Source organism: Zeus faber, assembly GCF_960531495.2.
Source record: "Zeus faber genome assembly, chromosome: 9".
Classification (NCBI taxonomy): domain Eukaryota; kingdom Metazoa; phylum Chordata; class Actinopteri; order Zeiformes; family Zeidae; genus Zeus; species Zeus faber.
Window position 1 is genome coordinate 34614302 of NC_137197.1, and position 64263 is coordinate 34678564.

At 41.6% G+C, this 64263-nt stretch overlaps 1 protein-coding gene across 1 annotated transcript; it reads left to right on the forward strand.

Annotated features, from left to right (window-relative positions):
* Positions 1-34553: 34553 nt before the first annotated feature.
* On the forward strand, positions 34554-50053 carry ngef (neuronal guanine nucleotide exchange factor). The gene is made up of 13 exons (XM_080007256.1): positions 34554-34760; positions 35236-35312; positions 35971-36221; positions 36429-36589; positions 36673-36825; positions 37841-37970; positions 38095-38169; positions 38574-38663; positions 38756-38919; positions 39028-39186; positions 49393-49472; positions 49548-49652; positions 49806-50053. Exons 1-13 carry the CDS (start codon positions 34618-34620, stop codon positions 50045-50047), a joined length of 1830 nt encoding a protein of 609 aa, XP_079863382.1. The 5' UTR covers positions 34554-34617; the 3' UTR covers positions 50048-50053.
* The last annotated feature ends 14210 nt before the right edge of the window (positions 50054-64263 follow it).

Sequence of the window (64263 nt, forward strand, 5' to 3'; positions counted from 1 at the left end):
CAAAGTATGTCTAGAAGCATGTCAAGCAGGTTTATTAACTTTATAATCCACCAGGCTCAAACCTGTTTGGTGTTTATTCACCTGACTGCTCGACACACCCCCATCATACATTGCACATAAGCACACATGCTAATGAATGAGTTATTTCATAATATGAAATAACTCACCTGCCGTGACTCCCTCAAGCGTGCATTTTATGCGCGCTTGAGGGAGTCATGGCAGGTCATAGTGATCACACAATTGTTCCTTCTGTGATTCAGTCACTGGTAGTGCTGCTCTCAGGCAGGCAACAAAAATGGATGTATTATGTTTGTTTGTTTGTTTTTTTGTATATTAATTGTTAACATAACTTAACATAATGTAATCCCTCTGGAGGAATTAGTTCTCCTCATTTACCCATCCTAGTATCTCATGTATCTAGGAGCAGAGGGCTTTCTAGGAGCAGAGGGTTGCCACATTTCTGGTGCCTTTGTTGGTGAAGGCTGCTGCCCGCGATCTGGTTCAGGTGGATAAAGATGGCCAAACATAAGTGATAATAATAATAATATTATAGCTGCAGGTTGCAATACATGGGGTTCAGCTTATTCGTTTAGGGTACGTGGACATATAACCTGGACATATAAACATAATGTGGTTATGTCCATGTAATTTCATGAATCCAACTGTCATGGCATTACGTATGAAGCATTGTAAGTAGATTAATTAGGAAATTAGGACAAGAAATAACAAAATAAGTCAGATAATTGTTGTATTAAACATTTGTCTAAAACAGCTGAGTATTTATAAATGTTTCAAGTAAATTCCTGTTTCCATTTTAAATTGGTTATTTGATGTGCAATATTTCAACCATTTGTTATGATTATATGTGAATACATGTACGTAGTACATTTGCTGCTGCTTGTATTTCAACTTCGGTAGCCCAACTTCCAACATATATTATTGGTGATAATTGTAAATATTTCAACAGATAACCAGTCATTTCTTAAGTAATGACTGTACATTGCAGTTTTCTTTCATGTCTTTCATTATCATAAAGTCAAATTTTCCTGTGATTTCCTTTGTTTTCACTTATTGATAATGATAATGCTTTAAAGAAGAAGTTACCATCAGAGATAATGGATTCAGTTTCACAATGGTCACTCATTGTTTTAGCTTTCTGTAATTTAAAATTGAAATTTGAATGTGAAATGTTACATTTTAAACGTTTCTTATGTTGATATATTGTCAAAGGTAGGAATTTAAAGTTAGTATTGTCAGATTGATTTAATATAATTACGTCCTTTGAATTTTAAGGTATTTAATCTTTTAGTAGTCTCCGTAATATTTTAGGTATTCATACATTTTTGTTAATATTTTTTGTTATTTGTAGTCTATATGAATTTGTTATTAAATTGTAACGTCTTTGTTGTGGTTCCTCATGACATACATTGAATTTATTTTCGGTATCTTTACTATACACAATTTTTTTTTTTTGATGTCTTCATTTTCTAAAAGATTTTCGTATAGTCAGTAGTGACAGTGAAAGAGTGAATTTTTTTTGATGAACATTTTAGTTACGGTGTCTTTGGGATGGAATTCATGTCTTTCATCAATGGATTTGCCTACTGGGTGTTTCGCAATTTTCACTTACTCTCCGTCGTTGTGTGTCAATAATATCTGTTTGTAGTCCGGTGATTTCAAATACTGGTTGAGGTAGGCAGAATGAAATGTCACTATTACAGAAATGATGATAGACAGATTTCGTGTTGTTGTAGTAAGCTACAGTATTACTCATTGAGTAATACTCATTCAGACCTATTAAGATCCTTGTGTGTGAATCAATAATTGCAAACCACAATCCCTTTTTGATAATTGCACATTGTATAACCAGAGATAGTTAATAAATATGCTTCATCATTATTTAACAGTTATATCTTAAGTAACTTATCAATTGGCATATCTATATTATACAACGCAGAGTCATTGTGATCTACACGAATACAGCCAGTAAACGGATCTGCATATGTTATTTGGAATGTTGTATTTAAGATAATTTGTCTTGTTAGCAATTCTGTCCTTCTGAAATATGTCAGATAATACCATTGCCAAATTCATCACTTTGTCCTTGAAACTTGAAGGGCTTACTCTTCGGGGCAGGTCTATGAGCATTAAATAATTACAAACATCAGGTACTGACTGTACACGTTTGTACTTCTATAGTGCAGTTAAGCAATATATATTTAAATAAACAACCAAACTCTAAATAATATAAAAAATGGAACAAAAATTAAGTACTGTATATTTGTTGGCCAGCTGCTAAGTTATAGACCATCACTGCTGGCATGGGTATTGCTGATCTATAAACAATAAAATAATATTTTAATGAAAAAACTCCAGCTTTTATATATTTGTACTAGTGCTCGGCTATTGCTGGTCCATAAATTATAAATTAGAGCAGCACGGTAGCAGACCTTGAATGCAGTAGTGCTAACTTGAAAAAAAATCCCTTGCAACTTGGAGAAACAAATGCTGTTGCGCAAGTGTCAAATGCCACTGGGCCACACCAGAAGCGACACGTCAGCGTCAGGAAAGTGGCAGGGCAACGCATCAAATACTCTGCCATGTTTATCAATGTGGAATGTCACAACAAGCAGAACCGTCAGTGTCGCAAAAGCAGCACGAAAGCGGTGCGAAAGCGGTGCGAAAGCGGCGCGAAAGCGGCGCGAATTTGGCATGACGCGAGGCTCCTAGACACCTCGCGTTTTTTGGAACTCGGCTCTATCCAAGCGCAAAGCGTAAACTGGAGTGTATATTCCCATAGAGGTCCATTCAAAACATGTATTAAATGAAAATGTATTAAATTGAATTACTAAGCCAGGTATGCATCAACCACACATATGAGATTATATTCAACTAATTGTCATTGCACAAGCACTGAGGCCATGAAATGCATTTCTCTGCATTTTACCTAGGTATCTAGGAGCAGTGGGCTGCCATATAGTTGTGCCTGGGCAGCAGTTAGGGGATTAAGTGACTTGCTCAAGGACACATCTGGAGGAGCTGGGAATCGAACTGGCAATTTTCAGATTGCTTGATAACCTGCTCTACCTCCTGAGCCACTGCCCAATAATATACAGTATATTTTCCCACATACACATTTCATTGACTTTTTAATCTTTTGGGCCTAAAATAAAACAGACATGATGCAGATCTGTTGCTCTGGAGCTGCAAGCAATCTCCATGTGTGGGGACACAAACACAGAATATGTTTTTGACTGATTTGGGGGTGAGTAAGGAATGTCAATATTTAAATTCCGCCAACTTACCATGAATGTTGCGTGTAAATCAAATAATGTTTGTTATTCATCATGTTTTGCAATGTGTTTATCGCGCATGTTCATATCGCAAATATTAGAACCGACAAATCAGGCATTGAAGTGGACGGGTATCTGCGTTGAGATTCAATCCGGTGGATACCATATGGAGTTTTGACTAGTTACGACTATCTCAAATGCCCCAAAATAAGGAGGGACATAGCATTGGGTTAGATGGGACAGAATGTGTTAATTTACAAGTAAGACAAAAGAGATAAAATATCAAACGAATTGCTGGGTTTTGTGTCAAGTCATCACGACTCAGCGCAGATACTGCCCGAAGCAATTACTACAGACCGATGTCTGAATCTACACCATACACCCCCCCACCAAGACCCACAACATTCACATATATAGCAATTTGGAGGATGATGTCACAAAGCACCCCGATCCACAAACTCATCTCGCTCCACCACCTGACCGGAAGATGTAGAACATTGGTGTATCGGCGATGTGCAATGTTCTGCTACTTCTGGTAAAATTTAATTGTTTTTTTACTAATTCCTGCTCAAAATGTAGATTGATATAAATCAAACTTGAACTATGAGATGTCTGAGATGTCTCGGTTCTTATAAGACCTCAACCATCTCCTTGGGTTCAACGATTGTCGTGGGCCAGACACATTTAGCCTGAAAAGGCCAAGAAGAAGATTATTAAAATAATACCTGTCGCTTCGTAACTTGGTATGGTTTCAAGATTGAAGATTGAAGATTGAAGATTTTGATTTCTCACACGCATACAGGTATGCAATGAAATGCAAGTGGCAGTGCCTGCAGAGATTGTGCACATTTTCAGCAGCAATACAATTTCCAATAAAACAATGTGTAAAATAAAATTGTACAAAATCATAAATATAACAACAATGTGGACTGTACTGTACAAACAAAAAAAATGAATAATCAGTGCAAAAATAGATAAAATAAGGTCAAAAATCAAGTATGTATATTCAAAGAAAATGTAATCTGTATCCAAAAAGAAGTATATATGCTGTACATCCGAAATGAAGTGTGCAACAAAAAGAAGAGAGCAGCAGCAGCAGCATGTGTGTAGGTGTGTAGTGTGTTGTATGTGTATACATTACATTTAGTCATTTAGCAGACGCTTTTATCCAAAGCGACTTACAATTGTTCAAACACCGACGGACGCAGCCATCAGGAGCAATTAGGGGTTAAGTGTCTTGCTCAAGGACACTACAGCATGCTAGCAGGAGGAGCCTGGGATCGAACCAGCAACCTTTAGATCACGACCACCAGCCCTACCGCCTGAGCTACCATCCCCATCCCCGTATACCCATAATAATGACAGTCTCAGTGTGTGTGTGAATGTCTTGGGGGGGCACTGGTGAGATCAGTGTTCACGGTCCTAATTGCTTGTGGAAAGAAACTCTTGTTAGTCTGTTAGTCTTTCTGTTTTTGCTGCATGACAGCGAAGACTTTAGCCTGACCGCATCAGCTGGAACAGTCCATTGTTCGGGTGGTGAGGATCTTTCATGACCCTGAAGGCTCTGCTTCTGCACCTCCTGGTATACAGGTCCAGGGGTGTGGGGCTCCCGTGGTCCATTCAGCCAGACGCACCATCCTCTGCAGAGCTCTCCTGTCCTGAGCAGTGCTGTTTCCTAACCATGCGGTGATGTTGTTACAGAAATTGAAGGGTCGCTTTAATCTGCATTTTTTCAGTCGAACACAACAATAGCAGCGACAGGAGTCCAAGGATGACCGCAAGCACCTCAAGATTCAATATTCAAGATTGAAGAGGTTAATTTGTCACATACATATACATACTTTCATACATATATGCTATATGTTTCTAAACTGAACATAATAGCTAACTTAATTCCTACCTGGCTAACTAACTGATACTAACTGATTCCTAAAACGAAATGCAGTTAGTGAATAGAATAATATAAATAAAATTAAATAAAAGTTAAATAACACTCAAAAAGAATACAAAGTGGGATACAAAATGAAAGGGAATAGAGTTATGTATATGTTGGGCTTTTTGTATATACTGACATGTGCAGTAAAAATATTACCAGTATAGTATACAACAGTATGACACAGCAATACAATAACACCGAACAGAACAGCAATACAACACAGTATACAGTAACCCAGAACAGTGATACAGTATGCAGTACAGTATGCTACATACAGTACAGTAAGGGAGTGTGAGTGACTCAGTGCTTTTTTGTTAGGACTCCTGGTGAGTTGAGCATTGACCGTATGTATTGCTTGTGGGAAGAAATTCTGTCTCAGTCTCTCTGTCCTCGCTGTGTGACTGCATAGGCGCTTGCCCGGCCACAGCAGCTGGAACAGTCCGTTGTTTGGGTGGTGAGGATCCTTCATGATCCGGTGGGCTCTGCTACTACACCTCCTGGTGTATAAGTCCTGCAGGGATGGGAGGGTAGTTCCAGGTGTACGTTCGGCTGAACGCATCACCCTCTGTAAGGCCCGCCTGTCTTGAGCAGTACAGTTCCCAAAGCAGATGTTTGCCTGTCAAGATGCTCTCCACCACTCCAGAGTAGAAGGACTTGAGGTTCCCCTCCGAGACCCTGAATTTCTTTAGCAGCCTGAGGTGGTTAAGACGCTGCCTCGCCTTTCTCACCAAAGTGTCTGTATGTAAAGTCCATGTTTAATCCTCCATTATGTGGACTCCCAGGTCCTTGAAGCTGCTCACCCTGTTGACAGAAGCCCCATTAATCACCAACAATGCGTGTGTCCTCGGTTGTAACCTCCTCCGAAAGTCCACAATCAGCTCCTTAGTTTTGCTGACGTCCAGGAGGAGGCTGTTGTCCGGGCACCAGAGTGACAGGTCAGCCACCTCCTCACAGTAGGCCTTCTCATCGTGATGAGTGATCAGGCCCACCACAATGGTGTCATTTACATTTACATTTAGTCATTTAGCAGACGCTTTTATCCAAAGCGACTTACAAGGGAGAATAACATTCAAGCTACATTGCAACAGAGATTAGTGTAACAACAACATTAATGTAACAATAAATACTGCTAGGTAGTGCTAAGTAATTGTAGGTTAGGACAGGAGGTACTCACTGAAGAGCTGGGTCTTCAAGTGCTTCTTAAAGACAGAGAAGGAGGTCCCTGCTCTGGTCATTTTTGGCAGCTCGTTCCACCAACGTGAAACTACAAATGAGAATAACCTGGATTGCCGTGGCTGTATGGCCGGCAGAGCCAGGCGACGCTCATTTGATGAGCGCAGCATCCGGGGGGCAACATGTGCTCTTACAAGAGCATTTAAGTAAGCGGGAGCATTCCCAGCAATCACTCTGTAGGCCAGCATAAGAGACTTGAACTTGATGCGGGCGGCTACAGGTAACCAGTGGAGCTCGATGAGCAGCGGAGTGACATGTGCCCTCTTTGGCTGGTTGAACACCAGTCGCGCCGCCGCATCCTGTATCATCTGTAGTGGCTTCACCGCACAGGCCGGCAAGCCTGTTAAGAGGGCGTTGCAGTAGTCGAGACGGGACATCACCAAGGTTTGTACCAGCAGTTGAGTGGCATATTGGGTCAGGTACGGCCTGACTTTTCGGATGTTGAGGAGTGCGAAGCGGCAGGACCGGGAGACGGTGGCAACATGGTCCGAGAATGTCAGTTGGTCATCAATAATGACACCAAGATTCCTTGCAGCCTTGGTAGGAACAAGAGATAGAGAGTCGATTTTAATATCAATGTTGTGATAAATACCTTATTTTGCCGGGAAGACCAGCAGTTCCGTTTTCGCCAGATTTAGTTGAAGATGATAATCCTTCATCCATGTGGATATGTCAGCGAGACAATCCGAGATCTGTGTCGAGACAGTGGGGTCGTCGGGCGGAAAGGACAGATAGAGTTGAGTATCATCCGCATAGCAGTGATATGAAAAGCCATGTGAGCGGATGATCGGGCCCAGTGAGGTGGTGTATATGGCAAAGAGGAGGGGTCCTAGCACCGAGCCTTGGGGCACCCCTGTGGTGAGGTTGTGAGGCACAGACAGCTGGCCTCGCCATGTCACACCGAACGAGCGCCCAGTAAGGTAAGATTCGAACCAGGAAAGTGCACTGCCCGTTATGCCCGTACTTGAGAGTATGGACAGGAGTATGCTGTGATTGACAGTGTCAAAAGCAGCTGATAAGTCTAGCAGAATGAGAACCGAGGATTTGGCAGCAGCTCTAGCAGTTTTTAGGGCCTCTGTCACAGACAACAGGGCTGTTTCGGTGGAGTGACCACTTTTGAAGCCAGATTGAAGTGTATCAAGAAGGATGTTTCTTGACAGGTACTCTGTAACCTGTCTAGAGACCGCCCTCTCTAAGGTTTTGGAAAGGAATGAGAGGAGAGAGACCGGCCGATAGTTTTCTACTTGATTGGGATCGAGTGACGGTTTTTTGAGCAGTGGTGCGACCCGAGCCACTTTGAAAGCGGAAGGGAAAGTGCCAGAAGTTAGGGAAGAATTAATCATATGTGTGATTGCCGGGGTGATAGTCGGTGATATAGCTTGAAGGAGGTTAGATGGGATCGGATCTAGTGGACAGGTAGTAGGACGGCTACATGTTAGTAGTTTAGATACCTCACTTTCAGCGAGGGGGGTGAAACCAGGGAACGATGAGCCTAGGGCTGGAGAAGACAGGTTGTGAGTAAGTTGTTTATTGAATTGGCTGCTGATGGCTGCCACTTTGTCAGTAAAAAAGGAGGCAAGGCAGTCAGCAGTGAGGTTAATGGCTGGGGGAGGTGGTGGAGGGTAAAGCAGAGACTTGAAGGTGGCGAATAACTTACGTGTGTCTGTGGCACCGTTGATCCTATCGTTGAAGAAGGCCTTCTTGGCAGCAGTGATGCTGGAAGAGAAGGAGGACAGCAGTGTCTGGTAGCTTGCAAGATCCTCAATTGTTTTTGATTTGTGCCATTTCCTCTTGGCTGCTCTGAGGTCAGTGCGCGTTGTCCGGAGGGTGTCAGTCAGCCAAGGGTGCGACTGGGTAGATCGAGCAGGTCTGGTGGATAGTGGACACAGTCTATCCAGATGTAATCCTTAATCAGCCTCTCAAAGCACTTCATGACCACCGAAGTAAGGGCCACCGGAGGGTAGTCATTCAGGCAGGCTGGAGAGGCGATCTTCGGAACAGGAATAATGGTGGACCTCTGGAAGCAGGATGGGACCACCGACTCGACCAGGGAGGCATTGAATATCCTAGTGAACACTGGGGCTTGCTGGTTACACAGGACTTCAGTACTCACACAGATATTCCATCTGGGCCCACAGCTTTCCGGGTGTTCACCCACATCAGAGCCCTCCTGACGCTCGGACACTAAGAATGCGAGCTCATCCCCAGCGGTGTAACTCCAATTAGCTGGCAAGCTAGCATTGTTGTTGCCAGACTCAAATAGCGCAAAAAGGGAGTTCAGTTAATTCAGTCTTGGGAGGCGTCCACACTCGTGGCTGGGGAGGAGCTGCTGTAGTTCGTAATAGTCCGCAGCCCCTGCCACAAGCGTCTGGTGTGTCGTTGCTCCATCTGTCGCTCCACTGTATCCCTATACATCCGTTTAGCGTCCTTCAACGCCCGCTGCAGATTGTACGACGCCACTTTGTAATTGTCCAGGTTTGGCGAGCAGGAGCAGGAGAGAGTCTTGATGTTGTTGGAGTTACACCAGCGGCTCTTTATGGCAGAAGACAGATGCCTTCACCCTTGGATTTCCCAAACTCTTCCAACACGTCGGTGTGGATTCGGACTCACAGAACTCTGCTGGAGGAATGGCTTCATCCGGCACCAGTGGGTTCAGCCATCTCTCTGTCAGGCAGATGACGCAACAGTTTCTCATATCCCGTTGGAATGTAATCCTCGCTCGAAGGTCATCCATCTTGTTCTCCAGGGACTGGACATTAGCAAAAATAATGTTTGGCAGAGGTGGATGGTAATGTTGCGTCCTAATTCTGACCTAAATACCGCCTCGTTCACTGCAGTGCCGTAGAACAGTGGCTCTATTATTGATGTTGCTGTTGAGAGCGTTGGTGCATAAAATCTCCGGTTGCCACCCTGGATCCTCAGATAAAAATTCCCAAAGTTGAACTTCCAGGGAAATGTTCATTTCCTTGAGTGCATCGCAGCCGTAGATCACTGCTGATTAATTTTTGGCGGACATAGTGATATGAAATGGATAAAAATACTAAAATGTGCATAATCAACGAGGAGCGCCTGTCTAGGCTGCCGCACTGTGTGCTGAAGTAAAGATATGTGACTGGGGCAGTGTTGTTAGGAATGAAAGTGCAGCAAGGATCGCTGAACATGTGACAGACATGTCCCCTTTCAGCTAGAAGCATGTCGAGGGCCAGGCGATTCTGGAGAGTCATCTCAATGTAGCACGGAGCTAGGAGAAAATGCCTTTAAGAGCATCCCTGGTGTAGTTGACAAAATGCCGTTGATTGTAATAAATGTAATTGATCCAATCGACATTCTTATTAATAGTGCACCACCAGCAGAGGAGGACTCGATAGCAGCAGCAATCTGATTACGTGCTTTGAACTCACTGGGGACCCCTCGAGGAACCCTAATAATGTCAATGTGGATCGAGTCATCGAAGCCACCGGGGACATTGTCTTTAACACGGGAAGGACTGCAAGGTTGGGATAAGGGCGGGTATTGTATAATAATAATAATAAGTTTGAAAGAGACAACCCGCATTACCATAGTAATCGTCCTAGTGGAGTGGAGATAGGGACCCCCCCACAGGCCCAGAACACGTCAGGGGTAGGGGGAGCCTTATTAGTGAGGACCGTGGCTGGGAGGGGACAGGGAAGGGGGATAAGTAGTAGTTATTATGTAGCGCAACCATGCGCACAGCTTTGCCATTGGTGTGAGAAATATTCCACACGCGCGAGCAGTTTCCTGTGATGATCACCTCGGATCAACCGTAAACTGGTGACGGGAGCGTCTTAACAAGGGGAGCTCGAACAGAAGAGCCCGGAAGAGAGACGATTAGGTACCCTTTTGGAAAGAGCAGTTCTATAACTGCAGCTGCCAGGAGGCGTTGCCTTCGACCTTGAGGGCGGTGTTAGCAGGACTTGGAATGGTCCCAGGAAGTGGGGAGTGTGCCACGTTCACTGTCGTAGGTTCTTTACGAGGACCCAGTCCCCAGGTTGGAGCCGATGGAGGGGTTTGTGCTCAGGCAAATACTGAGCGTCTTTTACCTTTTCAAGGGCTGTCGGTGAGTGGGCTAGACGGTTCTGGTGGTTCGGTTTGGGTCAGGTGGGTTATGAGTTGGTTGTGGTTATATGTGGGTATTGTTTAATAATTAACGCTATTATCTTATGCTAAATGTGTGTAGATTGGAGTGGGTGGAACTCAGTGTTTTAATTTTAATCTTGCTGTGTGGTGGCCAAGCTGTGGATCTTGGGCGGGGTTAGTCACACACACACACATTCCCATGTCATCAGCAAATCGCATGTAGTTGGAATCTCAGAAACTTCTCTCAGTACGCTCCAACTTTCTCGCCGCTCACTTCCTCCTCTCTCCATCCGTGACTTTTAACTGTTTTTTTCTCATCCACTTTTCTGTGTCGTTCTATTTCCCTCACAATACAGTAATATTTCCGTTGTCTTTATCCTAACAGCACTCAAAGAACTCAGCATTATTCCTTTCAGCAATAATGCTGCAACACAAAATACAGTGCATATGAGGAGGAAACACACATTCTTCAACTACCAAGTCTTACCATGTCCCAGACAGTCAACACGAATAGAGATTTTCAAAATGGCTCTGCTCACCTGAGTTCTTATGGTCCCTGTTGACTGGTCGAGTCGTGGGTCAGACGATGGTCCACGGTTTAGACCATACATCAAACCTTCATACCCTCACAGATTCATTTTACACACAAAACACGACAATGACACACACACACATTCTAACACACAGCACAACAGAACACCACAATTCTCAAAACCACAGCCACTAAATGGCCCTGCATGTGCTATTGGTGTCCACCATTAAATAGAGCTTGGATCAAGTTACTGGAGGAGCTTGTATGTACTTAAGCCAACCCTCTCAGTCATTAAGACCCATTATTATTTGAAGTGCCGGTAGGGCACGTATGACTTCGGATAAGAAGATTGCAGGCCTTGATCAGTGCTTGCAAGATGGCTCCGGAGCAACAAGCAAACATGTCAGATAAAGAAATTAATGAAAGACACAAACTTATGAAATACTAGTATTTATGACAAAAATAAAGATGGAAATATGGTATGTGAAACAAGGGTTGGGAACACGGCATTCTAATACATGGACATGTGTATTTCGTCATCACTTTTGTCATCGGGTGTAATTGAGTGTGAGTACAGAAATGAAAGGGACGCTTTACCCTGCAGTTTGTCAGTTGGTGGTTTTAAATAAAGAGGCAGACAGACGTTTGTTTTTATTTGTACAAGGGTCGGATCAGAGATGAGCTCAAGAACAGCTCCCTCATACAAACAGTATATTGTAGTGTGACAGAAATATTATATAGTAAGTTTGATGTCATAGATTCCTATGTGCTCAAGATAAGGCAAACGTTGTGACGCGTAAATGACAATAGGGTGTTAATCGCACTCTGCAGCTGCAGCACGGTGAGGCCGAAAGAAAAGATAGCGGCGGCAGGATTCCAAGGTTGACCGCAAGCACCTAGATGTCTGTGTGAGAATTACCACTGTGTGCTGAAATAAAGATATGTGACTGGGGCTATATGAGGTTGTGTTCTTCATTACCAATAGCCAGCAAGCCCCAGCAAGCCCCGTTACAATATTGCCTGTCAGGATGCTCTCAACAGCTCCAGAGTAGAAGGACTCAGGGAGACTCTGAATTTCTTCAGCTGCCTAAGATGATAAAGGCGCTGTTTTGCCTTTGTCAGAGAGTGTCAATGTGAGTAGACCTTGTCTGATCCTCCGCAATGTGAACTCCGGGTATTTGAAACTGCTCACCCTGTCATCAGTAATCCCATGAATCCATAGTGGCATATACGTCCTCAGTTGTGCTGCCCTCCTGAAGTCCACAATCAGCTCCTTAGTCTTTGAGATGGTCATGAAGAGGCAGTTCTCTTGACATCAGAGTGTCAGAGATCGTCGGTGATCAGGCTCACGACAACTGTGTCTCACTGCAAACTTAAACTCTTAGCTTTGGTTATGAGTTTGTATCGTATATTCCCTTAGTTAACGTCCAATTTCAACATTATCTATGCTTGACAGTATCTTGGTAAGGTTCGGGTTACTGACTCACGTGATCTGTGTACTCAGTCAACTTGCGCATACAGACAATGATTTTTTGTTGTAACATACAGTACATCTATGCATGTCGCCATCTTGGTGAGGTCGTGATTGTTGATCAGAAACCCCTTCCACAATACTGAACCGATCTGGATGAAACTCCAATGACATCATGCTGGAGCTGCTCCACATACACAACCTATTCAGATTGTCTGTTGGTACGTCGGATCCATGACATCTATGAGATGTCAGACGTCATCCGCTCTGCACTTGCCGTCATCTTGGTAAGGACCTGGTTGTTGACCAATCACTGGACTGCAATGCTATCATGTTACCTGTGCAAGCCATCATTTGTGCATGCGCGCACATTTCGCCAATGACAATAAATTCCATTTAAAAAAAAATGTTCCACAGTAATGGACCGATCTGGATCAAACTTTGACGACAGCAGTCTGCACTGCCCCTAAAAGACATTTTATTCATCTTGTCTCTGAGCGAGCAGCCCTTACTTATAAATTTTAAAAATAATTTTCACCCATCCTGATGAAAATACTTTCCTATGAAAAATGGAAAAAAGACCATTTCCAAAATCAAAGAGTGTGGACGAGGGTGTTTTCTCAAACCTGCAGGGACAAAAGGGAGGGGAGGAAGACTGGTCCGGTTTGGGGCTGAGCGCAGCCTTTTTTTTATTGTTTCTGCACTGCAGGAACTGGGAATGATCACATAGCTCTTAGAATGCCGATTTGAGGGACTTTTTAGCTCCTACTTCAGGGTAGGTACTCTCCCAGCACAAGAGGAACCTTGAGTCACGTAAGTGCACCGTGATTGGTCCAGACATAAGTGTACGTTGATTGGTCAAACACATGAGCCAATGCAGCATATTTAAAAACCTGTGTAAAGCGTTATCAGTTAACAACAAAAATAAATAAATGAACAATAGGAAAATAAAATTGCACGTCTCCTTTTCAGCTCTGTTAATATCATGAAACCCACGGCATCCTCCATCTTGTTTTTATTGTATGTTGCACAGAAGTGACGTTGTATGTCGCGCAGATGTGGCATTGCTATACCAACCATCCCATCAGCGTTCCTATTTGCGGTGCGAATGCAATCAGAAAATAAGCCCTTGAAGGTATGTAGTTCTCAGATGAGCTCCCCAGTGGGCAGTTCTTCTCAGGGAGTCCCCAGAACTGTTTGGCCAAAAACGCCTACTGTCACTTTCAAGATAATCTTGATAATACATAATAAATGATAAATCATATACAGTATAACCAAACACACAACAAACACTTAAAGTTCTTTGTTAAGACATTATTCATAATTTTTTACAGAAACACACTATTCAATATTGATGTGCAACAGTATTTTATTTGAATAAACAACACAAAGGTTTTCAAGTTTCAAGTTTGTAAGAATGAAGATTTAGATACTATGTAGACACGCTGAGGTCGCTATTCTGTCTGGTTCTAGTTCGTGGAGCATTGTGGGAGCACTCGACTTCCTTCCTGGAGTTCATGGAGCACTCGACTTCCTTCTTTGTGTATTTTGCACCAGGCAAAAGGCGCGAGTAAGGAAGTGGAGTGACATAATTCCTGTCCTGGCGTTGTTCGAAACAAACTGAACCCTTCACTTTTTAACTTTACAAGTGCAAACTGGACATACTAGACACTCTTTGTGACTCTGTTGCAGGGCTCTGAAGCCCTGCCACCACTGGCTCGCTGTTTATTGAAAGTTTTTCAATATAACACGTGTCACGTGTCAAAAGTTCAACAAATTTAACATTGCATGTCCTTATAATACAATACACCCGCCAAGTGTGAAGTAGATTGGATGAATGGTTGTGGAGTTAGTCAAAGGACATGATAATCGAAGGTCATAGATACAGACGGACAGAGATTCCTTCTTTTGTAGTTACTAGTAACTGCGGGCTGGATTCCTATTGTTATTGTTCGGATCTCTACTATTTAATTTTAATGCAAGCTATGTAGTGTAGACTCCATCGCTCTGTAGTGGTTGCAAACTGTGTGTGTGTGTGTGTGTGTGTGTGTGTGTGTGTGTGTGTGTGTGTGTGTGTGTGTGTGTGTGTGTGTGTGTGTGTGTGTGTGTGTGTGTGTGTAAGTGTCAGTGTGAGCGCATGTGTGTATCGCCTTACCTACTTGACGTTGGCAGGGCTTTTCTTATGTTATTTGATCTTTTTTGCCATTTCTGTAAATATGAATGCATTCTATTTGCAGCTAACCCTGTGCCGTGTCAGGGACGACAACAGTCCAAAATATTCTGTGTTTGCGTCGTGACACGAGGAGTTTGCTTGCAACACCAGACCAACAGGACCGAATCATGTCTGTTTCAATTTAGTCCCAAAAGTTAAAAAAGATGAGGAATATCCAGTATTTAATCAGTTTGAACTGAACTGTGTTGTTGGGAACTTCCACACGGAGTGATTTTCTTCCACAGAGATACTATGAGGCAGGACTCCTGTGGACTACAGGTAGTAGACAGCCACCTCCTAATTTTTTGGATATAGTAATAACATGTGCTGCCTGCCATGTAGTTAAAGTTGTTATGAAGTACAGAGTTGTTTATAAAATCCCTGGTTGCAGTCAGCAACAATAATTCGGAGCGGAAGTTCTGACCGAGCGCACCTGAACACCTCTTCAAAGCAGCAGTTGTATCTGTACCTGGATGTATTGCACCTAAAGTCTTAACCATAGTTTAGTTCTGAGACAGTTTGTTCAGAGTGAGAGCCAAATCTCTACACACAACTGGCCAGCTTTTTCTTGCTTTATTGGTACTGGACAATTATATGTCTATAAGTAAGCCATGATATCTATGTATTAAACAGTTGTTATTGTTATCTCAGAGTTAACTTATTTTAACTAATTAGTTATATGGCTTGTTAAGTCAGCTAAGCTAGTGCAAACCATTGCCTTGTTGTGACTGTATGATTTACATATTTGAATACAAAATATATTGGCTTGTATTTATTTCTGCTATTGATGTTGCAGTTTTGCATTTGTAAAAGTGGAAATGTACACAGTTGAGATATAAATTAATGGTAAAACTACAATTCAAGATAGAGGAGAATTTTGTGTGAAATGCAATTTACATCTGGGCCTGGATTTATTGACCACACCTAAAGCTATCTGCTTAGCTTGGTACTGATCTAGCGAATCACTTTGTGAGGTCGGAATAACATGCAACATGTGTATCGGTTTGTAGTAATAATTCTGCGTGTCAGCAGGACTTGGAAAACTTGCGTCATCGCGTCATTAGATCAGCCGATGCTCCATTCAAGGGAAACACTGACAATTTTTACTTGGTTTAATACTAATGCTGATGGGAAGACGAGCAACAACATAATTTGTTGCTGCAAGCAATACACAACAATTGATTTATGTCTGTATTTATGTACCTTGTTACCTGGTAGATGTCAGTAGATCTGTTCGATTACTTTGATCGCATTACATTGCCGGATTATTGAAAAATCTGAAAAAAAATTAAGCCACTAAAACTCGAGACCACGTTGAGTCGTATTCATGAAAATGTGTGACTCATTGATGCATTGAAGATATAGCATGGTGCCGGAAAAATTGAAGCAGGGAGATAGTAATTACTCACAGAAATACCAGAACGTTCTTTGTATTTCATGGTAAGGCTGGGCGATAAAACGATCTCGATAATTTTCACGATAACATCTTCCACAATAACAATGATGAATTTATGAGATTTATTTTTGATACAGTTTGATACGGAGTCCGCTTTCCTCTACACACAACACAAACAGCCAATCTTAAAGTAGAGAAACAAAGATGTGAGACGATCAGACAATTGTACATAGAAGAGAAATCACCACGCGACACCAATGACCAGTTCGACGAGAATGTCCAGTAATTCCACTGACGTGGCTATGAAAGTGGGAAATAAACCGGACCATCATCGACGGAATGTCTTGTAGTGCAGAGGTTCCCAACAACTGGCTTGGGGCCGCACCGGGCCACAGGGCATTTGCCAGCAGGCCATGAGAACATGAGCAGGATTTTTTTCAGGAGCGATCTGCAGTGTGCTCCGCAGCAGCTAGAAACGGAGTAAATTAAATAAAATCAAGAGTTTTTATTTGCTTTGTTTGGAGAAAAGATTGTGCATAAGCCCCCCCCCCCCTTACCAAATTTGAGCATAAAAAATTTGAATAAATTGTAATATTAAAAATAAAACGCATACAAATTTGAATGGGATAAAAGGAATATCTGCAGCCCTGATATATTTATTTATTTCTCTTTTTAGTTTACATATATTTTATTTTATTTATTCATTGTTTCAGTACATGAGAGGTAAAGACACCTAAAACTGTAAATTCAGCATTATTGTTATTATTATTATTATTATTCGATATACTGTATATTGGGATAATAATCGACATCGATCAATGTAAAAAATTATATCGTGATAACATTTTTGTCCATATCGGCCAGCCCTATTTCATGGAAATGAAACTAATTGAAAATCTCATTCGAATCGGATTCACAAAGAAAGTCACCACTAAAATTTCGTAAGTTCAACTACTATGATAAACATCCATAAATAGGTAAACCTGCATAAATACATCATCAATGATGCACACGAGACCCAACGTCACCTACCGTCACTGAGACTGCACATGTACTTACATACAGTGGAATAAGGTAAGTTATAATAGTGAAAAGGTTTGGTTTAAAGTAAAAAAATGTTGTTTTAAAGAAACGTCATGTATAAACAGTTTCCTACAGCTAAACTTTGCAGATTAAATTGAAAAGACAGAAAGTGTTAAGTACTGACAAGTTCTTCCATAATAATTATAATGCCAAATTAATGTTAAAGTTCATTAATGTTGTTGTTACAATATAGTAAGTACAAATAATCAATAAAAGTGAATTTTCCAGTTGTAGATTATTAACAGAAAAATGCAATTACCTACTAATTAAAACTTATAATAATTTAATTTTTTACTTTTTTTAAGACATTTATTTATTATATTTATAAAATAAAATGTATTTATTAATATTGTTATGTAAAGTAATTACAAAGTTTGTTTTTGTTATTGTTACAGATGCTGAAAAATAGCCGAACGTCAAAGTTGGTGTATTTGAGAATACATAATACATACATGAATGGAATTAACCTCTTTCCAAAATTGAAGAGGATCCAAAAACCACAAACAACAATAATGAAACTATGTGCATTGATAATATTGAAAATGCAGATTTAAGTTCAGAAGATGAAAATATTGATGAAACATTAAATGATAAACAACAACATGGAATGTGTATGGACACATGTTTACAACCAGTTGATATTGTACAGGAAGTATGAGACGAGCGTTTGATGACATTTTGTCTGTAGCATCAGCAGAAGGGGACGATGCTGTACGATTATCGGCAGGTTAAACCAATTAAGCAAAATGTTTCCCAGTTCTTTTCCCAAACAACAATGGGAATGTTTAACACGTGTTGTTATCCAAACTTCACAAACTCACCAAAAATTGAAGAACATTAGCGTGATATTGAGAACACAGTCACGTTGTAACATCATGAACCAATGCTACATAAATCCACGATTTGTCTCTGAATGGTCGTAAAAATCAAAATATTGTAACTCGTGCTAAATTGCATAGAATCCAGAGTCAAATTTATAGTTCCATAGCTCAGGCATAAGTCTGAGTTATTTAATTTCTACATTGAATGTCTAATATGAAAGAATGAGAGAGAATCATATTGAATTGCTGTCTTCAGATAGTCCAACATTTTTGCAAACATCAACAAGTGTGGCTGAAATAGCCCAAACACTGGTTTGTTGTATAAAAGCCCTTCCTGGAGTATATCCCAACCTTCTGAAAATGGCAAGGCCACTGCTTTGAATGAAGAAACACCTGGCCGACCCACTTTAGTTTCAGGTGACCGGCCTCTGAGTCAGAAAGATGCTATTTCTTGTTCTGAGTCCTGGTTTGAGAGATAGCTTCTGGAACATGATCCCGCCTAAATTCCATGATAATTACATTTTTCAACAGCACTTCATCAGTCTGTGATGTCATTCACGATTCCTAAAATGATTTCCAAATTTACCTTTGAGTAGTAAAAACATTTGCATTCAGTAGACCACGTAGTGGTCAGTGAAGCTAGTACGTGAGCTTTGCCAAACAATTGTAATGCATACAAACTGTTAGGAGGGTGTCTCAGCCACTCATTAAAGAAAATAATCTAAAATAATTGGTAATGGCTAAGTCTAAGAATAAATAGTAAAGCAAGAAAATCAATTTCAAGGTTAAATTATAGCTTTAGGGAGCAATACATGGTATTTCATTTTCGTAATAGTCGTTTTTTTTCGAATTAAATGTGACATAATCATGATTTTTGCAACAATAGGTCAGTAATTTATATTTATTTATTTCCAAATTTCCAAAATTGGGACAAGAAATGACAAGACATGTCAGATAATTGTGTTATTAAACAATTGTCCAAAACATCTGAAATAATCACACAAATATGACAGTATTTATAAGACTGCACAACAATTAAAATTGTGTTTATTATTAAAATGGGATTCTTAAGTAATGTTAAAAAAAGAAAATGGAAAACTTTTATAAAGTTGTTAAAGCAAACAGTGTTTATAAACATTGTGTTGTAATTGTTTAACAAAAAAAGACAATGTTTGGGACGCAAGTATGACATTTCTAATATATATATTACAAAAACTAAGCCATCTTAATTAAGACAAATAAATAAATAATTCACCTTCATTTTCCTATTTTAACATTTTCTCTAACTCGGTAATGTCAGTCACCATAGTGTTGTTGTTATACCTGACACAGAAGTATCCCCATATAAAATTAATTTAAAAAAAATTGCCGTTGAAATGAATGAACTTAATGAACTTAATGAAATGTTTGTCATTAAGTTGGTAGCTTTGTAGTTGACCAGTGCATGACAGACACTTGTATAGTTACTGTAACATTCAGATTAGGTTGCATTGCATCGTTGGTGACTTCTACAGTGCCACTAATGTTGCAGTTGTAATTATCGGTGAGTTGGAATCTATTAAAATTTTGGCAGGTGTGGTTGTGTTTCAGTGTTGAAACTTTCCTGACATCTACCACACTTAGTGCATACATCTTTGTCAAATTAGAAGATGTTATTATGCCCACTATTTCTAACAGTTGCTAATGTGGGAGTTACATATCAGTTTCGTTCTCTGCGACTTGTACGTACATCTGATATCGGTACAATTGTCGTATTCTTGGTACTTGTCAGATACACAGATTCAGAGACATCAGATTCCTGATGGTGGGTCGTCAGTATCTTCACTTTTTTCCTTATTGTCTAAAATAATTATCATTAATGTCTAAAATGTTATCGGTATGGCCAGTAGTAGTAGGCCAGTAGACACTAAATGAGTGAGTTGTTATATAGTCACATGTTTTTGGTGTCTTTTGTATATTCTGTTCTTTGTCTTTCGTATGTTTTTGCTATTGGATTGTTCGTGGTATTCACTTACTTTGTGTTTTCGTTGTATGTCAAAATCATCTGTCTGTAGTCCAGCGACTTCAAATATTGGTTGACATTAAAATAATTAATTATTACTATTACAGAAATTACGACAGGCAGTTTCAATGTTGTTATAGTAAGCTACAGAACGTCTTCCTGATCTTTCGGCTGCTGCTGTTAGGGGTCGCCACAGTGGATCATCTGCCTCCAATACCTTCTGATCTGCCCATCTTTCTCCCTTACACCAATGGCCTGCATGTCCTCTCTCACCACATCCATAAACCTTCTCTTTGGCCTTCTTTTCCTCTTTCCCGGCAGCTCCATCCTTAGCGTCCATCTCAATCTCGCCTCTCTCACTTTTTCACCAAACTGTCCGACCTGAGCTGTCCCTCTAATGTACTCATTTTTAATCCTGTCGATCCTTGTCACTCCCAATGAAAATCTCAACATCCTCAACTCTGCCACCTCCAGTTCAGGCACCTGCCTTTTTGTCAGTACCACCACCTCTAAACCGTACAACATAGCTGGTCTCACTACCGTCCTGTAGACCTTCCCCTTCACTCTTGCTGGAACCCTTCTTACACAGATAACTCCCGACACTGTTCTCCACCCACTCCACCCTGCCTGTACTCTCTTCTTCACCTCTCTCCCACTCTCTCTGCTGCTTTGGATGGTCGACCCCAAGTACTTTAACTCATCCGCCTTCTCCACCTCCACTCCTTGCATTCTCAGCTTTTCGCTGCCCTCCCTCCCATTCAGGCACATATATTCTGTCTTACTCCTGCTGACTTTCATTCCTCTTCTCTCTAATGCATGCCTCCACTTCTCCAGGCTCTCCTCAACCTGCTCCCTACTCTCACTACAGATCACAATGTCATCCGCAAACATTTATTCCCTTTCAGTTACCACAGCTTTGTACATCTCCCCTATTCTTGAAGATGGGTACCAGTATACTTCTCCCTTTCCAGGATGGTGTAAAACGGTTTTGTTCGGAACGCCACTGCCATCTCACCTAAACATTTCCATGCTTCCACAGGTATGTCATCTGGGCCAACTGCCTTTCCACTCTTCATCTTCTTCTTCTTCTCCTTGCTAATTTGCTGCACTTCTTGATCCACAATCCCCAAATCATCCACTCTTCTCTCCCTCTTATTTTCTTCATTCATCAACTCCTCAAAGTACTCCTTCCACCTTCTCAACACTCTCTCCACACTAGTCAGCACATTCCCATCATTATCCTTCATCACCCTAACCTGCTGTATGTCCTTCCCAGCTTGGTCCCTTTATCTTGCCAATCGGTATAAGTCCTTTTTTCCTTCCTTACTGTCCAACCTCGCATACAACTCGTTGTATGCCTTTTCCTTTGCCTGTGTCACTTCTCTCTTCACCTTGCGGCATATCAGCTTAAGCTTAAGTAAGCTACAGAACTACCGGGTGATTAATAGTCATGCGGGTCAATGTTGTTCCTTGCATGTGAATCAACCGTTGCATACCATGATTGCTGCTTGATAATTGCACATGTATTACCAGAAACAGTTAATAAATAAATCATTATTATTTAATAGTGATTTCTTAAATGCTCAATCAATTGGCATAGCTTTACACTGCTGAGTCATAGTGATTGACACCAATGCAGCCAGTAATTCTGCTGCACTATATTGAAATTCTGTTATTGCAATATAATCTCTTCCAACAAAATTATTATTTATTCTACCAGACCTTTTCATATCCTGATAAAGATTATTTCCTCTAATCAAATCCCTTCTGCCCTGACCACCCATAGCCATACATGACTATACAGCAAGCTAAACACTCTTCCAATAATACCAGGAGACAGGATCTCACCATTGGTATCTTGAAAGCGGTGTAAAACTTTTGAACAGTGCATAAATAGGCAGATTAAGGATCAGTGTCTATGAGGATGTAAATAACCTGTTAAAATGTTATCATAGCTCCTGCAGTGTATGTATATACCAATCTTGATCTTGAATAACATTGAATAACAGATTGTGCTTTCTCAAGGGCAATGACGAGGCTGATGGAAGAGATGTTACTCTGGGTCTGAGACGTGATCTGCTTGACTGCATGTGTCTCTGTCTGACCATCTTATCTACCTGTGTTCTGATGTCATACTATCATCACAATTGCTATGATGTCACAATTCGGACTGTGGGGTGGGAAACTGCCCACCTGGGGGCAGAACAAAAACATTGTCTAGGTCATTTTGTGTCCATGTGCAAACGTTCTGGATCTTGTTTTTAAGAACTGCTGTTAAACTGATTGCTGCACATTGTTTGTTCCTGGAGCCTCCAAACTGTAAATCATCCTGATGAAATGAGCATCTTAACACTGACACATATGGCGAATTAACACTTAGATTGAAAGTTTTCTCATTAGTCTTTTTTGACATTATTCTTCTTTAGTACTTTCTTTTAGAATATTGTGACCTCAAGGACTGGATTTTTGGATGATTGCTTCTTTATTGTCTTAGATTTTGGCCTATTTTTCAGCATCTGAAACAATAACAATAATAATAATAGGTTTACGAAGGTATACTGTATAATCTATAATTTGGTCGGTTTTTAATTAATTTCTGCTCCATATGTGGATCAATTTGGATGAAACTTAATCCACAACATGTTTGTGACATATTATTTTAAACAAAACGTAAACCGTGTTCTATCATTGTTGTGTTCCAGATAGTTTAAGCCCTGTTGTAAATAGTTTGGTGTATCGTTGACGCATGACCATGCGTGTGATTTTGGTCAAATTTGGTTCTTTTTTTACTAATTTAGCACATCATACAACTATTAAGCACCTCATGAAGCTCTGATCGTGCTGTGTCAGTATCCACTTGTGGAGGGATGTAAACAGCCATTGTGATGACCGAAGTGAACTCACACCTCACAAGGAAGGTAAAATGGATGACACATTATCGTCAGATGTTCTAGGTGAAGCAAGTAGGAACGCAAGAGCCGTAATATTCCTGAGGTCACACCAGCTGTTGTTGACCATGAAACTGACTCCATCACCTTCGGATTTCCGGACTTGGCTGTTCTATCCATACGGAAAATGGAGAAGGATTCGATAGCTTGAACAGTTTTGTCTGCCACTGTGGGGGTCAACCATGTTTCAGTCAAGCAGATAATATTACAGTCTCTCACGTCCCATTGGAATCATATCCCTGCCCTGATGTCATCCAGTGTGTTCTCTAAAGATTGGACATTGGTAAGCAGGACGCTGGGTAGAGGTGGATGATGTGCCCAAGGCCTCTGTTACGGACTACAGCTCGTATTCCCTGGTGTTTCTTCTTCCTCTGGGTCGTGTTGCCATTGCTATCCTGCTGCGCGACTCCTCCAGCCACAAAGAGGTGGATAAAAAGTGTGGAAACTGGTGATTAATCCTTAATCCAATGTCCATAAGTGTGCTGTGGTCATATGTGCAGAGTGCAAATTACATCGGTGCAGAACAAATAACAAAAACAAACAAAAACACTAGATAGAAGAGATAGAAGCACAGTGTCACCATAGCAGCCGGGTAGCTGTCTGGGCACGGCCATGCCATCCTGGATAATATAACTGCACTAACTGCGCTATAATAGAGAAATAGTAAAGATATGGGTATGTCTGTGGCAGACGAGGGGGCATTGTTAAGCTACGTCTGCAAGGGACAGGGCTGGCTTGACAAGCGCAAATTACTCTGCTGCCAGCTGGAGTGTGTCCTCGCCAGTGTGCGTCCCCAGAGGGATCGAGCAGACCCACTGTAGCCAGATGCCCCGTGCCGCCGCCACCACACCATCTCCATCTCCGGGAGATAAGAGCACCACTGGGAGGGATGGTGGGAGCACGTGGCAATGGGCAGCCTGAGCAGAAAAGCATTCCGATTGCAGTCATTCAGTTTGAATACGGGTCCAGAGGAGCATAGATGGTTAGGGTCCTCAACTGTGCACAACCTATTTCTCAATTGTGCGTTTGCTGTACTTGGAGGCCACAATATTTCATGTTTGTTGGTGGAGGGGAGGAGCAACAGGAGTCGGCGCTTTCACACAACAGAACTTTGTTTGTAGTTCAGAAAATGTCCCAAGTTATTTAACCTGATTGGCCAAAACTGGATCTCCATTTACAAGGTCTTCACAGACCAACTGTCTCTCAGCAGGATGCCAGGCGGATAGGAATGTCCTTTAAACCACAGTCAAGCCCTGGGGTGTTTAATGTGTTTGTTGCAGACATTGTTAGAAGATGAAAGGAGATGTCTACCACAGTAACAGGCAGTGTCATAAAGATAATCACTCCAGGGTTCTCTGAAAACAATGTCTTTAAGTGATTACATGTTAATCATTGACTCAACTTCTGAACAAAGCTTCAACAACTAGGTAAATTTAGGAGAATGTCACATATTTATAAGAACTAATCTAAATTATGTTTCTATAGGGCACTATTTTAACAATGGTGCTCAGTGTGATGTATCTAAATGTAATCAAGGTCTTTCAGTTTATATACTTGCATGCATATCATACAATAATTCCAATTTAGCCTATAAAATAATCAGATATGCAAATCAGTTAAATACCAAAAGCAATAATACCAATAATTTACAAGAACCTTTGAATGCTAGATATGTTATGGCCTAACTCAATTGTAGAGCAATTCTCTGTCATCAATTCTGTTGTCAATCCTTCAAGTCTTCCCAATCAGACGCATCATATCTACACTGGCAAAAAGTCAAACTGCAGCTCAGTGGATTCCTGTTCAAATGCCTAAAAGCAACAGAAATAAAACACTTAATAGGGGGGTTGATTAATTTCTATCAATACACAATCACAACATTAATTGATTCACAAGATATTTCCAAATTAAAACTTTAAATTTGGCATGCCCAAATTAAAAGCCATTGAAACAGCCGACGTATTTCACATTTATTTAAGTGTTTACATTTTCATTAGGCGTATGTACACCTCTGTAGTGCACAAAACAAAACTATTAGCCCTCTATGTTAACCTACTTGGTAAGTTTTATATTGTATGTCAACAGCTACCTTATTCAATGTCAAGTTGAGATCACTCTAGAGTGGAAAAAAAAAATGCTGTTCAATTATACTTAAACAATTTTCGGCCTTACGAAAAATCAGTAATGAGTTGAACACACGAACACTACTGTATATCACACCAAAACTGACAATTCACTCATGCAATATTACTACTGTTATTACTGTATTATTATTACTACTATGATAAAACACTGCAGCGGAAAATGCTTCTGCTACTAGTGGCCGGGCATTTGGGCAGATGTGCGCAAAGGGTGCGCTGCGTTGATGCGCTGCATCAACCGCACCGTTGAGGCCCCTCCCCCTACTCGAGGTGCCGTTCAAAAGACTCTGAAGACAGACCAGAGAACTTTCTTTATCTCATGTACACTATACAACTTTGGGAGTTATTGGGCGTTATTGGGCATTTTTAGTGCTGATCAAAGAGAATTGATTATGCATCTGTTTCTAATACAGGGAAACAGTGAGACCTACCTGGCTCTATAGTCTCTGTGTATTGCATTTATCAAATCTCTCTCTGTCTCTCTCTCTCTCTCTCTCTCTCTCTCAGCCTCTTCCACATCTGGTTTTGATCCAAGCTCAGCAAGCGGAGTAGTCATCAGGGTACCAGAGCCAAGGTGATGAACCTCTCTACTTTCCTTGGTGCATCATTCCTCAAACTGTGCAACATATGCATCTAAGGTTCTGGTAATCAAAGGATCCAGAGAAAATCCATATCATGATTCATCAAACTGTGCGTTCATATCTTTTCTTGTATTCTAAAATATGTTTTATGATCCATAAAAATCACCAAAATTTTTCTATTTTCAATGCATAATATATATTTTATAGCTGTTTTACAGAGGTTTGCGCCAGAAAATGAAATTATATATAAGCTGCAATCAGCGATGACCGGGTCTTCAATGTGCAAGTGTCGCAAGTTTGACCGAAATTTGAAGTCGATCTGATAAATGGCCATGGAGGAGTTCATGAAAGTACAGAGCATGAAAATGACCAATAAGTCACAAAAAAGTAATGTAAACAAAGGCTTTTTTCGAACATGAAATTCTAGGCTTTGCCATGCCCACATCATGTGACAAAAACTCAAGCTTTTAATATCTTTTAATCGTGAAGGTGTCTTGTAGACACTCACCAAGTTTAAGGTCCATCTGATAGACCACCTAGGAGGAGTTCATGAAACGTGCAAAAAAGTCATGTAAACACTGCCTTTTTTCAAACATGAAATTCAACGCTTTGCCACACCCATACCATGTGAACAAAACAAAATATTTTTACATATTTTTATAGTGAAGGTCTCTTGTAGACATTCCTCAAGTTTTAAGTCGATCCAGTAAATCACATAGGAGGAGTCTGCGACGGTACAAATCATAAAAATGAACAAAAAGTGACTAAAATGGCACCTTTATTTAAATGTGGCCAACTTAATTTTGGGTTTAGGTCATGGCGCCAATATAATTATTTTTTTTAAGTCTGTTGATGTTACATATGTTCACCGAATCTGGTGAGTTTTTGTAGAAAAAAATAGTTTTAATTTGATGTTTTAACTTTTTTTTTATTTTCTAGGGGATGCTAGTGAGCCATTTTGCTGGGCCCATGCATGGGTCCCATAGAATATCAAATGCCTCACCGGGACTGACGAATGTGCAAAGTTTTTGTGTATTTTCTCGTGAGTATCTTAAGGTCCTCAAAAAGCCAATTTAACAAGGCTGAAGAAGAAAAAGAAGAAGAATCACAAGAAGAATACCCAGAGCAAAATCAATATGCTCATATTCCGTGGGCTCAGACGCTAAATACCTTATCAATGACTTAATTTGTTATGACAAAACATTGAGGCTAATTCTGAAATTTTCCCTAACATCTTCAAGAACAGTGTTTTCAGCTGTTGTGCAAAATTTTCCAAATCCACTTAAGAAAAATTAAGTATGGAAATGATCCTCTTGTGTTGCAAGATCAAAATTGCAAGGCTGCACTACTTAATTTAATTAATCAGTTCCAGACAGAATACCACCTCCAGCAGAATTATTTCAATGTAGAAAATGTGCCGTGGAAGAAAAAAGACTGAGAGATGCTGTCCTAGAACATACCCAGCCTTTGCAACGTACTATGTTTGAGCACAATTTCAAAAGATTGCAACATTGCTAACATCACAAACTATGACTTTGTTCGTGAGATAACTTCAGACAACGTGATACTGTCTATGCTGTCGGATGATTATGCTTGATTATATGTTTTACTGGAACAAGAACAACTGTGGCATTTGGCGTTCCCTTGCAGCAGTGAAAGAACAGCGTTCCGGGTGGGGGATAAGCCCCATCATCCCAGTTTACATCTTCTGACCCTGTTTTCAGATTTCTGATTTGCTGGAACCCACTGTGCTCACGGTTGTATATTGACAGGTTCCCTATCGCAGGGGCTGCAATCTATTACTCATGGGACAGATCGTCAGATCAAGTAATCCAATCTCAACACTCATTGATGCCTGAAAGGCAGAGGAAGTGGCGTCGCATGCTTCCATCCCGCCCCCACTGTTATATATTGTGGCTCGACTTTCGCTTGCTCCTCATTTTTTACTACTTATGTGTGAGAAGAATCCAGAGCGAGATACTCATATTTCCACGCCTACTTCACCTCTCGGATGCCACTCGAGTGAGTCTATGTAAATTACAGACTCGAGTCCCCTTCACTTTCAGGAGAAAGATCGAATCGGTGGCCCCGTGTGGTCAAGCAGAGGTTCTCACGAGAGAAATAGATTCTCCGCTGGAAAAGGGAGCCATACAGGGCGTCCCGGTAGCGAAGGAGGCGCTAGGACCTTACAGCAGATATTTTGTGGTCACAAAAAAGTATCAGAATTTTTGCCTGATCCTGGACATGTGGATGTTGAACAAGCTTTTTATGAAAATGAAATTCCAGATGCTAACCACAGGTCAATTGGGGAGGTTTATCCGACCAAATGACTGGTTTGTGAAATCAGATCTAAAAGACGGATATTTTCGCATCTCCAATCATCACAGGAAGTACCTACAATTTGCTTTTCAGGGGAGAGCATAGGAGTTCCTCATGCTCCTGTTCAGTCTCTCATAAAATGTGCAGAAGTGGTGATAGCACAGCTAGGCCAGCAGGGGGTAAGAGGGTACAACTACCTGGACGACTGGCTCATCCGCCCTCAAGGGCCGACATGTTCTGATAAGGTCAAACCACACATCAGTGATAGCATACATCAGTCCCCAAGGTGGGGTCCAGTCCCTGCGCCTGTGTCAGATGGTGAACCGTTTACTGCTGTATGCCGAGCAAACCTCTTCTCTCTTCCGGCGTCCACATCGCTGGCTGCCCCAACCATGGGGCAGACCTGTTGTCCAGGAGGAAGCCCCAGGTGGCAGACTGGCGCCTTCACCCGCCTTCACCCTCCTTCCTCCACCACGGAGGAGATCTGGATGCGGCCCGGTCGGGTGGAGGTGGACCTGTTTGTACGCAAGAGGTGACGTGCAACATGAGTGTGAATCCCTTGTGGGAGCTCCCCTTCCAATGGGACTCACTCATGCAGGCGCATGATTTGGCGACCACGCCCGGGCCTATGGTGACTTCAGGCCAGGTGCCTGAGAGGGAAAAGCTCCTCGCTTCGGGCCTCTCAGATGCGATGGTTGCCGCTATACAGAGTGCCAGGGCACCCTTTACGCACTCCCAGTACACACTGAGGTGCAGCATCTTTGCCCAGTGTTGCGAACAGCGGGGATAGCCCCTCTGACTGCCCTATAGGACCAATACTGTCATTCCTGCAGGAACTGTTTGCTTAGGGGAAAGTGGCTACTAAACTAAAGGTCTATCCGTCTATCACGTGAGCTTCGACAGCTTCACACTAGGCACCCACTGGCGTCCCACTTTTTTACCAGCCTGTGACGTCTACATCCAACCCGTGCATCCCTAATCCCTTCTTCGAACTTATTGGTAGTCTTGTGGACTCTGTCACGGCCTCCGTTTGAGCCCCTACACACCACAGACATCAAGATCGTTTTTCTGAAAATGGCCAGCTGCAGGCCCAGTACAGTTTGTGGGTGGAGGTGATAAAGTGGTCATGCGTCCTAATGCTTTCACCCCAAATGTCATTACCACTCAGTTTCGGAGTCAGGTCACTGAGTTGGCAGGCTTCTCTCCATAGCTCTTTGAGTCAGTGGACCAGGAGAGGCCCAACACTTTGTGCCCCGTTTCGGCGCTGCAGTGTTATATGGACCGCACTAAGGGCTTTAGGTATGGGGACCAGTTGTTTGTGTGCTTTGGCACCCAAGAAAAGGGTAGGCCCCTTTCCAAGGAGCGGTTGGCTCATTGGTTGGTGGAAGCCATAGACTTGGCCTATCGTAGACTGTCATTAGAGCCCCCTCTTGCACACTCCACCAGGGGAGTGTCCTCCCTCTTTGGCCCTCTTCAAAAGGGCATCGGTGGAGGATATATGTCGGGCAGTGTCTTGGAGCTCCCCTCAAACATTTGTGCACGTTTACATTTTTTACGTTACTCAGTCTGCCACATGCCCTGTTTTACGCAGAGACTTGAGTAGGCAAGTGTTACAGAAAGTATCCCATCAGTGGGGGGTACGTTATTATGTCGACATCATACAGGTGTGATACAGGTGTGCACGGTGGCGCAGTGCATTGCGCTGCTGCTTCACAGCAAGAAGGTCTTGGGTTCGATTCCCGCCCTGGGCGCTGTTGGCACCGTGCTCCGGCGGGGTATCTCCCAATTAGGAGCCTTTCTGTGTGGAGTTTGCATGTTCTCCCCGTGCTCACATGGGGTTTCCTCCACCTCACGTCAGTAAGGACCCCCACCAAAAACATGCACCCATCATCGTCTGACCAGCGATGGACATTATCACCTGGTCCCCGGGCGCGTCCACGTATGCTGCCCACTGCTCCTGACTGTGCCCCCGGAGGAAGGACAAGCCAGGATGGGTCAAAAGCAGAGGATCCATTTCACCGGCCACCATCAAAAGCATGTGCGTGTGTGTGTGCAAGCATGTGTTGTAGTGTGGTGTGTTGCGTGATGAATAAAGACTTCTTCTTCTTCTTTCATACTATCGCTTGATGGTATACAGTGACATGAGTAATAGATTGCAGTCGCTGCGATTGGTTCTCTGAGTAGGGACCAGATCTATTACTGCGCTTTATTATTACTGTTTTGTGCCCTTCTCAGGCGCTCTGTAGCAAAAAGAGGAGGAATCTGAAATCCAGCCGCGATATATACCTGCAGGGGCGGGGCGGAAGCAAGGCATCATTACTTCATCAATCATTAATCATACATTAATAATTCACACGGTTATCAAATCAATGGAAAATTAATGGCTTTCTGTGTTTATGTATGATATATATAATATCAATATAGAGACCAACTGGTTCACACATCGGTGTCTCTCTTTGGCATTATATTGCTTGGTAAATCAAGAAATCTGCTTTCGTATGAACACAGAAAAACCTCCCCAAAAACACCAAACTGATGGAAGAACTTGGGCAAATAGGAGTTACTTATTGAAAAAGGTTCTTATAAAATAAATATATTCATTGATTTTCTCATACACTCACATTGTACACTCACAGTAGTCCTCAATACTCCAAAATGAGACAAACATAGAAACATACAAAAAACTACTGCTCTGCATTATAAACCGTCAGTGAGATATTACTTTTGTACAAGAAATTGGCACTTAATGAATACATTTGTTTGAAACAAAATAAAAATACAAATGGCAAATCAAAATTTAGAAAAAAAAGAAATACAAATAAATAAATTAAGTAATGAATTAATTTATCAATTTACAAATAAATTAATAAATGCATAAATACATAGAAAAATAAAATAAATAAAATAAAATAAAAAGGGCGTTGGCTACCTTGTATTAAGTAAGGGGAAATCAATCAAAAAATAGGTCATAAATGGTTGTCAGACTTTGTTGAGCCTTGGGCAGTATTCAAGCTGTTCAAGCTTAAAATGGGACATTACCTCCTCGACCCAGCACCTTTGAGATGGTGGTATAGCTTTCTTCCAACTGAGGAGAATCAGACGTCTAGTGAGTAAGAATACTATAGCCTGAGCCTGATAGGTTGTGTTCCCTGAGGGATTACACCAAGCAATGCAGTCAATGGATCAGGATCAATAACCATATTACACATACATGAAAAGGTATTAAATATACCTGTCCGAAATGGGGTCAGTTTAGGACAACCAAAACATGTGACTGAGGCTAGCTATCTCTCGACTGCACCTGATGCAGTTTGGTTCCAAAGCAGTGTAGAATTTGGCCAGTTTACTCACAGATAAATGTAGCCTATGCAGAGCCTTAAAAAGCAACAAGCCATGTCTAATGAATGTTGATGATGAGTGTACCAAGGTGATTGCAGCATGCAAATTTATATCTCCTATGGTAATTCCCAACTCTTCCTCCTACTGCCTTGTTAAGTGAGTAAGTGATGGTGAGGCGACCCTCTGAATATTGCCATACAATACTGACACCAAACCCCTGCCAACTGCATCCATGCTCAGACACTCATTTATCCAGGTACTCTGTGGAGTTGTAAGTGTTGACATAACTGTGTCTGACTGGGGGATATCAAAATCTTCCTTTAACTGTTCAAAAGAGATAGAGTCCCCTTCCTTAAAAAGGTCCTTCACACACTTGATCCCTCTCCTGTGCCATAGTTAAAAAGATGAATCTGTGAGAGAGGGAGCAAGTTTACATTTACCAAAATAGGGGAAATAATAAGAGCTTGTTTAAGTTTAAAGTGGGTTCTAAACTGAGGCCATATCTTTAGAGAGCCATGAATAATTGGGTTGTTTGTCAAATAGCCTTACCTTAAGGATAATGGGGCACAAATTAAAGAGCGAAGTGACTCTAGATTATTTGAATGCTGCTCCATAAGAGACCAAACCGGAGACCCATCTTCTGATAAATCAGGGACCCAAAACAACAACTTGTGAATGTCGACCGCACAGTTGTAATACAAATAATTGCGTAAGAGACAGACCACCATCTCCCTTTTGTCTTTCGAATATTCTTTCCTTATTTGAGGTAAAAGCACATGTGCACTTATAAATGTCCTTAAAAAAAGGATTTGGGAATAAAGATGGATTGCTTGAAATAGGAATAAAAATCTGGGCATGATGGTCATTTTTACATAATTGTTTCTACCAGAGGGTGACAAGGGGAGGGCCAACCATCTCTCCATGTCCTGTTTGGCCTTGCAAAATGCTATTTTAAAGTTATTGTCAAACAGACCCCTTTACTTGCAAGTGACGCAAACATCCAAGTAATTAAAGCTATCCTTACTGACGCAAAAAAGGGAAGTTCTGAAGTGACATTTGACATGCTTTATCAATTATGGGGAATATAATAAGTTTAGTTAAATTCAACTTATATCCTGACAACCGCCCGAACTTGGTATAAAGCCAAGAGCAATTGGTGTTGTAGTATATGAATCGGAAAGGAAAAGGAGAACATAATCAGTGTACAGCGCCAGTTTATGCAATTGTCCTCCCCTTCCCACTCCAACCAGACTAGTGGTCTCTCTTAGCATTATTGCCAGGGGCTCAATGGTGATGTCGAATATCTGGGGGCTCAGGGGACACCCGTTTCTTGTTCTGCAGAAAAGAGGAAAATAGTTTGAAATAATCTTGTTTGTTAATACTGAGGCTTGAGGCACCGTATATATAATCTTGATGCATGCACAGAAAATAGGGCCAAAGCCAAACCTATCGAGGGCAGTGAACAGGTAGTTGTATTCAATTCCGTCAAAAGCTTTTTGTGCGTCCAAGGATATTATAAGCTCCGGCTCGACGTTAGGTTGGTAGATAACATTGAATACGCGGTTAAGATTCCTTGATAACTGTCTACCTAAAATGAAACCCATTTGATTCTATCAATTTAGGCATAATTTTCTGTAGTCTACCTGTCAGCACCTTGATTAGAATTTTATAGTCACAGCATAGTAGACTAACAGACCGATACGACTCACACAACAATGGATCTTTATTCTTTTTCAGTAATAATGAGATAGAGGCCTGTGTCATAGTCGGGGGAAGAGCCTTTTTTTCCAGGACCCCTTCAAATACCTTCAACAATAACTGTAGTAATTTGGGAGAAATGTTCTTATAAAATTCATCAGGGCCTGGTGCCTTTCCAGACTTCATGTTTTTAATTGCACTATCAATCTCTACTAAAGTTATATTTCTTTCCAAACCAGATTTGTTTGATTCACCTCGGGCATTTCCAATTTACTGAAAAAGTCCTCTACTTGTTCTTTTTTACTTGCTTCTGAGGTATACAAGTTCTCATAGCAAGAGAGAGGTGGCATGGAATTTGTGTTCTATTTGTAACAATTCTGACAAATTTACTTGACATTTGAAAGGAAGCAAAACATCATGGTGTGTAGCGATTTTTCAAAATTATTACAGCCATTTCAAATAATCGTGATCACATGTTACAATTGCTCTTGCGCCCATCCTTACTTAGAACCTACCGCAAGAAATACGCTATATTCAGGACATTGATGAAAAATATATTTTGAATTATGTGGCCCTTTGACAGAACCATTGATATGTTTAGGCTTTTGGCCGGCCCTTCCATAAAGCCTATATATCGTAATATCAGATATCATTTGTACCCAATAATCATAAATATACAGTATTATTTTTGTAAATGTAAATTTTGACCAAAATTACTATTGTTACCTATTAGTACAACAGAAAGTTGTCAACTCTGCATTACTCTCTTTCAGAATTATTTTGATGCTTTCAGCACTCTCTTATTTTCAAGTTCCTCTGATACTGATCTGATGAAGAGATTTGTCAGGGACCACTTGGTTTCACTTTTTGTTCTGTGATTCAGCTAATGAACCTGGGTTAAACATCACTGTTTACTTGACATGAAATTTGCTTTATGTAAGCACTAGTTGGTTTCTCCTCCAAGGAGCCCTCCTCTCCCGCATCTAGTGTACCCCCTCCCTCCCCCTGGATTAGGGGCCTCAGGAAAACGGGGTAGCCTAGATAGCACTGCTTTTCAATTACGGACGAGCCCATTAACGACTCCTGGTAGAATCTGTAGAGCTACATGCTCAAACTGACTTTTCACCTTTTGTGCCTATCTACAGAAACAACATATCGTAAGCATTTAGATATACATCTTAACAAAGGACGCTCCATTTACATTTTTGTAGATATTTTTTCTAGTTGCAGACACCAAAAATCTAATATTTTTGGATGGATATGCATTTTAAATACAAGTGTAAGTATAAGTAAGTACAACATCTATTTTTAGGCATGCATATATGCTCTGCGTTGTGTCTATGACAAAACCATTATATTCTATTGTTGCGAGGCAATAGAGAGTCTAGAGACCTGTGTTCACCTTTTATTGTAGCAGGCATGCTGTAGATGGGGGTGGAAGAGGAGGAGGAGAAAGAGGTGTGGATTGTAACTCTAACGGCAGGCACAGAGGCAAAGCATCTCACATCCACCAAATGCCAGGCATTTACAGCCAAGAAATGGACAGACTGTCAGAGCATACGGCTGCATCCTGCAGTGTACAAGAAGCTGTTGGACAAACTGGAAGATTATTGCGCTCTGGGTCTGAGGTAGAAGAACACAATGGCAGAAAAACAAGGTGAGGATGTGCGGAATTTCAAAATGAACAAGTCTTGATGATGGAAGTAGAATATTATTACACAAATGGTTTTAGGTTTTTACCAAGCCTGGTTTTCTGTGGCTGTCATATCAAATTACTGTAATATAAAATAAAAGTGTTTAAGATGATGATTGACAATAACATGTTGATAACCTATAATAGGTTTGACTAAGAGAATGGTGCTGTCGGTTCCATTTTTATTAATTACTTCAAAAACCTGGAAGAAATGTTTGGAATAACATTTGATGGAAATATTTGATGGAAGATGTGTTTCTGATATCAGTGTATCAGTGTGATTTTTGCCATGTATATGTATAATAATTATACATATAATTATTAGGTATAATAATTTTCTACAAACAATCACTAAACTGTAGTGGTTGGATTATATACAAGAAGTATACAGCATCTCCAGGAAAATGTTGATATTTGGCTTATCGGCTTGTCTACTCAGGTCGGTGAATGATGAAACAAGCCCTCAGGTGAAAATAGAGACAATCTGCCACAGCCTCAACATCTTCAAAAACATTGGTGAGGAAACAAAAGCCAACAAATACAAATGCAGAAATTAAAATAGACCACAATTTTACTACCCCACAACCTTTTCCGAACAATTATCATAAATGATGTGTCACATCTGTCACTTACCGCCTCACGGAGCTGATAGTGTGATCATGTGAAGAGAACATTCTGCTTTTATGGCATCTACACAATTATTTGTCTGGAAGAGTTGAAATTCAGTTTGGATTGTACCAGTTTTTTAAAGGGAAATAGACGAAATCAACAAATAGCTATGCATTCACTCAAGCTACAGTCTGTCTTTATCACTTATGTAATGCTCTGCACAGCACTACACCCACATAGGCAATCTGCAGTATATGACTGATGGAGGTTATGCAACAGTCTCTTGTTGTTCAGAGTCTCATTATCTCTTTTTTTAAAAGGACAACACGGTCCTTCTGCAACAACATTCTGCATATCACTGAGCATTTGACCTTAACCTTGCTTATGTAGAGGGTCACTTAAAGGTCCATTATTTGTTATTGTTTCTACACCATTAAGAGGTTTTTTTTGTATATTTTTTTGTATATTCTTAAACTAGTAATGTTTAAATAACTCAAATGTGGCCCCTTGCGCTAATCATGCTGTGTAAAAAAAGCCATTTACCATCATTATATTACTTCTCTAGCTTTCCTGTATCAAGAGTACCGTGACACATCCAAGCAGCAGGAGATTGAGTGGCGTCGACAATGCGATGGCCTCACTCCTGAGTTCAAGGTGGAGTCAGGATCATCTGGGTCGGGCATGAGGTCCCCGCCAGCTCTACAGTTGCAGCTGAGGAACAACGCACACTCCCTCAACTTGTGGCAGAACCTTGAAGTTGTGCAGGAGAGTGGCCTGCTTACTCAGTTACCACAAAAAGATGTCATAATGCAGGAGGTGAGCTGAGAGACAATAGGCTAAAGAGTTGAATGCGTTGGTAGCTGATCCATCTTCATTGTTATGACACCGATGGGTAGCTATCGTACTGCAGGATGAGCACAAAAAGCCTTCACTGATCTGAGTGATCATGACCATCATTCTTGCCTTCACACTTTTGCAAGATGCATATTGATATAATCCCATTTAAACTATCATTCTCTTTAGGCCATGTTTGAGCTTGTTACATCAGAGGCGTCCTACTTTAAGAGTTTGGAGGTCTTAGAGACTCACTTCCTGCGTAATCCTTTTTTGGTCAACACTTTGAGCCAGTCGGATATGCACTTCCTGTTCTCCAACATAAAGGAGATCATGAAAGCCAGTGAAAGGTAAGGAAAACTAGGGTCGTGGTCTCCATAAGAAAATGGTTAATGCTGGCTTTTTAATATTTCAGACCACTCAATACTTGCAGGTTCTTGATGGACCTGGAGAACCGCATAGAGCAATCCATTCTAATCTCGGATGTGTGCGACATCGTCTGCCAGCATGCTGTGGAGCACTTCCACGTTTTCATCACCTACGTCATCAACCAGGTGTACCAGGAGAAGAACTACAGACGCATATTGTGGGTAATCTTCTTGCAATGCCTGCATTAGCTCATGGACTAACCTTTCTATGATCTGCTACCGTAATGTAATAGGGGTTTTGACTAGGGTTACAGTCTATAAACAATGCAAATTGAGTTGGGATAAAAATATACATCTGTGAAAACTACTAAGTATAAAAAACAAGAAGGGCAAAGTATATACAGTATAATTTCATATATATGTCAACAGTGCATGGTAGAGTGGTAAAAGCTTTTCTTATCGGTTAGAATCAGTATATTTTTTCTCTGAATGATTGAGCTTGTTTCCTCCAAGGGGAGTACTGTAGTTTCTTAAGAGTTTTTCACTACCACTCATTCCAGAACAGATTATTTAGTGACAGTTGTTCAGACCTCTCTCCTTCCAGTAAAACTATATTGTTATAAAATTGAGTAGTTGAGCTTACTAGCTCAGAGAATCTTTCCCCAGGACATCTATTCTTACTCCTACAGTGTCCCATCAGAGCTGCTTCGGGTACATGGCCTAACATGAGGAGGACTGTGTTGGTCATTATTGTACTGTATTTAGGTGACAGATTGTATGCCTTGCTGACATCTGGCAGTCTGACTTTCTCGCCATCTTTTCTTGTTCAATGCCAATTCTACTTTGCCAGCGATACCACGCTTTATACACTGATTGTTTGATTGTTTTCAGCGCACTGGCTTTTCATTGTTTCTTAGTGCCAAATTATGTTTGCCCACACAGCGAAGCAGCCTATAAGGGAGAACTCTTACAGGAGTCCCCCTCTCAAGCTTTTATTTTTGACCTTTGCTGTTCTTTGTCCATATTCTGAACATTTCATGCAGAATAAGTAAGTATTTAAAGTGTGGACCTGGAAAGCTCTCAGAGACTGACAATGATAATGTTGATATTTCATGCTGGAGGTTTTCTTTTTGGCAGATTTCTTTGTATGAAATGCTTAGAGTTTGATCAGCAAAGCACTGTTCTTTTTTCAACACTGCCTGTACCTCCATAAATATTACTTATCTTGTATAGACAGGAAAATCTGGCATTTCGCGAGGCTATGGCAGCACTGGAGAGACAGCCATGTGTCCGAGGACTCTCATTCACATCCTTCCTCATCCTTCCTTTCCAGAGGATCACAAGGCTCAAGCTGCTTGTACAAGTCAGTGCACCCACAAAACAGGGCTTAAATATAAAAAGGACAGGCACTTGAAAGTTCAAGACATAGCATCCAATTTCATTAGTTTAATGGGTAAAATATACATTTTTATTGTGTCTTTGTACAGAACATCCTGCAAAAAGCAGAAGAAAGATCTGAGAGGGAAGCAAATGCTATCAAGGCACATCACCAACTCGAGCAGGTGACTTGCAACCAGGGATTGGGCCTGGGTGTGTTTTTTGTAGGCATGGCTAAGAGAATGAATAACAATAGATTTAAATGTTCCCCAGGGTGCGTTACACCTATCTGTGTCATGTATGGAATGCTGATTCCTACAATGATGAAAAATAGTGACATAATTGTTGGAGAATTCTCACTGCGTGGTAGATGAGGTGAACCTCTTGTGTGTACACATATAAACAAAAGTTAACAAGGAGCAGCACCTGACCAATATTGGGAGGTGGTGGGTACTCCAAAGTATGTTAAATGATTAAATGGTAAATAGTGCATAGTAATAAGATAAAATTAAAGTACTAGTAACAGTAGGTGTGTTGGTAATTTGGTAGAATATGTATAAAATGTTAAAACAAATGTTGTCTTCCACAGATTGTGAAGGAGTGTAACGAAGGAGTAAGGAAAATGAGCCGCACTGAGGAGCTCATCAGCATTGAGAAAACACTGGAGTTTACGTCGAAGGTATTCAACGTCACATTGCGCTATGCAAGTTGGCAAAAATTGCATCATGTTGCATCAAACTTTTCACATGTAACCTTTGTTAACCTTGGCAGTCTGTACCAATCATTTCTCACTCACGCTGGCTGCTAAAGAAGGGTGAGGTGCAACAGATGGCTGGACCTAAGAGCACTCGAACCATGCGCAGTCGGAAACTCTACCAGCCAGTCTATTTGTTCCTATTCAACAACCTGCTTCTAATTACCAAGCGCACCTCAAGGTTGTTCTTGTTGTAAACTAAATATCTAATTGTCACAAAAAATGTTTTTTTAATGCTAAAGTTTTGTACTGGGTATACAAGTGTGTGTTAATCTGTTCTTGTTTTAAGTGGGGATAAGTTCCAGGTTCTTGACTCTTGCACGCGGGCCATGTTAAGGACTGAAGACCTGGAAGATCAGGGCCAGCTGTTGGCAAACAACTTTAATCTTAAACTCCTTGAAAACCAAGAAGAACGCCAGGTCAGCTACATGCTCAAGACCACCAGCATGTAAGTGCTCTGATTATACCTTTTGCCTCAAAGAGCTTGAGTCAGTCAATGGATGATGTGGTGAATTCATTTTGACTGAAGGAAATGTTTTGTGGCTATACCGTTCAAGCTAATGTCCAAATTTGGAGTCTAAAATGATTTGTCCCAAAGCAAATCTAGGGTATTTCCTGTGTGTTATATGTAGTGAAGGCACCTCTTCCCAGATAAGTGACCTATCCAAATCTAAACGTTTTCTTTAGATTTGGATAGGATTATCCAAGTAACAAATGGGTAGAAATAGTATCCAAATAACAATATATAAACATAAAACATAATACAATATACAGTGGGGCCAAAAAGTACTTAGTCAGCCACCAATTGTGCAAGTTCTCCCACTTAAAAAGATGAGAGAGGCCTGTAATTTTCATCATAGGTATACCTCAACTATGAGAGACAAAATGAGAAAAAAAATCCAGAAAATCACATTGTCTGATTTTTAAAGAATTTATTTGCAAATTATGGTGGAAAAAAAGTATTTGGTCAATAACAAAAGTTAATCTCAATACTTTGTTATATACCCTTTGTTTGCAATGACAGAGGTCAAACGTTTTCTGTAAGTCTTCACAAGGTTTTCACACACTGTTGCTGGTATTTTGGCCCATTCCTCCATGCAGATCTCCTCAAGAGCAGTGATGTTTTGGGGCTGCCGCTGGGCAACACAGACTTTCAACTCCCTCCAAAGATTTTCTATGGGGTTGAGATCTGGAGACTGGCTAGGCCACTCCAGGATCTTGAAATGCTTCTTACGAAGCCACTCCTTCGTTGCCTGGGCAGTGTGTTTGGGATCATTGTCATGCTGAAAGACCCAGCCACGTTTCATCTTCAATGCCCTTGCTGATGGAAGGAGGTTTTCACTCAAAATCTCACGATACATGGCCCTATTCATTCTTTCCTTTACACGGATCAGTCGTCCTGGTCCCTTTGCAGAAAAACAGCCCCAAAGCATGATGTTTCCACCCCCATGCTTCACAGTAGGTATGGTGTTCTTTGGATGCAACTCAGCTTTCTTTCTCCTCCAAACACGACAAGTTGAGTTTTTACCAAAAAGTTCTATTTTGGTTTCATCTGACCATATGACATTCTCCCAATCCTCTTCTGGATCATCCAAATGCTCTCTAGCAAACTTTAGATGGGCCTGGACATGTACTGACTTAAGCAGGGGGACACGTCTGGCACTGCAGGATTTGAGTCCCTGGTGGCGTAGTGTGTTACTGATGGTAGCCTTTGTTACTTTGGTCCCAGCTCTCTGCAGGTCATTCACTAGGTCCCCAAGTGTGGTTCTGGGATGTTTGCTCACCGTTCTTGTGATCATTTTGACCCCACGGGGTGAGATCTTGCCAATTTACCAATTAATTCATTAAAAATCCTACAATGTGATTTCCTGGATTCTTTCCCCCCATTCTGTCTCTCATAGTCCAAGTGTACCTATGATGAAAATTACAGGCCTCTCTCATCTTTTTAAGTGGGAGAACTTGCACAATTGGTGGCTGACTAAATACTTTTTTGCCCCACTGTACAACACTATATAAACAATAAAAAAAACAATCTTTCTACAAATAGAAATGCAGCAATTAAGAAAGATACATTTTTAAGGATTTATTTTTTCCATATATCACTGTTTTTTTACCTTTGAGTTTCAATTTCAGGTTAAACAAGCATTGCCCAGTTGAAGTGAAGTATTGTATTCATCACAAAGTCACAATCTTTTGAGATTAATTTACTGGCATAGAATTGTATGTATAACATAAATACATATAATATTCATAAACATATACATATATATACATACATATAACATCAAGCTAGCTTTAAAATAATAAACAATACAAGCCAGATGATGTTGTGGGGAGTGCAGAATATACCGGTCTTGGGGCTCTCCCAGAAAAACGGTTCCCATGTTTTTGTTGTGCAACACTTGGGATCTTTTAGCTTCTAAAACATAACTGTACATATGTCAATGTTCCTCAGCATTTCCATCCATTATGTGTTGTTTCTTAATATTTTATGTCTACATGGCTTCTAACCACATTGTTGCTTTGCATGAATGAAGGCATGAACAAAGGCATATTAGATTGTGGTGTACTTTTCAAGGGGAGTGTCATGTGGGTATGACACTCCCCTTGAAAAATACGCCTCAAACTAATATGCCTTTGTTCATGCCTTCATTCAACTAATAGGTGTCCATTTGCACAAGACACAGTAAAGACTTTAAAACGTATTTTCATCAAGTTAAGACTGAGACAGGTTAACTTGCATTTTTCCCAACAGTCAAGTCTTCAAGGACCTTAAGCTAAGGACATATTAACTTTGACAAGGAATTCTGTACAATTTTAGCAATAAATATAAGCATCGAAAAATTGTTATATTACCATGCATAGATAAGAAGGGTAGACGTCAAACAAATTGCTTACTTCAATAAAACTCTTTATTTTACAAATCTTTAGAGACTTACAAATCTTTAGAGACTTACAAATGAAAACCCTTTAAAATCAACCCTTGGACAGAGCATTTAACCCCAGGAAATTGAGGGGAGGGTTCATCAAAAAGCAGCCAAATTCCTTATAATTAAAGTATTTAAGGTAAATTCCCATTTATGAGGCAGAAAATTGTCTTTTTAAAACAAGAATAAAACTTGATACGCATTTTGAGTGTTACAGACAATACGTTCAATAGTAAAGGTATAATAGTTCTACAAAATCTTAGTGTCGAAAGGGGATTCAAAATGGCAGAATAAAGGAAGAACATAGTGAAACCAGATGCTATACAAAATCCTTTCCTTCACTCCCACTCCGCGTCATTCAAGCACAGAAACAACTCTCTTTGCCTATTAATATAAACCAGCACTATTAAACTGGAAATGCCTCCAAAAAAGCAGAAGCAGTTGCAAAGGAAGTTTGAAGCTCAAAGAGAACTGAATCGCTCACAGCTAGCACTAGCAATAGTCTAAGTCCGCCTGATGCTAACACCGAAGCTCAGCTGACATGATTTCATGAAGAAATGGAAAAAGCGTTCAACAACATTCAAGCTTCCTACAGATGTGATAAAAATCCTCAATGCGGCAAGGAAGAAAATATCTCTCGGGTATTGTAACTCCAATATTATGATCTTCAGAGATATGTCCATGGCTCTTGACAAGAAAACAAAGGCCTTCACACCGCTTAAGAAGAAGCCGCACAGCAACTACATTTCCTTCAGGCTACTCCATCCTACAAACTTTGTACTGGACCTCCCGGAGGGCAGATGCACCTTCACATCTCCGGTGTCGGCAGGGCGCTACATGAGAAAACATCGCCAGACATGTTGACCTGAATCCGGTCAATCTACTTTCTACTTTAGGTTACTCAAACTTGTTTTATTTTATTTCTTTCTATTTTTGAGTTACCTATCTTACCATTTACTCATTTAATGCCTCCTCTCACACTGTGCCTGTTTCGTACCTCTATAAGCAGGCCCTTATTGATGTTTCAGAAGGTTTAGTTTAATATATACAGTATATATAGTTGTTTTGTTTTCTCTCCCCTTGTGGTAGACAAAGGGGCATGGTCAAGTACCGGCTGCGGACGATTGCACGATTCCCTTTTCCCACAGCCACCAAGCAGCCTCGAGTCGGCCCAATCAGCTCCCGCATGCCGCTGATTGGTCAGCCAGAAACACTCCGCCTCCCTCCCTAAACTTTTACATGTGGGAGTCTCTTTCCATAGGTAAGGGTTTGGGGAGGGAGGCGGAGTCTTTCTGGCTGTGGTGTGCCGACATGGCGAGAGTTTTATTGCTCAATATGTGGCACACAGGCCACAATTATTAAGCCGGGTTAAGCATGTCAGCAGCCAGTGCTTGACCCCGCCCCTTGGTCTGCCACACTCCTCTTTTCCCCTCTTACGTAAATCTTATCAGGCCATTTCTCAACGAACCATTCAATATTTAAATTTGTCTCTATCACATATTATCTGCAATATGGTTAGCAATAACTGGTCTCATGGTATTAAGATCTCTAAAAGAGACCCTGAAGGTTTGTTTTGGGAGCTCAGATTTTAGTTTATAAAAAACAATTTCACTTCCCCCTAGATTATCTAGGGAAGTCTCGGAAGTTTATATGTTTCATAATGGAGTTGTTCCTATTCATAACTTAAATACTCTGACCCAGTTTAGGTATGTTTTTACTATGCACAACGATGGGAAGAAACATTTTACTTCTTTCACTCCTTCTTTCATTCAAGTTAATATGTCAACAACCCATCAAGGTACGGCCAACCTATTTTTCTAGTGAGTACACTATAACTTTAGTTGCTGTGATCTACTAACTGTAGCTATACCAAACACATGTGCACAGCTATAAATACATTTCTGAGCTGAAACACTTATGGACTTGACCAGCTGGCGAAGCGCTGTAGTGTTCACTGCTTCCTTAGAAGGCATATAATTTATGTGGTTTATCTACAAGAGTCTCATTTAATTGATACAGAGTATTGCAAACTGGGGAAACAATGGCAAGATGAAATATTTTACTTCTCATTTACCTCTCTTGCAAGGGGGTGGCTATTTTGATAAGGAAAGGGATTCCGTTCCAAGCAGAACAAGTTAAGAATAATAGAGGGGGCATATATATATTTTAGTCAGGGAGCATATTGGACACCAACTAGTCACTATGCTTCACACCTATGGACCAAACCAAGACGACCCTGACTTCTATGTGAACCTCTTGCTTAGAGTAACATGCCCCCCTCAAAGCTTATAATTGGCGGGGATTTTAACCCGTGTACTAGACCCCATTATGGACAGATCCTCCTCCACCTCTAAACCTTTAACTGCAACTTCCTTCAAAAAACAACTTTTAGACCTAAATGTACTCGATGTATGGCAGAAGCGACATAAATATTGACATGAATATAGTGTCTACACACATATGCACAACAGCTCCTCTAGGATTGACACAATCTTTATTCATGCAGCAAAAACCCAAGACACACTCAGACGACACTTCCCTTTTGCTCCAATGAGTTATAAAGGACTCTCACACGAACCCCAAATACTGGAGGTTCCCCATGCATCTGGTCAATAACAGTGACTTTATCAAACAAACTAATAAACAGTTGGACTGGTATCTAACAATAAACAAAAATTCTGCCTCTCCAGCTATTGTTTGGTAGGCCCTCAAAGCTTATAGGAGGCACCATTATTAGTTAATTTTCCTGGAAAAAGAAGGTCCGCAACCCCAATGCTCGTAAATCAAGTTTTCTCAGACTTCTACAAGTCTCTCTAGTCCTCACAGGGTATGTATCAATTCTAAGACAGTCTAGGTAACCCAAGGTAAAACTATTAGAAACGACAAAGGGGCATCTTGAAAGTGAGATAACCAAACAAGAGGTGCTATGGTACGATTACCATCAGGAAGAGTTCCAGGGCCTGGTGGTTTTTGAATATATTTATTCCAAACTTTTGCTACTAAACTAATAGTCCCTCTTCTGGACAATGTTTCAATTTAAATTATTCCATTGTGAGTAACCGGTTAACTGAAACCCTGGAGCAGGCCCTTGTTATAGACTTACCAAAACCAGGAAAGGACGCTGAATTGTAGAAATCATACTGTATAAGCCTCGATCTCAATCTCAATTTTGCCATCAGAATATAACATTTGAAATAGAATAATGAGAAAATCGAGAAAATAATTTCTTCACTCAATTCAGTCCAGACTGTATTTATACTAAATCATTCCTTATTAGACAATGTAAGGAGACTGCTTAACAAAGTGCACTGCGCCAAATCCATTGAAGACCAGGCTGATCAAGTATGCCACTGTATGTGATCAAGGCTTTTGATCACATACAGTGGCATTTCCTCTTCGTGGTTCTTCAGAGATTGCACTTTGGCCCAAACATACTAATGATGATCCCCATATTGTATTTTAACCCTACTGCCAGAATACAGTCTAACACTATTATTTCACCACCTCTCTCTTTATCGCACAGTACCCAGCAGGGTTTTCCTCTCTCCCCCCTGCTTTTTGCACTGGCAATTTATCCCCTGCCATTGCAATAAGGTCACATAATTCTATCTTCAGGGTCAAAGTGTGGAGTGAGAACCATGTAATCTCTCTGTGTGCGGATTAATTAATTTTGTTTCTTACCAACATAGACTCATCCATGCCTGTCCTCACAGCCCTCTTGTTAAAGTATACAGTAATATGATTTCTGGATATAAGGTTAATCTATAGAAAAGTGGGGCCATGCCCCTCAATTCTCTAGTTGAAAATATTTCAAGGACCAATTTTCCCTTTCAGTGGAACACTCAAGTCAACTCATAACATATTTAGGTTTAAAGATCCCTAATCAGCAAAGCAAAAATTTCTCACTGAATCATGACTCACAGCTTAGAAAGCTGGAAAAGGACCTGGATAGATGGATGCAGTTGCCAATTTCTCTGATTGGGCGAGTGAACATCCCATCAAAATTTCTTTACCTGTTTAAAACCCTCCCCATTTCTATACATGAGAATTTCTTCTGGAAACTGCAATGGATGATATCTATATTCAACTGGAGGAGGTCAGATCAGAAAAAAATGATGTTCAATCTTAAAAGAAAACCACATCTCTTTGATAAATGCTGGTTTGGCTTTAGGAACTACATAGGAAATATTCCACAGCCTGTTGTGGGTTGAAGACAAGAAATGTCTGACATGCACACGTGCTCTGCGTAGACATGTATAGCTGAATTTCTATGTACTAATGTATGTTTACGCTGTATGTTTTTCCGAATGTACCTGTTTTTTATTTACATTTATATTTTTTTATTTTTCCTTTCTGACACGATTGCTTTTACTATGGCCCTTGTCTTGAGGTAAGGGTGGGGGTGAGGGGACTGGTCTTGTGAGTCTTGTATTTAGTTTTATTTATTAATTTTTTATGTCCTTGATACTTCAACTCTGTGTTTTCTCATGTAAACTACTCCTAAACTACTACTGTATCTGAGTTGTTTGAAATTGAACTCTAGTCTATTCGCAGTACATATCACTGTCCAAACAATGGACCATTCTCAGTATTGCAGTACTAACCTAAATGGGATTGTTACAAAACACAAAATTACTCCAGTTAACATACCACATTGACATTTCTACTTAGGTAAAATACATTGTTTTGACTGCAATCTTAGAGAAACTACTGTAGGGGCACAATACATGCCCCATCTGCCATAGGCGAGTCACATAGGGGAAACAACACAATAAAGGATCAAGGATTCATCAAACTGCTGATGCTGACGAATCAATGATTAATTCGGTCCATATCCTGTTGAATTTCTGTTACCAATACTATTTTTTGGGGACATTTTAATGATGATATGCATGTGAGTTAGGGAGGAAGGTAAATATGTATCACACTGGGTCTTTAACGTAGACAAATCCAAATGTGTCAGCGGACTCTTTTTGAGTGTTTGTTCATTCAAATAATTCCATCCATGTCTATGATAATCTCCCCATGTTCCACTTGTTCTTTACCTTTTGCCCTCTGTCTCCATCTCCTGTCCAGTTTTTGAACAATTAATTAACATGAATTCGATGAAGGTGAGACTTAGCATTTTTAGGAAACTGACCAATTTGACATCACATTAATTAACACTGTATGGGAGGCAATATTGTATAAAAGTTTAGCATACAATCAAACTTGTATTTTGTGAGTTCAGGTACCCTCACGGATCACTTCAACTTTTTCAAATTTAGAATTGCCAAATGCTGCTTGAATTTTTTTCTGATAATTTTTTCTATTTTTTGACATTGATTATTTGATCGATAGATATTTTATTCATATCTGCGGAGGGAAATTGCAGTGTCAATAGGCAATAATAATAAAGCAATGGAATAGAAATATAAAAACGAAAATGGCAATTATATTGAAAAATGGGAAAATATACAATAAAACCTTACAGTTTACTGTACACAATATGACAGTAAAATAAGATGGCTCATTATTGATCCCCCATAGGGGAAAGTCATGCGTTGCAGCAGCTCAGCGGGGAACATATGTACAGAGTGAAAGGTTTGACATTATATTCACAATATACATTCAAGAAATAAGAGCTGTTATAAGTATGAACAGCTGAAGGTAACAAGGTAAGATATTTTTTCTATAAATAAAAAGTAATAATAAGCTGTTGAATAATATACAGCGTAATTTAGTGACATGCAAAATGGAATAGGATGTAAAAAAATGAGGTGAGCAGTGTGCAAGTAACACTATCTATCTATCTATCTATCTATCTATCTATCTATCTATCTATCTATCTATCTATCTATCTATCTATCTATATACTAAACCTAAACCGCGGATGGGTGATTAGGACGGAGTGGCAGTCTGTCAGTGCAGGACCTGGCTGTAGGCTTGGGTCCGTGCCTGGCGTCCGCGGCCCGGGTTCTGCGCCTTTGGTTGCATCTTGTGCCCGCACGTGGGTCTGGGTTGTATGTGTGCACCTCTGGGACTGGTTTATGCGTCTCAGGCCATGCGTGGGTGTTGCTCGGTCTCCCGGCTTCTTTGGGGTGTGGGGGGTCTTCTGTGGCTGCAGGGCAGGATGCTGTGGGCTTTCCTGCGGTCATGGATGTCTATTTGGCCGCGGAACTCAGGGGTGGCTTCGGGGCCTTTCCCGCTGCTTGGAGGCGCTACTATATAATCCTGACCTCATACACCAGAATCAATCAAAATCCTGTACACAAATGAACACACCCCAAACACCCTCCTGGTTACATCCCTCTCCTTTCCTCCCTCATTTACTGCCATAAATATGACGAGGCCAAGTGCAGAATTGCTGTTCCAGTTTTCCTGGGTTTTAATAAACTCAGTTTTGTCAATAGATGTTGTCATCTGACGTTTCTATGTTTACGTTTTTGCATGTACATGTTGTTGTTTGATTCTAGGTTTATTTGTTCTCCCCTCTTGGAGTAGCAATCAGTTGTTTATAGACCAAAACATGGTAAGGTCGTTCTCCAAAGAGGGGGATTGGTGGTGGTTCTGTGTAAAAAATTAAAACATTTGTAAACCTCAATAATGAACAGTAAACACCAAATACACCTCTGTATCAACAAATTCACATTCTGGAAGCTGTATCTCCTGCACGTTTGCTATGGGGCGCCACAATTGTGCCGCCACACCCTTGCTGCTCTTTAAAATACAGGAGAAAAATTGTGAATGAATGAATGTACAATACAATGTATTTGAAAAAAAAATACTTCAACAACCTACATCGACCTACGCAGATGAAAGAAACAGTCTTTATTAGTCACGCAACACACCACACTACAACACATGCTTGCACACACACACACACGCACATGCTTTTGATGGTGGCCGGTGAAATGGATTCTCTGCTTTTGACCCATCCTGGCTTGTCCTTCCTCCGGGGGCACAGCCAGGAGCAGTGGGCAGCATACGTGGACATGCCCGGGGACCAGGTGATAATTGTCCATCGCTGGTCAGACGATGATGGGTGCATGTTTTTGAGGGGGGTCCTTACTGACGTGAGGTGGAGGAAACCCCATGTGAGCACGGGGAGAACATGCAAACTCCACACAGAAAGGCTCCTATTTGGGAGATAACCCGCCGGAGCACGGTGCCAACAGCACCCCAGGCGGGAATCGAACCCAGGACCATCTTGCTGTGAGGCAGCAGTGCAATGCGCTGCGCCACCGTGCCAGATGCAGTTTTCAAAATCCATACACTGAAGCTCCTTTTCGCTAGAATGCTGGTTTTGTTTAATTCAGTACATTTATTATGATTCATTGGAAACCACTTTACTATTAAATAAAAAGAGGATAAGATGAGCTATGCTGTGCTCGCCAGAGGCAGCCCAGGATTAATCTTATGGTTGCACAATGTGTTCACGTCTTTACGCAATCACATTTTTATGCACAAAACGTTTGCTGTTGGTTCCCATCATAATTTAAAGAGTACAGCCTTGTTGAATGCTTTACTATTGCTATATTGTACCACTCTGCTATGTCCAGGAGGGCAAATATTTAAGACTTTCTAAAAGATGATTAAACGCTCAAAAAACGTGTTAAATCTTCTTTTTCCAAGGGGATTTTCAGCGACGTTGTGCTATTTTTATACGGCCTGGGTTGAACAAGAGTGAAGACTAAATTAAGATGAATTCATTTAAATCAGTTATTCCCCTGTTTTGGTATGAACAGGAGTGACAAGCTCCGATGGATATGTGCTTTGACTCCCCACCGGCGCACACGCTTCATGTCAACAAGCGCTCATCAACCAGGTGAGCTCATCAAACAGTTCAACAATGTCAACACTGAAAAGATATGCAACTCAAACTGTGTGCCATCCCAATTAGACTCTCCCCAGGTCCAGTGTATTCAGTCCTATACATCTCAGGAGCCAGATGAGCTCTCTATTGAGATGGCGGACATCTTGAATATCCTGGAGAGAACAGACGATGGTTTGTACAGACATACTTATACCCGGGGACTTTCCTTTCTCTAAATCACCTTCTGTTGACATTGTCCTTCGCTGATTTTTTTTTCCATTTTACTTTATTCACTCATCATTATTTGTCATTTGATTTATAATTTTTTTTATTCATATCTGCTAGGCTGGATTATGGGAGAAAGGCTTCACGATGGTGAAAGGGGCTGGTTCCCCAGCCGTGTAGTGGAGGAGATCCAGAACAGAGAGGTCCGGGCTCAGAACCTCAGAGAGGTCTTGAGGATCCACCAAGCTAAGAGCGAGGGGCCTCACGCTGGAGGTAGAACAGGTGCGCGGGCAGGCAGGCGCACCCCAAAGGGCTCCACCGTTTTCAGCATTTCCACAGACCAAATGGAAGAGATGAAGTGAAGCAATAGGAGGAGGAAAGAGGAGATCACATTTAATGATTTAATGGTCTCCGACCAACATAAATTTGAAGGATCAATACATTTGGAAAAGAAAAAGCCTTTCTCCATCTCTGCATGTCTAGATGTTTATACTTCCATTGACAGTGTGCTTCACAGGTCTGGCCCTGGTATGGACGGATGAGGCCAGGGGACACCCATAAGATGGTTCCTCTCAAACAAAACCATGTGAATGTGCTATGAAGGCAAACATTTCCAATCTGCATGGTTGTGTTGTGCCTTCAATGTTTTAATAAGTCTATCAAATAATTTATTTGCAATCACCAAATACAAGACTTCATCTATATACAATGTTTTAACAGTGAACAGCACAAAGAAATTCATGGTAAATATTAAATCGAGCAGATATGTGTATCTGTGTCACACACCAGTGGCATTGATGCAATGATGGACAATGCAACATTTCGGCAAAATCCTCCGTTCATTGGCAAAATATTGTAATTTGTCAAATTGTTGTTGATCTTAAAGATAAGATATATCTTATTCGACAAAGATTCAGTGTCCTTTTTGTGCCAAAATGTTGACCAAGGGTGATGTTATAAAATTAAACATTTGTAGAAAAAAGTCTAATGCGAATAGAAAGGTGTTCCTGTCTTTAAGAATACATTTTGCATTTGCACATAAAGTAAATGACTTGCATAATCACAGTTGTTGTTTGAATTTATCCCTGATTTGTGAGTAATACATATATACTGTCTCCACTGATCTTCTTAAACTATACAGCAAGTTAAACACTTATACAAGAAATTGTCTAGGTTGTGTAGGCATAGATCTGTTCCCTGAGGAGGGAGCGGATCTATTTCTCATGGGACTGATTGTCAGATCTAATCGAAACGCTCTGCATTCACGCCTGAAGGGCAGAGGAAGTGACGACGCTACGCTTCCGTCCTGCCCCCACAGATATATATTTCAGCTCTACTTCGTCCTCTTTTCGCTGCTGAGCACCTCAGAAGGACACCGTACCACAGCATGGTAATAGAGCTGGTCCCTCCTCAGGGAACTGTGGTTGCCTAGGCAACCTAGACATTCCCTTTTGCAGGGACTGCTATGTATTACTTGGACCATATACCATCATGGATAATATGGTGATCACCTGAGGGAGGTTTACGTAATAAGGTACCCCCGACTGGCATGTCTGCCCCGGACTTGTGGGTGGACATATGAGTAAATTGCTTATGGGATACTTTCTGTAACACCTGTGTATTCGGGTCAAACATGGTAAGTGGCAGAGCAGAATTAGTAACGTCAAACATGTAAAAGAGCATGAATGTATGAGGGGAGCTCCAAGACACTGCCCAACATATATCCTCCACCGATGCCCCCCCCCCCCGATAGGCCTCCCAAGAGGAGGACAATCCCCTGGTGAAGTGTGGGTACACGCCCTGAGAGGCCTCTAATGAAAGGCTCCAATAGGCCAAGTCTATGGCTTCCACCAGCCAATAAGCCAACCACTCCTTGGAGAGAGACTTAACCCTTGCTTGGGCACCAAAGCACATGAACAACTGGTCCCCGGGCCTCAAGCCCTTTGTGCGGCCCATATAACACTGCAGAGCTTGAACTGGGCACAGAGTGTCTCTCCCACCCCTCTGACTCAAAAGGCACTGGAGAAAAGCTCTTTAACTGAATGACCTGACGGCAAAACTGAGTGGTAATGACCTTCAGGGTGAAAGAAGCGTTAGGACACATGACCACTCTATCACCTCCAGCTACGAACTGTATGCAGGATAGGTGAACTGACATTGCTTTAAGTTTGCCTACCACTTTACAGACGTGAGCACCAGCAGGAAGGCCATTTTCAGAGAAACAATGTTGATGTCTGGACTTGAACGAAGGTTCTGACGGAGCCCGCAAAACTACCAATAAGTCCTAAAAAGGGATTAGGAACGCCCTGGCTGGATGCAGGCATCCCACGCCCACCATAAAGTGAGACGCCAGCGTCAGACTGTCTGGTGTGAAGCCGTCCAAGCCCACATGACATACAGAGATAGCTCTCAGATCGACATTATGTGTTGCAACCCTTTCCCCTCAGCAAACAGTTCCTGCAGGAACTCAAATATTGTCCCTATAGTGCAGTGCGCATAGAGGGTGCTCTGTGTAGTGGCAACCATCGCATCTGAGAGGCCCGAAGCCAGGATCTTCTCCCTCTCAGGCACCAGGTCTGTTGCGCCATAGGCCTGGGTGTGGGTGCGAGATCGTTCAGCGTGCCTGCGTTAGTGGGTCTCGCCAGAGGCGGAGATCCCACGCGGGACCCATACTTATGTCGCAGAGATCGGGGAACTATGGAAGGCTGGGCCAATAAGGGGACCTCAGCCACAGCACCAGTTTGTCCTCCCTCACCCTGTGCAGCACCGGCTGAATGAGTGCCACAGTGGGGAAAGTGCCGAGCAGTGCCTCCAACCAAGGGTGGGCCAACACATCCACGCGCAACGGTGGCTGTTCCCCCCCTAGGGAGAACCATAACATGCACTGCGCCAGTCTGCCACCCGGGGCTTCCCCCTGGACAAGAGGTCTGTACCATGGTTGAGGCAGCCAGGGATGTCGACCGCCTGAAGGGAGAGGTTCTGCTCTGCATACAGCAGAAAACGGTTCGCAATTTGGCACAGGAGGAGGAACCAGACCCCGCTTTGGCTATTAATGTATGCTTTTGCAGACGTGTTGTCTGACCTAAACAGAACATATCAGACCTTGAGGGCTGGCAGGAAGTGCTGAAGAGATGATAGGGCCACGTGCAGCTCTAACACATTTATATCGCATTTTGCCTGTGTTATCGACAACCGCCTGTTGGCCGCTGTGCGATTGTAGACAGCTCCCCACCCCAAGGTGGATGTGTCCATGGTGATTACAGAGTCTTCCAGTGCCTATACACATTGTTTCATACATTGTTTGTAAGAAATTGTTTAATGAATACATTTGGTTTAAACATTTTGAGAGTCAATTGACTCGTACTATGAATTACAAATTATGAATTATATTATGATGAATATTCATTCAGAAATATTTTTTAAATCTTTATGCTAACTTAAGATAAGATAAACCTTTATTTATCTCCTGAGGGAAATTCAGGTGTGATAGCAGCAACAGCAACACCTGAGGCTGACCAACTTGACTTTGGCTTACTGTTTTTATTACATTTAAATTGATTGCAATTCAATGTACAATAATGCAAGGTAAAAATCAAGTCAACTTACAATGTCCTACTAAAATTTCTCTACAATTCTATTTCTTTTAACCTGTGCAGGGTACAAGTCCTCAGTTAATTTATTTCTTAGGAATCTGTTATTGCACTTTTTATAGAATGGAATGTATCTGCTATTCCACAAGGGAGTGCTGTGTGGAGTGAAATTATGATTAAATTAAAGTTTTCAGTAAAGACGGACCCTCTGGTGGAAGCTGGAAAAGTTAACAGGTAGCTTTGGTATATTGTAGTCTTATCTTAAACTGAAGACTGAGCACCAACCATGTTCATTCTTTGGAAAAATATTTATACCAACGGGAATCATTTGACAAAAATAATGTTTTCAGCCATTTCAACTTTTAAGTGCCATCCATACATTCAAAATCAAATGTTTTTCGAGAAATCCTTAAAAAAGAATTGCTTTTCTAATGTAATGGGTTTTTTTTCTACAAATAACCGAAATTGTCTGTCATATTCATGGAGATCTTTTTCATATCTAATAAACAGAGTAGTATCATCATCCAGTTGACAAATAACAATTTCTTCATCAAAGACCTTCAGTTTTTATAATTTAGAATTTTGTATCAGAATAGCAAACATTACTAATGTCAAAATAAATCGACTTGGGCTGATCGGACAGCCCTTGTTAAGGTAAAAGCAAGAATATTTTGAGGACATTTTCAGAACACTTACAAAGTTTTCTCCAAAGCCAAATTATTCCAATACTTTGAAAATAAAGGAATGTTCAACCATATCGAATGCCTTTTTGAAATCTGAGAATATAATTAACCCATCATCCTCAATGGAATCATGATAATTCAGTATGTCTAGGACCAAGCAGATATTATTATAGATGGATCTACCTCTCATAAAACCTTATTGAGTTTCACTTACAATTTGATGCAAATGTTTTTTGAGACGAGTGTCTTATATATGAGCTAACAACTTACGGGCTGTGTTTAAAAGTATAATACTGTAAGTATTAAGTCATCCCAACAGTATTCATAGACTGTCTCCTGGCAATAGCACAGTACAGTGCTCCCGACTAGTCCTCCATCTAATGGGTTATATCTCTTGCATGCCAGGTATGAAAACCGTACAGGATTCTAAAGATTGCTTAGACTAGGTAGCTATTAGACTAACCCAGCTGCTGTCTCCTTCCTGAATTATAGCACCTCCGTTGCCCTACAAAATAAAGGATATGACTTAGAAGGCCATTCCAGTGGCAACAGCTCTATTCTTATGAGTAAATTTTTTTCTCACATTAAACCATTTTCTTAACATTGTACATCATTACCGTCCGGTAATTATCTTTCAATATCACTTGTAGATTATAGACAAAAATTAAGTAATCCATAAGCTATTTTTTATCTAATTTGTGACATCATTGTAAGTACTTAAATCATCTCATTATTGTTAAAGATTATTTTGGTGTGGGGATGGTGTGGTGAGCAGCTACACCTGACCTGGATCTAGGTGATTGAGATCAGGGTGGCTGTTTACCTGTTGATCATTGGTTGGTCTAACGAGGAACAGGCTAAAGCCCCCATTCCCACATACACTCAGGATAGGAACCCGTGTCATGACACGTCCTATCTGCTCTTGGGCTAATTCCAGCTAGCCCACTCTCTACAATAAACTGGTGGTTACAACCAGTTTGTTTGTTTCATCTGTGTCTCTGTGCCAGAGGGCCCTGAAAACGCCATTTTGGTGGCATTTGGTGTTGAAACTGCCACATTGGCACCTGAACAGGGACTGTCCAGCATGGGGAAGGGACACAGAAAGGACGTTTGAAGATGCCCTGGAGCCACCAGCGGTTCAACAGGCTGCCCCAACACGAACCCTCTCCCGACTGGCAGCAGCAGCACCTAGGGGGTCCGGCGGAGGACCGGGTGAGAAGCAGCACGGCAACCACCACAGGTAACTGCTGGCACCTAGCTTTTCCACCCAGCAGCTATCGCTGGGATCATCCAGCAGCCCAGCAGCCAGGCCAGCCCTCCAAGTAACACCCACGACAGCCAAGACCAGCCATGCCTTTATCAGCCAACAAAAGCAGATTGAGGTACCACACTCCAGAAGAGAGGAGGGGAGTGTTCATCGTCACTCTGAGTATGTCACCCGCTGCAGCCGGTCAATTTTGGTGTTCCAAGAGGTGGAAAACCTTCTGCACCTAAATTTTATATATATATATATATATATATATATATATATATATATATATATATATATATACATATAACCCCAGAGTCGATATGCGGGCTGCGGAAATGCCTCGCTGAACTGGCGGAAGAGTGGGAGTACTTCCGCTGCCAGCTGGGGCACGTCTTCGCAAGAGTGAGCTCTCTGGAGCATGCCGTAAATGGCCTCCGGCCCGTCGCCGCCAACTGGGAGCCAGCCAGAGGTCCAGACCCATGTCCATCCCCAGGATCCACATGGGATTCCCCGGGTCCCCAGCCCGTCACGGTGCCCAGGAGGACAACATTAAGGGGGAGCTACGTTCGACCCCAGGGCCCACGTGGGATTTGCTGGGTCCCCAGCTCATCCCGATGCCCTGGAGGACAATGTCTGGGGGGGCGCCAGTCCGGCCCAGGATCTATGCAGGATTGGCCAGGTTCTGTGGTGCTGCGGGACACTCTCTCCTCTTCCTGTGCTGTCCCCTCTCTGTCCTCATTCAGCTCCTAGGGCGGTTCTGCCATGGGAAATCACATCAGGCTTTGCTGGACTCGAGCTGTGTGCAGACGATGGTCCAGCAATGCCTGGTTCGACCCGGGGATTTGGTGGAGGCATCACAGGTGGAGGTTTGTTGTTTGCATGGGGATATTCATACATATCTGCTGGTCTGGCTCGATATTTGTCACAAGGGGAAAAAGCATAGGGTAAAGGCCGCAGTTAGTTCCCGCCTGTCACACTCCCTGATTTTGGGCATGGATTGGCCAGGGTTTAACGCGTTGATGAGAGAGGCTGGGGATGTGCATACGGGGCCGGGAGAGAAATGGCACCCTATGTGGGGCCTTTGAGGGGGTAGTTAAAATCAATGGCGTATTGGCGCACCCAGGGGCTGTGCTCACTCACCCTTATTTTTTGGTGATTAGGGACAGGTTATATCGAGTGAGCCATGACACTCAGACAGGAGAGGGGACAACCCATTTGTTGGTAGCGAAGGGTCGCCGGGAAATGCTCTCCCAGGCGGCTCACCATAACCCGATGGCCGGTCACCTCGACACGAGAAAACACGACAGCGGATAATGGCCAGCTTCTATTGGCTGGGCATTTGGGCAGATGTGCATAAATGGTGTGCCACTTAGAGTGGCAGTTAGTCAATCCTCCGATACGCCAAAAGCGCCGTTGAGGCCCCTCCCCCTAGTCGGGCCGTTAGACAGTGCCCGCAGTGCCCGTGGGTATAGTTTTGTGTAAGTCCTAGTGGATTATGCAACCCGGTACCCAGAAGCAGGGCCCCTGTGTATTACAGCCAACAGTTGGGCACAGGCGCTGTTTCAGGTCATCTCCCGAGTCAGGATTGCAAAGGAAATCCTGACCGTCCAGGGCACTTCCTTTATGTCACGTATACTTGGGGATCTTTACGAGTTACTGGGCGTCTGCTCAATTCGGACCAGGGTTTACCAACCCCAGACTGACGGCCTGGTGGGGAGGTTTAATAAAACACTGAAAAATGAGTGAGTGAGTAAGCCTGATGGGTCAGTCCGGTTCTGCATGGACTACCGAAGGGTGAACGTGGTGTCTAAGTTCGACTCCTACCCAATGCCCCGGGTCGATGAACTTCTCGACCGGTTGGGTACAGCCTGTTTTTTCACGACACTGGATTTATCCAAGGGCTACTGGCAGATTCCCTTGTCTCAGGAGTCCAAGGAAAAATAGGCATTCTCCACGTCTTTTGGCTTTTACCACATTTGCACACTTCCATTTGGGTTGTTCGGTGCTCCAGCCACCTTTCAGAGACTCATGGACCGGGTTCTGCTTCCGCATGTAGCACATGCCGCAGCCTACCTAGATGACGTTATTATTAACAGCGACACCTGGGAGCGGAATATACAGCTTGTGGGCACTGTGCTGGAGTATATATATATATATATATATATATATATACAAAATTGTGGCCTGCTTGCCACATATTGCCAATGGACAATAAAATTCTCGCCATGTAGGCGCACCACAGCCAGAAAGACTCCGCCTCCCACCGTAAACCCTTACCTGTGGGAGGAAACTCCCACAAAAGGCTTTTATTTGACAGAAAGAATATTCATGTTTTACAAAAGTGGAATTCTTTAGGTTTCAAAGTGCGGACAAGATAACAAAATGTAGAGTCTATCAATAATATAAGTCTCTGTATATCAGCATCGGTGTGTCATTAAATATATAAATGTGCGTATGCCAAATATTCCCAACATTCTAGGAGTTATTATGTGGGTTAACCCCAACCCTACCCCAGCTACACTCTTTTTTCCTTTTTTTTTTCTTTTTTTTACCTGTGCTGTCAGCATGCTGGGCATACAACACAGAGTATTTGTATACCATTGCATCCAGGACAGAGTTAGTCTGCAAGTGGAGTTCAAGTTCTCAACCTGCAATGCAACTCTTTATTAATTCTAAAATCATCAAGAACTGCTGCAATAACTCAGTCCTGTGGATGACCTGTAGAATGTCAAGAGCACAGTTTTTGGTTATAGAAAACCACCACCAAGCCCCCTCTTTGGAGAACTATTTATCATGTTTGGGTCTATAAACAACTGATCACTACTCCAAGAGGGGGAGAATCACCACGGGTGAGACACATAAACATAGAAACAAACAACATTTACACAAAAACATAAACATTAAATGACAACATGAATTGAAAAACAGTGAATTAGGTCCAGGAAAACTGGAACTAAAACTGGTCACGTGGCCTCTTCCTGTCATAATTATGGCAGTAAATGAGGGAGGTAAGGAGAGGAATGCAACCAGGAGGGTGCTGGGGTGCACTCGGAGCAGGTGTGGTGGTGTGTGCGTGTGTGATGGGACTGCCTGTATGTGTTTGTGTTTGTGTGTGTGAGTGTGTGTGTGTGTGTGTGTGTGTGTGTGTGTGTGTGTGTGTGTGTGTGTGTGTGTGTGTGTGTGTGTGTGTGTGTGTGTGTGTGTGTGTGTAAGATGTCCACAGATGAGTGTACATGACTTATCCCCATTAGTACGGCCACAGAAGGCCACGGAAGGCCCCCGGAGAAGCCAGAGGGCCATGGAGCAACCCCCACGCCCAGCCCCGAGGACCATTACCCAGTACCAGGGATCACAAGGAGACCTCATACATACAACCAACCCCCAGGTGCCGGCACAAGACTCAGCCACAGGCACAGAACCCTGGACCCAGGCACAAGGCACGGACCGCAGGCCCGGATCCCGGCCCCACGGCGACAGACAGAGACCCAACCCGAGCTGCCCGCCCCGCGGGAGAGCCGGCAGGACCCCACGCCCCGCACAAGGGGGAGGCCTGCCCCACCGCAGCCGACGAGACGCCCCACCTGGCCTGAGTGCCAACTGCCCATACACGTAGCAGGGGCAGTGATAAAAGTAGCTCATATTTCATTAATTGAATCAGCATTGTTTTTGGATATTGCCAATAGTTTTTCCATTGAGATGTAATCTATTAATCACTGCAAACATTGGGATGTGGTGAGATTATCTCTTTTTTTCCAATTGAGTAATATTGTTTTCTTGGCAATTGTTAAGGCGATCAAAATGGGTTGGTCGTGTTTCAGTGGTAGGTCGACTGAGGAGAGGTCACGAGAAGACATATAGACGGGGAGACGGGGAGACTGGAATGCTGCGACCCAGAAGGGCTGATAGCTTCTTGGTGATGTTGGTCCAGAATGCTAGGATATGTGGGTAGAGCCAGAAGGCATGGAAGTAGTCATCTCTGGTATCAAGGGAACAGTTAGAGCAAATGTCTTCAACCACAAAACCCATTTTGAACATTTTGTTTTCCGTGATATGGACTCTGTGCAAGGTGTTGTATTGGATGAGTTGCATTTTGGAGTTGGGGGTCATAGAAAAGGTGTTGCAAATAAGCTTCCACAGGTTGATATCGGTGGGGACAGCAAGGTCTCTTTCGCATTTCATTGTAGGTAAAGATGAGGTGTCATCTGTTTTTAATAAAAGTTTGTATATTTTGGAAAGGGATTTTTCAAGTGACTGATATGAGTGAGATGTTCAATTATTTGAGGAGGATGTTGTTCGTCAATTTGATTTTAACTTTTAGAGACTGCTGTAATTGAAGGAATTGAAGGAAACCCTGGCATGCCAATATTATACCTTTGGGTTGGGAAGAATATAGGCAAATTGTTTTCAAAAATGTGTTCCAGATGAGTAATTCCTTGTCTTTTCCAAGACCTAAAGATTAATGGTCTGTTTTTAACCAGAAAATCTGATGAGTGGGCTTGTTGGGAGTGCAACTCCTTTCGTCGCTGTTCAAGTTTATTTTGGCATTCTTGTCCTTTCTTTTTCTTGTGAGTGGAGAATGAAATAATACAACCTCTTAGAACTGCCTTAGCTGTTTCCCAATGTAAGGATGGTGATATTTCTGGGGAGTCATTCAGTTCAATCAAGGAAATAAATGGTTAAATTCTTTCAATCTGTCAAAAGTGAGGTGTTAAACCGCCACCTGCAGGGAGGGTTCCGGTTTATTTCATTCATCAGGTTGAAATTAATCAGCCCATGATCGGAAATTACAATAGGGTGGATTTCAGGAGTAGTGATTTTGGAAAGTGTAGCGTTACTTGTCAAGAAAATGTTGATTCTAGAGAAACGTTGGTGGGGTGGTGAATAATATGTGTATTCTCTAGAATGTGGGTTATTTGATCGCCAACAATCCCCAAGAGCAAGATCACTCCTTCATTGTTTTATAGTGTCCGATGAACGCCAGGATTTGTGAATATGTCTGGCTTGAGAACGGTCTAAATTTGGATCCAGTACTGTGTTGAAGTCTCCTCCGAATATGAGAATTTATTCAGAGAATTCTAAGAGTTTTGAAAATATATTGTGAAAGAAATTTGTGTCATCCTCATTGAGGCCATAAATATTAGCTATAGTTAATTTGATGTTCCATTAATGTCCCATTAATCATTATGTAACGCCCTTCTGGGTCTGATATTGTGGTTTTATTTTGACATGGGATACTTTTGTTGATCAATATAGAGACATCTCTTTTTTTTTTGTTGTATGATGCGGAAAAAATCGGATGAACCCATTTAGCTTTCAGTTTGAGGTGCTCAAATGCAGTGAGTTTGGATTCTTGCAGTAGACAGAAGCTAGGGTTCCTCTTGGTGAGGTGAGTTAGGATTTTGCTAGGTTAGCAGGTGAGCCCAAGCCTCTCACATTCCAACTAACAAACTTAATGGGTGTCATTGAATTTAGTTAGGGGGTGATGGCAAAGTGCATCCAAGGCAATAGCTATACTACTGTTCCCATGCTTTCCCATAGATAAGTCTGGGATTTCCTCCTTTATATTCCTTTTCACTGCCATAGTATTGTAGGAAGTTTGTCGGGATACATAACTACACAAACAAGTGACACGTACACAAAGATAAACACAGAACATTGCCAGATTAGACATACATATAGTGAGAGACATAATAGAGTGAGAGTGATAGGAGAAGGGAGGAGAGAGGGATTAGGGAGGTGAGATGATGAGAAAAGTAGGGAGGGGGAATTAGGAGGGTGAGATGAGAGTGAGCAATATTTAAAATCCTGGCATAGATAGCAAGCCTATTCCTACATCTTGGAGTATATAATAACCAGAATTACACGTATACATACATAATGATCAACGTAACCAGGGTGTGGTGGGGGAGTCTCGGTAAAACAGACCGTCTATCTGTAGTTTATCAACAACCATCAATACGCGTTCTCCTTCAGGACAGGATACAGCACCTTCCGTCGGTCATTGATCTCCCGGGGGAACTGATCGTTCATACCCAGCGTAATTCCTTTCAGCTCCCATCCTTTGCCTTTAACCAGCTCCTTGTGCTTGCAGTGTTCAAACTTGGAATGATGGAGCGGGACGGTTCCCTACGCGGTGTCCCAGTCGATGAACCCGGTGGAAGGTGATCTGCTTCATGGTGACCGTCAGAAGTTTCACTCTTTTAGCCTTTTAAGCCTTTTAAGTCTTTTAAGTCTTTTAGCATATTTTCTGGGGACTCAGTGTTGTTCTCTGGAATCCCAGAAAAGATGAGATTGTCCCGCATACTTCTGGATTGTATATCCAGGAAAGTTTCATTCATTTTTTTTTTTTTTTTACAACTTCCATCTCCGCTGTGAAACGGTATATTAGTTAGTGTAGCAGGGCGCCACCATGTTGTGTCTCCTTTCACTACTCACTTCCGCTTCCATCATCTCTTGAGATCACAGCAAGCTCCTGTCCCCAGCTACACTCTGAGAGCCTGTTTTTGGCTGCCTCTTTTCATTTTCTTTTCACCCCTGACTGCATTTACAGGTAAACTTGAGAACCTTGTGCATTGCTACTTCATAATCTGCATCACCAACCTCAATGGACTTCATCACCTCATCAACTTCTTCCGGGCGAATCGTTGGTCTCCTCTGGTGGTTCTTGAAAATATTCTGTTTCATTGTCACATTCAGGTTGAAATCCGCTGTTTGAAATGTTCTGCCAGTATAGGATAACGCGCCAGTATCAGATTCAGCATCTCTGTCGGAGAACTGAATATCATCGTGGAAAATGAAGTCCAGTACGCACTGCTTATACTGACTTGGAGCTATCACACTAGTCAGATTAAGGTCTGCGATATTATTTAGATCCGCCACCCACTTATCGTAATCCATAACAACACGGAGATGAAAGTTTTCACGGACAAGTGAAACCGAAGGATCCTTTTCTTGTTTATGGAAGTGACATCAGCATCACTTCTTCGTTGGTACACATTGGTATACGCCCCATACACAATAATGTCTCTGTGTGTATGTGTAAAAGTTTTACAATTTAAAGGTTGAACTCTATCAAAACGGTTTCACATTGTGACTTCACATCACATGGAATATGGAGGAATGATCTTCACCTGGATGGTCACTTTAAAGACACGATAGATCTGCGTTGTTCAGCGCTCTTCAGCGTCTAGGTAAGTGGGAATATTTAACTCCACGGTTTAACATTCTTCTACTATTTTTAAATCAAACTCGGATTTGAAAATACGTTGAGAGATAAAAAAAAACAAAAAACACAAAGGAACACAAATCTGGAAAAATCTACGTTTTTTGGAAAAATTTCCAAGTTACTTGACTGCTCCTGGCGATTTTAGAAAATAGCGGGTTTTGCTGTGAGGGGTAAAATATTTGGATCACTTCTTGTCGGATGTTTCTGCCTTCCTTTTCTTTGAGTCTGATGATGCAGAGATTACATTGTTATTTTCATTTATCCATGTCACCAGTCTTTCCCTTTAGTCTTTCATTTTCTTTTTCAATCACAGACAATCTTGTGAACTTTGGCTTTTCATGAAGCCCACACAGCTGCATTCAGAGTTATTTTTGCATTGAGATCATCCAGAATTTTATCTTGTTTGTGGAATCGCTGAGTCAAATTTTTAGTGGCTGTAAAAAGACATGCAAGTGTAATCTCTGGTACGTCCTCAAACGTCTTAACTTTTACCAGTTTTTTCAGTGGTCAACATGGCAGATATATTTTGTTGTCCTTTCTAGTTTCAGTTGGTTTCTGTGTACATTCAGAAGCCATTTCACTTTGGTAAGTTTTCAAAAATTTGTACATTAATCAGTACATTACAGTTGAAGAGCTAGCTGAGAAAGTTTGTGTGACATATACTGAATCATACATAGGCCATTGGATAAATTGTATTAAATCACCTGGAAGAGGCATTGTTTGACCAAATAATTAAAGAACTGGCAGTGGCCAGAACAGAATAATTAAAAATGCAATCATTTTTTTGTATAATTGTACTCGTGAATGTTATTTTTTACATTTACTCATGGATTAAATTGAATGTACAATTCAATGGACAAAGAAATGTAAAATTCTCCGAGGATCCCCATGCATTACACATTTTTAAATATGTCTACTGAACCTGGCTGTCAATAGAATGCTAGTTAGTGAAATTCAACACATTTATCAAGAAGAGAATGAAGAATATTTTTTTTGTCTCACACACACACACGCAGGGAGTGATGAGAACCCGAACACACATACACACACATATGCAGGGAGTGGTGACTGGAGAAAATTAGCCTCAGCTTTTCTCCATCCATGCTGTCCTTCCTCCAGGGGCAGCCATGCACAGTGGACAGCCCTCGCTTTGTTGGTGCCCGGGGACCAATTCCAGTTGATTGATCAATGTCCGGTCAGTGACATGACATGAAAGTGTTCTGCATGTTTTTAATTGTGGCCCCTTTTTTATGTTGGAGACCCATGTGAGCACGGAGAGAAAATGGAAACCACGCACAGAAAGGCCCCTAATAGAGATAACCCACCTGAGCATGGTGCCAACATCGTCCCAGGCAGGAATCGAACCCAAGACCTTCTTGCTCTGAGGCAACGGTGACGCGTTAACACGTCGTTTTTTGACATTTGAACACGTTATTTCTGACACCTTATTTGAGCTTATGGTATTCCATAGAGTTGCTGCAGTTTGGCTGGACATTGACACAGGCAGAGGTGCTGCCCCATTTCAGGATTGCAAATGCCTTCACATGTCATCCTTCCTTAGTATTGTGAAATGACAGCCAGGGCAATGAAAATGACCGTCTGTCCTGTAGCCTTGGTGGCACTTGCAAATGCTCATGTCTACAGAAGGAAAAAACATTTTAAAATACAGTGGACTACATAATTTGCTAAAATGATTTGGTTTGTTTCTCACAGACCCATAGGCGTTATATATATTATTTTTTTTTACACCAAACTGGTAAGAAAATTTGACATTTTTATGAGATTGTACAACTTAAATAACTTAAAAATAGATTGACCAAAGTAAATC

What these genes read in the sequence shown, in the direction of transcription:
- ngef (XM_080007256.1), top strand. Translation starts at nt 34,618, where the DNA reads ATGCCAGGCATTTACAGCCAAGAAATGGACAGACTGTCAGAGCATACG. An exon ending in ATTACCAAGCGCACCTCAAG is followed by an intron (nt 38,920 to 39,027) that starts GTTGTTCTTGTT and finishes TCTTGTTTTAAG; the next exon opens with TGGGGATAAGTTCCAGGTTC. An exon ending in ATGCTCAAGACCACCAGCAT is followed by an intron (nt 39,187 to 49,392) that starts GTAAGTGCTCTG and finishes TGGTATGAACAG; the next exon opens with GAGTGACAAGCTCCGATGGA.